This window comes from Pempheris klunzingeri, chromosome 5, assembly GCF_042242105.1.
Source record: "Pempheris klunzingeri isolate RE-2024b chromosome 5, fPemKlu1.hap1, whole genome shotgun sequence".
NCBI classification, from domain to species: Eukaryota; Metazoa; Chordata; class Actinopteri; order Acropomatiformes; family Pempheridae; genus Pempheris; species Pempheris klunzingeri.
In genome coordinates this window covers 13,502,862-13,554,885 of record NC_092016.1, presented here as the reverse complement: position 1 = coordinate 13,554,885, position 52,024 = coordinate 13,502,862, and the positions used below count along the sequence as shown (strand labels likewise).

General features: G+C 39.9%; 1 protein-coding gene across 1 annotated transcript; it reads left to right on the top strand.

Annotated features, from left to right (window-relative positions):
* The first annotated feature begins 28,280 nt into the window (after window positions 1-28,280).
* On the top strand, window positions 28,281-43,974 carry gnrhr4 (gonadotropin releasing hormone receptor 4). The gene is made up of 3 exons (XM_070830253.1): window positions 28,281-28,796; window positions 43,219-43,423; window positions 43,514-43,974. The coding sequence occupies exons 1-3, from the start codon at window positions 28,281-28,283 to the stop codon at window positions 43,972-43,974; spliced, it is 1,182 nt and encodes a 393-aa protein (XP_070686354.1).
* Window positions 43,975-52,024: the final 8,050 nt, after the last annotated feature.

The window sequence follows — 52,024 nt, the reverse complement described above, 5'->3', positions numbered from 1 at the left end:
CTCACATTTTTACCTGGGTCCAATTTAGGGACTTACGTTGATATGCTGGACTGCCGCAGGAGAAAAAGAGCAGCTGGAGGAAGTATACACAATGACAGGATAGAGGAGAATATGCAAACTCCACAAAGAACAGTTGTAATTCCAACCCAGCACCTTCTGCTAACAGAGCTAACCACGTGAAACATGACCAAACAGTGATCCCAGGGGAACACCACTTTAAGATAATGCTTGGGTTACAGAGAATTACACTAATTTGCTACTGAATTTCTCAGCAAGATGTGATTTAATCAAAGTCAGGATGTTATCAGTGAGCCAAAACCAATTTTCCAAGTGAATGAGCAGAATGCAATCAACGTCAAAAACAGAGAAGGTCTAACAGATTTAGGAAAACACTCACCTCTGTGTCAGGAGAAATGAGGAATTCATCAGTCATCATGAGCAGCACTGCGGTAAGCTGTGGAACTTGAACGAAAAGGCTCAATAAACTCATTGGAATTAATTTAGGGAGGCAGCTGCAATGAAATGTTTTTTTATTGGGGCCAAGATGGACACTTTGTCTATCAGGCACCGTCTCTTTCCTGATAATACCACCTTTTTGGCTCAATGTCCTGAAATTTCATTTTGTAGATGGAATACAGATTAAAGGAACAGTTTGACATTTTGGAAAATACATTTATTTGCTTTCTTGCTGTCTTCTAGTCTTTTGTGTGTCAGGTACATTAGCTTAGCACAAATACTGGTCCAGTGATAACAAAATTCAACTAGCAGTACCTCTGAAGCTCATTATTTAAGTTAATGCTATAAACTTTTCTTTGAAAATAAACTGACATCTAAAACAATGACTCTACACACCAATAATCACTTCCACTAATTTGAGCAGAGGTGAAGTTGACAACTCTATAATAAATGCTCTCTATAATAATGACACACAGTGGGGGTGTAAGACCAGGTTAATTCTTGTTTGTGCGCTTGAGCAAGCTGACAGCCATCTGATCGCAAGCTTCACTGCACAAAGTGCTGTCCAGAGTCCAAAGACTCCTGGAGCCAGGCAGCCTATTATCTGGACATATCTGGAAGGAAGAGGGGAAGCACTCTACTGCTGGAAGGGAAAATCAGAAGTGGGGCATGTCTGACATTCTGCCTCCAATCAGCACTTTACATGATTAGCTAAAACATCTGATGATGGATGAATACGATGGAGCATCACATAACCAAAACAAATTCAAGATTATGCAACAGCTTTCGACAACTCTATCATTCATTCATAAAGCTCATTTTGTTCACATTTACAGTGATGCATAAGAATCAAGTCTAATGAGGGGATTTCAGTGAGTTTAGTTTGCTAATCTCACACATGAAGTGCTGCACCAAGAGCAGTGTTGATAAGTAGGAAGAATAAGATAGATAAGTGGATGAAAATATTTTTAGAAAATGTGAGAAACTGTATATCCCAATTTTGTCACGACCAGGACCGACAAGAAAAAGGAACCCACGTGCACGACTCAAAAAGTGACAAAAACACTTTATTTAACAATGGCAGGGGAAAAAACAGGGACAGTGGCAAAACACTAAGGCTAAGCTAACAAAAGGCGACTGTGAAAAAACAGGAGCAAACAGACAAAACAAAATCAAAATGCTAAGAACAGAAATACTCAGGCCAAAAGGCACTCAAAACTAGAAACACGATACAAAGTAACAACTGAAAAAACTAAGCTAGACTAACCTCAAAGTGAACAACAAAAGGAGCAAGGCAGAGCTTGAAACAAAGTCAACAACTGAAAAAAAACCAAACCTCAAGAACAGTACTCCAACAATAGAATTCAAGGACAAGATTCTGACGAGAACTAAAAGAAGAGACCACATTTCTCCTGTACTTGCTTCTCTTCATTGGCTTCCAGTAAAATCTAGAATAGAGTTTAAAATCCTTCTCCTCACCTACAAGGCTCTTAAGGGTCAGGCCCCATCATATCTTAAAGAGCTTATAGTACCCTACTACCCCACTAGAGCACTGCGCTCCCAGAATGCAGGCCTACTGGTGGTTCCCAAAGTCTCCAAAAGTAGTGCAGGAGGCAGAGCCTTCAGCTATCAGGCTCCTCTCCTGTGGAACCTCCTTCCAGTTTGGGTTCGGGGGGCAGACACCCTCTCTACATTTAAGAGTGGACTAAAAACCTTCCTTTTTGACAAAGCATATATTTAAGGGCTGGATCAGGCCTTAGACCAGCCCCTAGTTATGCTGCTATAGGCTCAGACTGCCGGGGGACTCCTATTCTTTCGCCTTTCTGTGCTTTCTCATCTCTCAGGTTCCTGTGGATCCTGTGGATCCTGGTCCTGGCCCTGCTGATGTGGTTCTCTGGTTCCTGTGGGTCCTGGTCCCGGTCCCACTGATGTGGTTCTCTGGTTCCTGTGGATCCTGGTCCTGGTTCTGCTGATGTGGTTCCCTGGTTCCTATGGATCCTGGTCCTGGTCCCGCTGATGTGGTTCTCCATCAGCCAATGGATGTGCGTCTGTCCAAGGCTACAGCCTGTCCGTCCTTGGGAGCTGGATCTCTCCTTCACTGTGGTGCTCCTGGAGGTTTCTCTTTTCCCACGGGGTTTTTTGAGTTTTTCCTTCCCGAAGAAGGAGGGTCATAAAGGGCAGGTGATGCCTCGGACTGATCCACTGGACTGATCCATTGGCCTCATCGACCGCTGGACTCTTTATTAGATTGTTTGTTCACTTACACTTGTTCATTTCAGTGAACTTTGTAAAGCACTATGAGACACTCTGTTGTGATATTGGGCTATACAAATAAATTGAATTGAATTGAATTGAATTGATAGCACAGAATGGCAAGACAATGGACATGACGAACTGGCACAGGACAGAGGGAGACGCACACAATAAATACACAAGGTAATGGGGAACAGGTGGAAACAATCAGGGAGGGGCTAGACAATCACAGACGGCAGGAAGTAAATGTAACTGAAACGAGAAGGAAACAGGGTTACAACAAAATAAAACCGGAAATGACAAGACAACATGAGACGAGACAAAAAACTTAACTTAACAAAATACAGGATCATGACAAATTTATGATGAAAGCCTTTAATAATCCATTTATTGTTTGTCTATTGATTTTGATTTTCCTGTCTGATTTACTGGCTATTTACTTATTTTTAAAAAAAGATCTTTTAGTTGCTGAGACGTTGGTTGCCGACTCAACATAAACATATAACTTCCGTATAAGGATGAGATAAAAATGAAATGAACTTGTAAGACATGAAAAAATACATAAACAGGAGAGAAAGGAAAGGTTATTCCACTGTTGGCTATGTATACAGTTTAGATCAAAGCAAAGCTTTATTAACATACTTATTATGTTGACAAATGCTCCACCAACATTGATTAAAAGCAGCTACCAGCAGCCATGCTCCAGCCTCCATTAGTCTTCAAAAAAGGATGAAAAGAACAACATCAACAACTGGAAATGAAATTCAACAGCAACAAACTACTGCCAACGTCTTACATGTGTTACATGTCCGATGAGCTCAGTCTGGTCTATCAGTACCACACAAACTATATTTCTAAACATAACCACAGGAGGGCAGCTTTGTTCATAAAAAAAAAACCTACCCAGTGAATGAACTCCTTGCCTGTCTGTCTGTACGCTTCTATCTTTCTGCTTCCTTTATTTATCTGACTGCCTGCTTTTTTTATTTATCTGTATGTCTATACGCTGTATGTCTGTTTGGGTATCTGTCAGCCAGACAACCAGAAATCTAGACAGTCAATGAGTATAACTTCAAAACATCACTGTACGTAAAAAAAAAAAAAAGACTACTGTTTGGTTTACTAAAGGAATACTAATTGGACAATCTAAATATTAGAAAATTATGGTTGTCCAAGTGTGCTGTTTACAATTACACGGTGTTTGGTGCCATGGTCTGTATGGAAAAGGATTAGTAACAATAGAGATTGTGTTTGAATTGCACACATTTGAATGTTTGGCTCATATTAAAGCACGGAAAATTAATCTGTTTGTGGCTCATTTCCCAAGTGTCGGGAGTGCCAGTCCAGAGCCATGGTGCCACATGTGGCGAAGGATACTGGCATACTGATTACTGCGCACTGCACTGAGCAAATGATAGCAGCAAACAAGTAAGGGTAGAGGGTAAATGCACACATGGGGAAATGATTGATTCTGCATTCAAACATGGGTGCTGCATTACTACACTATTTCTGGGGAAGCCACGCAGCATTCATGTAGTAGATTATAGAGTAGAAGTGTGCCAGTCAGGGCAGTAGATGGGCCTTCAAAACATTGGCCTTTTAGAAGACATCTGTGATCCCTGGATTTGTCTTTTAGCACCACCATCAGGTTAATACTTGCCAAACTAATGATATCAAATCAACCTCAACTACACTTTTTCCATCTATGGCCACTCCATAACTCTATATTAATGTCATTTTTCTACCCAAAAGGGAAATAGGACTGACGAGACCGTGAACAAAGTCGGGGCAGACTTTGTTCCCACGATATGAGAATTACAAAAAAGAAAAGCAGGACAAACACAGAAACGCAGGCTGACTCAACAGAGGTAACAATGTGTCTATGTAGAACTGGCAGGGCCAAGTATTTGTAGAAGTCTTGATTATGGAACGAGTTGCAGCTGGTGGGGCTCTGCTGTGACACCAGCACACCTGTCTGCACACACACACACACACACACACACACAGGGAACCATTAGGGAAGTGGCAGCAGGTTGTTAGTGCCTTCAAATAGGATTGTGTTTACTGCACTCATGATAAGAGTCCATATAAACTCTCCTCTTTTGTGGTATTCACAACTCCTAAAGTGGAAATTTTCTGAAAGCTTTGAGTTGTGATGTGTTATTGCAGCATTAGGAGAAGAACTATACTCAGTTACGCTTTTTCTCAACTCCTATTGCACATTTCTTTAAACATTTTTTATGGTCTCAGCTCTGAAAAAACATTTACCAAAATGGTAAATGGACTGTACATTCATGAAGCTGTGCCTCAGGAGCAATTTAGGTCTCACTGTCTTACCAAAGGACCCTTCAGCATGGGAACTGGAGGAATGAATCACTCATTTTCTGATAGATGGATGACCTGCTCTACCTCTGAGCCACAGCTGCCTTTAAAGCAAAAACAGTTCATACTAACACAACATGAAAAAGGCTGTAATTTTTAATTAGCTACCAAAATTACAATAGATGGTCAAAACATTCACATATTTTATCAGAATGACACTTGGCACTGGAAATGTGTTACTCCTCTCCTAATTACCAAACAGTCTTGTCATACATGTTTTCACTGACACTACATGCCTTCTATTGTAGCAGACTGCTATTTTTTCTGAAGCTAATTGACGTTATTCTGTCTCAAAGTGAATGCTCTTCAGATGCCGCTTTCAAGAATGCAAGGTTTCACACTTTGTGCTTTGTAAAGTCAAAGAGCATTTAGATTTGCATGTCAAGTGAGGACAAACAATGTACAAACAAAATTTACACAGCACTGCACAGAACAAAAACATGCAGCTTATAAATACACAAATCTTGTACTGTGGAAACAAAACTCAGGCCTAATATGTGCATTAGATCACTACAGTAACAAATTAAAGTTACAGTAGTGGGAATGATGGACATCCTGTCGGTATGGCCACAGATTCACATAGACCTCATACCTAATGCTATCCCTTACAGTGCAACAGGGGGAGGAATTGTTGTATATGCTGCAATCGTCCTTTGCATATTTCTGCTGTTATGTCATCACAAGCAACATCCACTCCAGCAAGTAAACACACACGAGTCTGTGGGCAATGATTATATACTTTCCACCTCTATGCAGAAAAGGATTATAATAGAAATTCTTATGTAAAAGGAGTATCGTGTAAGAACGGGCGCCAAACCATTCTCTAATGACATTACCATGCTGGAAGTTGACATTATCCCAAACAATGAGAAACGTTGGCAAGCCCTTATTATTTTTTTTTTACCAGACCTCTGTCATTCACAAGGATGGAAGCAAAGTCAGGAGGTGTTGGGTGGCCCAAAGATGGGAGGATGTGCTCTCACAGCACTCACAGAAAATTGTGGAGCACAATGTTTTATTCCCTCCACGCTGGCCTGGCACAGCCACTGTGTCTACCATATGTGGCTTTTGGTGTTTTGGCTATATTTCCTGCCTTTTGCCAGATTGAAATCCGCCAAATCGGCTAACGTAAGAGTGTGACGGATTTCATTTCCTTCCAGGTGCATTAGTTTATTTTTATTTTTATTTTTTATTTTTAGTTTTATTATTCTTTACAATATATATACGCGCAGCAACAACAACAACAGAGACACGTTAAATATGCCATAGAATCTTACAATGTGTAGAGCAAAACAATGCTGTACCTGTATTCCTTCACTATGTCCTTGAAGCTCCTTCCTCTCATATGGTACTTATAGTTGCTTCATTGTCACCTGGTTGTCTCTTCAGCACCCGACCACTCTGACAGAGTTGATACCTGCAAAGATGCCATTTTCCTTGGTACAGGTCTCATTTTTGAAAGAGACTTTGTACGCGTGGGAGAACAGGAAGACACGAGGCTTCTCAAGCAGTATTTATGGAATATTTTTCAAACGCCATTGTCTTTTGTAGCCTACTTTTCACTGTATTCACAACATTTTTTTTGATCATGTATACAGCTTGTCAAAATATATAAATCAATAGTAAAATTCATCAAAACAGATTTCATTTGTCAGACATCTAATCAATGAAATATATTACTTTAAGACTATCATGTATATCATATGTTAAAGAAATTCACACTCTCCTATTTCTATTTCACTACTATGCTCAAATTAACCTATTTGGCATATGAGCTTAGTATACAAACCATTTTAGCAAAATTGACTCATATTTACTGTGGAGTATGTGTAGACAAGTCTATCAAAATGTTTTAATGGTTAAGACAAAATGCAAAATGTTCTATACCTTAGCTGACAGCGGCTAGCACAGTAAGTAAGTAATACTAAGTAATACGATGGACAGAAGCCAGGAAACTATCTTCTTACACAAGGGAATGCAAAACAATTTGGGTTAACATTTATCTAGTTCTTTGTGCTGTACTTTTCATGTCAGTCACCACCAGGAAAAATAATGAGGCTTCTCATTCACTTCGTCTTGAGACATGTTTCTGGGGGAAAACATAAGACACTCGCCACAGACTTTAATGTATAACACAAAGCACAACAAAGCAACCACAAAAGAAAACCACCAGTTTAGTTTATAAATGACTCAAAGACATTGTGTCAGTTAAATATGTGGCAAATATGCCTGACTTAGAATGGCCAAGATATATCAAAAAGATTAGTCTGATTCATAGTCACGTTTCCCTGCTGGTGCAACAAGGTGCATCAGTAACCTCGCTCATTACCTCGGAACACTCAACAATTGACCAAAGGTGAAGAAAATAATAATCAAATAAACAAACAGAAAAAAACAAGACCATACATTACACAAATAAATTGCCAAATGGACTGGGTCTAGTTTCCTCAAAGCTCATACTCTCCCAGCTATGCTTGGTCTGCAGCTAAGTGCTCAACCTTGATTTGTACCTCACGTTTCTCTTGTTTTCTCGTCTGTCTCTCTCACAGGTTGGGCTACTTGAGGCTGTACTTTGCTAGCCCCCCCTTGCAGGTAAGATGATTCTGGGTTGTTCAGGCCCTTCTGAAGTTGGTATGAAGGCTGTATTTTCCCAAGACTGACAGGTAGGTCTCATAATTTCCATTTCAATATCCGTTTGTATCAGAGCCCCCCCCTGGTACTCTATCCTGGGAGCTCTGATACAATCATGTTCCTCACCAACACCCTGTCACCATGCTGGTGGATGACCCCTCTGAGCTGATGATAATCATATCTCTTGCCCCTGGCACGGGACTGTGGACTATTCTTTGAGGTACGTCTATAGGTTTCTGTCATTTGCTTTGCCCATTTCTTCACCCCTGGAAGAATCTACATCCTGTTCTGTGGACAAACCAAACAGCAGGTCAACAGGTAGGAACAGGTGGCATCCACGCAGTATGTGGTGTGCTGGAAAGTCTGTGACCTCGTGTTTGGTGCAATTGTATGATCTGGGATAAGTGGTCTTTCCAGTTGCCTCTCCCATTCTCTTTTGGGTTTCCCAGCATCTAAAGCAGAGTGAGATTTGGATGTTGGTTGGTGTTGTCCTGGAGTGGTTTACTCCAGTTAGTTATTGCAGTGCTTTGAACAGTTAATTTTTGAACTCGCTGCCCTGGTCATAATGTCACTTTGTAGTTCTTTAAGCAGATGGTCACCCAGACTTGCATGGATATGCATGGGAAAAACTGGTGAAGTCTGGTGAACATACTGCAGGACCACTGCAGTACAGGTGTAGGAGTTCAAATGTCACAGACTTTCACTTGAACATCAAACACAACAATTTATTTCAAAATTGATAGGGTGCTATACAAAGTATGTTATTAGAACAAGTGACAAGTACTGATTTAACTCAAAATGCCAGAAATTTGCAAGGGAAAGTTGTCTGCAAAATACAATGTGAGCCTTGTAAGAGAATTTTGAAATTGCCCAAAAGAGCAAAATCATTATTTTGCTGCAGATGCCATGAACAGGATGTGGCTACTTTCTGAAGGAGAGCAAATCAAACAATCTTTGAAGCTTCTAACACCAAAATGAATTTAAAAAATGATTGAAAATGATAAAAGCAGCAAGAGGAGTGCAGCTGAATGTAAAAATGTAAAAGTTGTTTAAAAAATTAAAATGAATGATGATGAAAGGAGGAAAAAAGTAGTTGAAGTGTATTCAGAAAAAGCATAATACAGTAACTGTACGTCATTAATACCCACCTCTGCCTTGCAGGATGAGACTGGTGTTATTCTGTATTTCTTGTTATTGTTATCAAATCCCCAATAAGAGACCAAAATCAACAGTGTATCTGTTTGTCTCTCAATACTTTCTGACGTCCCTACTCTGTCTGTGGCATCAGCCCCAGGCCCATTTGTTTCTACTGACAAAATAGATAATACAAACAGCTCACAAATACATACTGTCACATTTTTGATTTCCTGAGACAGCAGGGCATGGTATTTTGTTTTCTCAGCAAACATTACTCAAATAGGAGAAAATAGTGTCATTGTTGTTTTGCCGCATCAGATTAATCTAAATCTGGTGCTATTGTGAGTATTTCCAACAACAGGATGGTGTACACGGTATTGACTCAAATTAAGATACACTGTCTGTGTTCACAGAAATGTAGACGTACCACCTAGTGTGAGTCAGTGGATGATACTTTCCCTCTAGCACCAACATGTGGTTCGCATTTGTGATTTTGAGTGAAATGTTTCAACAACTATTGGATGGATGCCATGAAATTTGGCAGTAATTTTGGTAGTAATCCTTTTAAGTTTCAGAAGGTAACTAGCTTTTGGTCATATTTGCTGAAGCTGTCACTAGAGAGTAGGACATGAGATGAGTAATCAGTGACAACATCAGGTTCCTTTGACTCGTTCCTTTGACTAGTGCTTCTAATGTCCTCTGCAGCATCTAAACAAATAACCAATCAGAGCAGGAGGAGTCTCTAACGCAGTGTCAGTCACTGCCCATCCACACACTGCACAGCCCTCCTCCCTGCTCATGCTTTCACTCAGTCAAACTCAATCTCCTCAGTTGCGGTTACAGGAGGACCTTTGCAAAAGCAATAGCAGAGAAACAATCAGCATTAAGATACACATTACTTCTAGCTATGTGGAGCATAGTTACACAAAACGCTGCGATCTGTCTCCTCTCAGGTGAGCAGCAGCGTGGCTGTTCACAGCAGGAGCGCATTTCTCCACACCAGCCAACAAGCAATTCTGCTCCTCTGCTTTTTCCTAATCACATGAGGAGCTGACCTTTATCAACTTCATTATCTTTATAACATGAAGCACCCACCTCAGTTCCCCACCTTATAGTCTAAAGACTGACAAATATGTGAAATAGGTATGTCGTTTAAAAAACACAATAACAAACAGCAGTGATACCAGCCTATTTCTAATAAATATAGGAAAAGAGCATTTCATCATGTGGGGGGAAAAACTGGGGGACTTGAAACTCCAAGAGAATAGCGGGTAGATTGTGAGCAGTAGGCAGCTCCGAGGCTTCTGCCCAAAGCAAGCTGGCTCACCATCGCCTTGGAGCTCCAGGACAGGAGCCGCACAGCTGCTCGCTGGGGGCATGGCTGGCTCACCATCCACAGTGGTGTGGTAGTGCACCATTGTTTATGCCACTGTTTACATGGCCTCTTTAGTTGCTGTGTTGAATCCCTCTTTCAAATTCTGAAGGTAAGTCCACTCTCTTCTCACTGCCACAGACTGCTGACTTAACTTTTCACGTAGCACATTCAATTTAAGTCAAACACTTTCCTTCAACCTCGGCTGTGGTTTGTGTTGGTTGCATTTCATCTCACAGAACGTGGCTGTTGACCTTTAGTCTTGTTGGCAGTCTATGACAAACAGATTTGGTGACACTGGCATTACTTGCAAATAGTTGATTTAGGTCTTTTCATGGGATTTGTCGAAAATATGAAAACTACATGAATGGAATGGCACCAGACTTGTTCTTATTCAGTGTGAATTTTTGCTGAGGAGTTCTTGTCTTGTTAATAATTCTTATTTAACTGTTTGATCACATCACTCTGGCACCAAGACAACTCTGCCTCTGTCACCACATGAGAGACCTCTTTCAACCAAGCAACTGCCATGTCAACAATCTGTCATTCATCACATCAAACAGATACACCCCACCACCTGCCATGAATATCGCCCTTTGTCTTACAGCAGCAGTTACCAAGCTATCATAAGACATTTTATACCTGTCAATGTTTTCCTTTTTATTTACTTCTGTGTACCGTAGATAAGATGAACACAGCACAAGTACATTGAGTTGTTATGTGGTGCTGATGGACTAATTACCATACATACGGATTCTAAGTGCCATTTCCTAATAACTTTAATTCACTGGGAATTGTTTGCCTTCCTAGAATATTTTAAAGGATTCAGCTTTTGAATAATTATGACTGTTAATGTTAGATGTTTAATTCAGATTCCTTAATTGACGGTTTCCCACCCTCTGTTGTAGCACTATGTTATAGCACTTCTATAGACCTCTAAAAGGGACAAAGAATGATATGTTAAATCTGTTATGTTAATAAACCAATGGATGGTGAAGCAACATGGAAGATCCTGATACTAAACCCTACCAGCAGCACAGGTTGTTGACTACACAGGTTGGTGGCTATGAAGCTGATAATGAGATGGGTCTGGCGAATAGTGTGCAAGACAACCGTGACTATCTGATGTCTATGACATCCATAGGGTTTATATATCATAGAGCATCCTGGAACTGAAAACAAGGTGTTGACTCAAGCTGAATGAACTGAGTTGAGTTGTTGAGTGAAGCAACAACAGTTACTGTTTTCATTTTCTGCATGAAGACTGGCTGGCGTGTCTCTGGTCAACCCTGTCTCAAATTACATTTACAGCATATAGTAATAATTTGAAATAGCATAAACACTCATCATTTGGTATACCTATCCATTAAGGTTTGTGGGGGGACTGGAGCCAGTCCCAGCTGATATTAGAGTTCAGAGGAGAGAAGAGTTCAGGGTACACCCTGGACTGGTCACCAGTCAATCACAGGGCTGACACATAGAGACAGAGAACCATTCAAACTCAAAGTCACACCTATGGGCAATTTATAGTCACCAATTAACCTGAGCTGCATGGGAGGAAGCCGGAGTACCCGTAGAGAACCCACACAAACACAAGGACAACATGCAAACTCCACAGAGAAAGGCCCAGGTTCAAACTGCAAACTAGAGATTCTGTCCATAGTAATGGCACAGAGCTTTTAATTTCAAACACATACAGGAAGTTTTGAGTTAAAAAAAAGAAAAGAAAAATTCATATCTGTTTTATATTCTACAGGTACAGACAATGCAACTATAGTGGAACAAGCTGCTCAGGTAGGCAGTGTCTTCCCGAGTTAATAAAATAAACAAAACAAAATAAAAGATCCTGTGCACAAATTCAATTGTATATTCCACAACCACACCAAAATTATTTTATAATGTGTGGCTACGGCAGATGGCAAGCGGACAAAGGGTTTTTTTAAGTGAAGAAAACACTTTCACTTTCATTCCAGCCTCCTGCCTGAAGGCAACAGCACAACAAAGTCACAAATGCTTGCAAGACACAAATTTAAAACACACAAAATAAGAGACGTAGCCGATTTCCTCATATTAGAAGCACGAAAATCAAAGAAAAATGAAATCAACAAAATCTGAGCAGGTCAATTCAACACTGTGAAACACATGAAGCTACACAGAAGACGGAGCAAAATCCGACTGTTGCTGGAATGCAGATCGTTACCTAAACATAACCACATACTGGAGTGTCAACCTCAGTCTCCAGTGTCAAATACTGGTGTACTATAACAACATACAAAAACATAGTACATCATTCTTTTACATTGGCAAATTAGTATGTAAGTATATAAATGTAATTTCAAGGCGAAAGGGTTCCCTAGCACTGTCTTTAGAATTACTGATGTCATGAGATGATGATCTAAATTAGTTTGTCCTCTTCTGAGGACTCTCCTCTAGAGAGTAGAAATAAAGAAATCCTTTTTTTTTTGCATAAAAAAGGACAGAAATCTGTCTTTGGCTTACTTGTGCATACAGAAGTCTGCCATAAAAACAGGGTGCATTAAAATATATCATATTACATCCAGATCCTGTCTGGATGTAATATGATATATTTTAATGCAACACATTAATGTAAAAACACAGTGGAAGCTATGCTAAAGGAACATAACGTCCTCGATGGTGAGGACTAAATCAGGGTTACATAATTGACTTAATGTACTGTGTGCTGGGGGCTGGCTTCACAGTGTAGCTGTCACTGGTTATGGCACTGTAAGACAAATGTCATGGAAAAATGATTTCCTATAGGTGTTTTTCTTTGCGCAGGACAGGGCAGTAGCATACAGTGGTGCCTTGACACCTAAGCATTAGCTTTGCTTTGCTTTGTCTTGCTTCTGACACTGAGGTGCTCGAGCCAGAAAACAAATTATTGGTATACTTTCAAATAGGAATTGGTATACTCTGTTTAACCCTTCAGAGTTTGGGGTAAAATGGCGTTTTTTACTACTTTTCATTTTACCTTTGTGTTTCCCATTAAAACTGCTTAGCTTGCCTTTCTTTGTGTCTTTCTTTTCAGAACAACCTCACCTATGTGATTCTACAAGTATTTATTTATTTTGACATAATATATGGACACACTGTATGTAAAAGTGCAAAAGAAACACAAAATCCGAGTAGGAACTAGTTGGATCTTTGGAGGAGCGGGGGTCTGCGCGGACACCTCCTCTCATTCGTCTTCACGCGCAGCATCCACTTCATCCTCTCCACTGGAGTCACTTTCTTCCCCAGATTCAGTATCTTCTAACTCGTAGAAGAGCTGCTGTAGTGCGCGACTTCGGCTCTTCATAACTTTAGTGTTAATAGGCCGATCGAGAAAAAAACACCTGTGAAAAGTTTGGAGTGTCCGCTGTCTTTGAATTGAGCACCTGCGTGCTTGTGTCACAGCTTTACGTTTTCAAACGTGCGACATGTGACTTTGACGCCGTGTGGCGGCCCTAGACTCCCAAGGGTTAAAGTGCATCCTCTCACCTTAAAACACCTGTTTGTGCAGCAGTCTTTGTTGTGCAAATCCCCAGGTACTTAAAGGAGCTCACTTGCTCTATCTTCTGGCCTTCAACAGTAACTATTTTGAATAGAGTTCTTCTTGCCTTCTAGATGCATTTGTTTTGTTTTGGTTACATTCAACAAAAGGTGACTGTCATCAAACCATTTTACTAGTTCTGTAACATACAGTGGGGCAAAAAAGTATTTAGTCAGCCACCAATTGTGCAAGTTCTCCCACTTAAAAAGATGAGAGAGGCCTGTAATTTTCATCATAGGTATACCTCAACTATGAGAGACAGAATGGGGACAAAGAATCCAGGAAATCACATTGTAGGATTTTTAAAGAATTTATTTGCAAATTATGGTGGAAAATAAGTATTTGGTCAATAACAAAAGTTCATGGCCCATTCCTCCATGCAGATCTCTAGAGCAGTGATGTTTTGGGGCTGTCGCTGGGCAACACGGACTTTCAATTCCCTCCAAAGATTTTCTATGGGGTTGAGATCTGGAGACTGGCTAGGCCACTCCAGGACCTTGAAATGCTTCTTACGAAGCCACTCCTTTGTTGCCCGGCCGGTGTGTTTGGGATCATTGTCATGCTGAAAGACCCAGCCACGTTTCATCTTCAATGCCCTTGCTGATGGAAGGAGGTTTTCACTCAAAATCTCACGATACATGACCCCATTCATTCTTTCTTTTACACAGATCAGTCGTCCTGGTCCCTTTGCAGAAAAACAGCCCCAAAGCATGATGTTTCCACCCCCACGCTTCACAGTAGGTATGGTGTTCTTTGGATGCAACTCAGCATTCTTTCTCCTCCAAACACGACAAGTTGAGTTTTTACCAAAAAGTTCTATTTTGGTTTCATCTGACCATATGACATTCTCCCAATCCTCTTCTGGATCATCCAAATGCTCTCTAGCAAACTTCAGACGGGCCTGGACATGTACTGGCTTAAGCAGGGGGACACGTCTGGCACTGCAGGATTTGAGTCCCTGGCGGCGTAGTGTGTTACTGATGGTAGCCTTTGTTACTTTGGTCCCAGCTCTCTGCAGGTCATTCACTAGGTCCCCCCGTGTGGTTCTGGGATTTTTGCTCACCGTTCTTGTGATTATTTTGACCCCACGGGGTGAGATCTTGCGTGGAGCCCCAGATCGAGGGAGATTATCAGTGGTCTTGTATGTCTTCCATTTTCTAATAATTGCTCCCACAGTTGATTTCTTCACACCAAGCTGCTTACCTATTGCAGATTCAGTCTTCCCAGCCTGGTGCAGGTCTACAATTTTGTTTCTGGTGTCCTTTGACAGCTCTTTGGTTTTGGCCATAGTGGAGTTTGGAGTGTGACTGTTTGAGGCTGTGGACAGGTGTCTTTTATACTGATAACGAGTTGAAACAGGTGCCATTAATACAGGTAACGAGTGGAGGACAGAGGAGCCTCTTAAAGAAGAAGTTACAGGTCTGTGAGAGCCAGAAATCTTGCTTGTTTGTGGGTGACCAAATACTTATTTTACCGAGGAATTTACCAATTAATTCATTAAAAATCCTACAATGTGATTTCTTGGATTCTTTCCCCCCATTCTGTCTCTCATAGTTGAAGTGTACCTATGATGAAAATTACAGGCCTCTCTCATCTTTTTAAGTGGGAGAACTTGCACAATTGGTGGCTGACTAAATACTTTTTTGCCCCACTGTAGTTACTGAATATGTTTAATGAATGTACATTAGTAAGGTGCACCACTAAAGATGTGTCATCTGCATACTTCCCTAGTGTGAGATTTTCTAAATAACACATAATTTAATTTGTGTATATTAAGAAAAGATTGGCAATACAATGCACCCCTGGGCAACTCTAGTGTTTAATGCAAGACTGTCAGACACAAAATCACTAACCTTAACTCTCTGAGGTCAGTTACATAACGATTCCTTTCTCCAGCAAATAACAGCTGAAACTACACGCAAACTAACAAGAATCCTGATACCAGGATATATCTATTAACAGTATGAACTGCATTCCATAAATAAAATCAATGCATAGAGACCAGGCAACACTGCAGACCTGAATGTCTTCTGAGGACTGAAAACAAGCTTTCTCACATCATGGTGTGCTTATAGTGGAAATAATTGAGCCAATAGAATGTGTCACAAAGCACTGACACTGACATGTCTCAGCCACTCCAACAACATGCATTATAGTGTAGTTAATATGTAGCATACATCGGCTGGTATCAAGATATGAGGATGCAACATACAGATTTAACAGAAAAAATATCAACACTGTGTTACTATACACTTCCTGTCTTTTTGCACTGGCTCCTAGTAGTTGCTATCAAACAACTCTTTGGAGAAACTGCTGTTAAGTGCTACTTTTCCAAAAGTAACGAGGTTGAGGGGAATCATCCAGGCAGCATTGTTTTGTCAATTTGTTTGTCAGATTTACACCACAGATCCACCGTCATTTGTTGGAGTCTAGCTATTCTCAAGCTTAGACTAAAGGGAAAATACAACTTCTGGGTGATTTTAGTACTGAAATAAAGAGCACATGGCTTTTACTTTCTGACACATTTTAAGTGTAGTATAGAAAAAAGTACTATAGTGCCTGCATAACAGCTGTACAATCATTTTCTACTCTTTGATGTTCCATCGGCATACACATGAATCATTTTAGCCTTAAGATATTACAGAAAAGCCTGAAGTGTCGTTAATTTGCATATTACAGAACTGTGTCTTCCTTTCCATTTATGCTGAAGACAGAGAATTGTGAATTTTAATGCATTCAGAAAATTCAGCTTTGCTCAACACAACAGTTTTAAACTGATAATTACATAATGGACATTACTATAACTGGATGTGATGATGTCATAAGACTTCAGACATCAGACACAGGCAAGTGAGTCAGGTGAGCCACAGTGGATCCCTCAAAGCTTGTTCAAATGGATCTCCTGTATGTTTACTCTGCTGGCCACCAAATGAAACAGCATAGGTGAAGAGATTACCTTCACTTCTACTCCAGTATTAAACCTACTTCTGGTTCGCAACAATTCCACACACATTTATTTTATTTTCTCTAACACACCCCAAAGTGCCAGTGCAATCAATGAACAGTGTATAGCCAAATAAAAGAAAATGCTGTCCTTGTGTGAAATCCAGTTTTTCTTGTATTTAATAATCTTTATATGGTTTTAATCACTGAAATAATATGTACAAGCTGTAATAATCACTCTCACCATTATACGATACTGGAACGGAACTTGCAATCTATTATTATGGATAGGTAGCTGCAGAGGGGTGACTGAGATTATATAATTGTAGTGGGTTTTCAGTTGGGTGGCTTTTTATGTTGAATTGGACATATTTCAGGTGTAATAATGTTCACTCATCAGAACAAATAAGGTCTCCGGGATTGCGGATACAGCACCATTTCTAAACAATGAAACATGCAATTTCTCAGCTGTCGAAGACACTTAAGCAGTTCAAAATTTAACAGATTATTAAACATTTGACTCAATGCAGTCGATGTGTAAATAGATGTTTTGTGAAACACAGATGAAATGCACTCTTTAACATGTATTTGAGCGTTTCATCAGTGTTTCAGTGACAACTTCCACACAGCATTTATGAAGTCAGACCTTACTTGTGGAAATTAAAGACAAAACTTGTAGAGGCTCTATCACACTTACTTCCTCGACTTTAATTATTGTTGTATCTGTCTGCCTTTTTGCATATCTTTGCAAAAAAGAATTAGAAATAAAGCTTTGATTTCTGTATTACATAACTTCCCCTCTGCGAAGATCAGTGAGGATGTTTTAATAAATTGCAAAGCACATCATGGACAAAAAAACAAAAAAAAATTCTCAATCAATTTCAAGACTTACAGGCAAACTTCACTTCAGTCTAATATGAATTCCATTCAATCAAATGAATAAAGAAATGTAATATACCCTGTGCATGAAGCACGGAAGAATTTTTCATACACATGGGTATTATACCATATTGAAAGAATCCAACATCATAACATATATATACAGCAAGTATGGTAATGTTACAAATAACTGCTACATAATTTAAGGGAAACTCTCAAGGTGTCTCAAAACTGAAAATTATGGGGATTCTCTTCAAGTTATGACAGAACACTGTATGCCAAACATGGACACACGGCATCATCACAGAAAAGCAACAGTTGTAATGTGAAGCTTTAAGGCCCCAAAAACCCTTTTGCACAATGAGATCATTATTATTATTAGTGATAAGTTCCTGCATGAACACAAACTTTTCTGCTACTTTTCTATATATATATATATATATATATGTATACAGGTGTTTCCAACACTATATAACGTGCTAGTGTATATACACTATACAAACGTGTTTACATGTTTGGAACCATGATAATAGGTGCTCTGCTGATTGGACTATGCTTTGCACTGATGTATCGTCAAAACTGGAAGATGGTGGCAGCAGTCAAGGGCCCCACTCCGCTGCCGGCCATGATTGAGGGTTTAGGCAGGGCTCAGGCCGCGGCCGCGGCTGCGGTTCTCAACCGCACGGATAACATCTTGGAGAAGTTTTCGGCTCTGCAGAAAGGATTGGATCGATTGGATCGATTGAGTGACCAGAATGGACAATAGAGTAAGCCAAGTCTATTGAATACGGCTGTCTCGCTCTAACCCAAATAATCTAATCTGAATTGGCCTCCCCTAAACAGTGGCCTTGGCCAAGGTGCTGGAACAATCTCCCCTCTGAGTTCACTGCAGCTGGGACGCTCTTCCCCATCCCACCCCCATCCACCTGGTGCTTGTTGGCTTGTCTGGAACCAGACCAGGGACGTCTCCATGGCAACCGCCATGTTATCGCCGACGACCGCAAATGAACTGAGGCGGGTTTTGGGAACTGATGAGCAAACACATCAGGACTTACTCCTGCCCTATATCCAACGCCTTCGCCAGCTTCCACCCCTCCAGTACGAGGGGCGTGGTCCAAGGGTTCGCCTATCGGGGCTGTAGCCAGCGGCCTGCCTCCTGCGGTGCTGGAAATTCTCCACTCCCCTTTTCCCCTCCCCTGTTGCAATGTTGTTATTGTCATGTGATGTGCTAAAATTTGTGCTGAGGTTTTTTTTACCGGTCCCACACTGCACTCCACACGAGTACAGTCTGGTGTCGCATGTTTTTTCTCCTCCCCTCTCTCTCCTCCTGTTTTCCTCCCCACTTTCCCCCCCACTGTAAAAAATGGAATTTCCCCCCTTGGGGGATCAATAAAGGTGAAGTGATTGATTGATTGATTGACATGTGACTGGTGAGCCAAATGTCACACTGAATCCACAGTATATGTTGCCATCTGTCATACATTATGCAGGATCCATAATGGTGTGGGCTCATGGGAGACATCAGGTCTGATGATTACTCTGCCTGGTTGTGCAGCACCCAATGAATATATTTTATAGGACCGTTGGACCCAGTGGTGCAAAGTGTTTTGATGGCCCCATATTCAAGGATGATAATGACTCCATACTAATAAGATGGTTCAGTATCCACCTCACAGTTAAGGACTTGTACGACAGCGTTCAAAGAGGCTTTCATGCTATTCTGAATGCAAGATGTGATACTACCTCTTACCAAGAAGTACCAAGTGTTAATACACTTTTGGTGTTTCAGTTATTCTGTTCATCTCCTGAACGTCTTTGGAAGGACTGTACGTGTCCTCATATAAACACAAGAAACAATATGATATCATGTCAAGGACTGGAGCTGAGAATCAATCTCTGGACTCTGGACTTTAGAGTGATAATGATACAGCAAGCACTGAACCATTGAGCTGACCCTGGTAGATGAGTCTCTCAGTGGAATAATCTGTGCTCTCTCTCCAGTGTTAATAAGGATGCAAACATAATAACAAATGTTGTTGAGTAGGATACAACTGAAAACAGGTAAGCAGACGAGGCAGCCTGGATAAGTGCCTGATGGTGGACCATGTGAAACTAAAACGCAGTATGAATAAAAAATACAGCATGCCAGACATTGCAAAAATAGCACAATCAAAATTATCAAACTGTCGGCATTAATTAGCATTGCCGGTGTAGCTAAAGCCTAACATTGCATTTCAATCAAGTCCAAATTAAACATAATACATTAGATGCATACATTAATACATAATTTGTCTGTGCCATCTAAAACGACTACTGATCTGATCACCACATTGGCAGGATAACATACTTGTCTTTGCCTTTCAACACCATCTCAAACCATTCCTCTGAATCTGCTGCTCCCCCAAGTTTTACAGAGCTTTATAGTGAGTTTCACCACATTTAACAATCTGGCTGCTACTGTTTTAGTTCACCATCACTGCTCTCATGGTGTCGTTTTCTGGCTGCAGCAGCTGTTTGCAGAGAGAAAGCTGTATAAACCCATGGTATACTACCTGCTCAGCACCAAACTGCAGACAGACAAAGTTAGTGACTAGCTGTAGAGCATTTAGCAGCTAAAGAGATGGATATCTCAGGACTGTATCCCTCAGGACTTGGTAGAGACCAAATACAGAGTTAAAACAGATTGAATGTTGAACTTGCGTTTGACATGACTTCAAATAAGTGATAATGTTACACCATTACATTACACCATCACAACAGCTGGACGTGTGGGTAAGCAAGTGTTCACATCATCTTAAAAAGTGATGATATGTTAATGTTGTGTTTAGTGGCTGAACAAATAACTTATTGTAGGTCTTCATCAGCATATGCTCAGGTCTCATTGCAAGGCCTAGTATTACCTTGGTCTCATGATCACAGGTGGTTGCATATTGACCCCCAGAAGAGGTAAAGTGGAGTGGTGTGTGACATCTCGTGCAACAGGGAAAACTGTGTTGGTGAAACGAAAATGAATGAGCATGAATAGACTATGTGGTTTGAACTTCAAGGTTAATTTATTTGTCATTCCACAACAGGGCTGCACGACAAAATACAATCAGCAGCACCCTCATGATAAACACACACAAAAAAAACAATTATGGTGATGAGTGGAGGATAAATTGAAGAGTCTCAGAGTCTGAGGAAAGAAGCTGCTCTGTAGTCTGTTGGCTACTTTTGCATCGCTTGCCAGAAAGCAGCAGGATGAACAGGCTGTAGCTTGGGATTGTGTGGTCTTTTAATATCCTTTGGGTTCTGTGTAAGCACCTCACCAATATCACTGATGCTCGTTAGATGGTTACTAATGATGACCTGGGCAGTTTTAATCACCCATTGCAGAGCCCTCCTATCCTGGGCTGTGTGTAACCCATTCCAATTTTGTAATGTTTCCAGTGAGGGTACTTTCTGTTGCTCACGGAATTTCCCCTCGGGGATTAATAAAGTATATTGATTAAAAATTAAGAAGAACTTTGCACAGGATTTTTGCTTTAAGTTTCCACAAGAAAAACATTAGATTCTGAGCTTTCTGTAACAGGCTAGAGATGTGTGATGTCCATAACAGGTTTTTTCAGAAACCTAAAACTGCTCACCTGCTCCGCCTCAGCTCCATTGTGTGTATCTTTGTCGCCTTTTCTGCTAAAATAAATGATTGGCTTTGCAGATGGTGTGCACCACTTTGAAAGGTGGTTGATTTCTTCCCGATATGAATTCTTATCGTTGTTTGCACTCCGGCTGACGATGGTGGTGTCATCTGCAGGCTTTACAACAGAGTTATCTTCATGTTGGAGATTGCAGTCATGGGTGTATGGCATCAACAGAAAGTGCACCATCCTGGGGGGCTCTGGTGTTCCTTACTAGAGTGGAGGAGGTGTGACTGCCAATCAGGAGTGTCTGGGGTCTGTTTGAGAGAAAGTCCAATATCCAGTTACAGAGTATAGTACTTAAACCCAGAGTGCTAAGTTTGCCATTTTCTGAAAGCTGAAATCAGTAAATACCATTTTGACACAGGTGTTGTTACTTTTAAGGTGTGTGTAGAACAGGGGAGGCCAACCACGAGGCCTGACGAGCCAAAAAAACACCACATCACTGCCAAGAACTGCAGATGACACACATCCACACATTACAGCGCAACACTGTATTACAACACTGACATATATGCCTCATCACATTGCACATAGCAGGCTGGAAACCCATTGCACCAGTTCAGGCAGCATTCAGGCACTTCCTGTGCCGATCCAGATTCAGTTTCTTGGGACGATGCAGCATGTCAGCCAGAAACACCAAATCTGAAATCCACTGGGGGTCATGTAGTTTAGGGTGGTTTTCATGTTTCTCCTCGAGGAACAGCTTCAGTGTGTCCAGAAGTTCAAAAAACAGGGGAAGCACATTATCTCTTGAAAGCCATCTCACCGTGCAGTGAAGAAGCAGATCACTGAGGTCTTCATCACGTTCAGCGTCAAGGTTTTTGAATTGCCTATAATTGCGAGAAAGAGTGTGGTCACATCATGGTCCAATTTCAGCCTTTTGGACACCAAGTGCTTTGTGTGGATGATGCAGTGAAATGTCCCAAAAAATACAAGGAAATGGTTGTCAGCTTTACACAGCCTTACAAGTCCAATTGCAGATTCCTGCATAGCTGGCACATTGTGTGTGGCTATTGCTGTTAGTTTTGATAACTGCAATTTTGACTTCTTGACAATAGTTATCACTATGTTTTTCAGATTGATGCCACGGGTCTTGTCTTTTAATCGCGTAATGTCAAGTAGCCTTAATGGGGCAGAGTTCTGACAGAGGCCCTGCAAATATTGCCAACTGTGGCTTATATCTTTAACATCACAACACTCATCCAAAGCAATGCTCAAATACTGGCATTCCTTAAGATCCATTTATAACTATCTTTCAGTCAAGTTGTTAATGTCTGTTTAATCGTGTGCCATGACAGCTGCAGGCCAGACATCGAACGCTTCATCTTCGGGAGTGAAGATAGCAACAGTATCTCTGAGGTATGTGTCCCTTTCACTGTGTGGCTTTTTGGTGTGCACTGTTCCATGCCAGCTGATATGATGCCATAGTGAGTGTCTCTGCATGTTTCATAGATTTTATAAAAAATTGAGCCTGCTTCTCTGGCTGACGTTTCAACACATAGTTTTTTGCGCTCTGAAGGAGTCCCTTGCATGCATGACTTTCAACAGGTTGGCAAATCAAATGACACCATTTAAAAAAACCTTTTTCTATTTCTTAATTTCTCCCAGAATCAAATGCGTTTTGTTTTACTATGAGTACATTGCTAAATGTAAAAATGGGCATAAACAGCGAACCCATGATAGAAGAGCTGTGAGCTGCACAGGAGCAGACAAAGAGCCGCATGAGCCACACCTGGTGTGCACTAAGTGGAGATGGCATCCTCTGTGGCTCTGTTGGCTCTGAATGCTACCTTCTTGATGTGCTGGAGCACTTGAGAATAAAGAATAATCAGAATGGGGTTGAGTGCCATGAGGGCTGCACACTGTTTAGTTACAGCTATGACTGTGACAGTGATATGTTAAGTGCAATAGCTTGATACAGGATGTTGTGATGAAGCCAGGTCTCTGTAAAGATTTAGAACAGTCACTTATTGCCTAATGCTGAGCGAGTCTCTTTTCACCCACTTTAATTTCCTGCAACTTAGCATTAGCCAGAACCAGGCTGGGTAGTGGAGGGCCACTGTACTCCAATCCCTGCACTTCCTTCTCCGGTGTTAATATGTACATTTCTGTCTTTAGTAATATCTAGGAATGCCTTAGTGATAAAGATGAAATAATGACAAAAACAAATGAAAAAGAAAATATAGTGAAGTTGTTGGAGCTACTGGCCGCTACATCTGCATGGACTGCTGTCACCACAGTAAGGTGGTAACAACATCAGACAGACATCATCGTCTGGCGTTCACAACCAGCTGACCAGGCTGCGGAAAGATCAAGAATCATATTTCACGATACAGGCCATCTTTGACCAGCGACAAAGGTCACAATCACCCCCTTCAAATGCAGCCAAGTGTTATCAAGTTCATACTTAGATCACATGATGCAATCACCATGACAACTAATCAAATGCCAGACATGATAATTTGTCTGTGATGTACGCTTGAAAGAACTAGAGAAGCTTTTTAATTTAAATTCTTTTAGATATTTTTTGGGGCATTTTTTTTTTACCTCTATTAGATAGAGACAGTGATGAGGCAGACAGGATATGGGGGAGAGAGAGGAGTATGACAAGCATCAAAGTTGCCAGCTGGAATTGAATCGGCAACAGTTGCGACCATGTGTCTATAACCATTTGGCTACGGGGGTGCTCCCGATGTCAAATATTTTTATGTATGTCACCACGTGCAACCCTGTGTGGATGGCACAGTGACTGGGTCAAGTGTTTCTGCATTTATTTAAATCACATGTGTGGAAATACATACTAAACAAACAGTATCCAGTTGAATGTGATCTATACAGTCACTTAATGTGAATGGATCAACAGAGATAAGCGACCTGAGGCAAACCACTAACTGTGTACTTACTCATAATACTAGACTTAGTGTTGAAAGAGTTGATGATATATGCCATAGCCTGTGGGTAGTCAAGCTTACCATACTGATTCATGAGAGGAGGAAGAGGCTCATTGACAGTGAAAAATGGAAAAAGCATGAAATTATGAATAATTCCTCCCCCTCTTGTTGCTCTCCTCCTCCTCCCTCAGCCCGTCTCTCTCTCTCTCTTTTTGTGTGTAAATTCAAGAGGCTATTCAAGATTACTTTTTTCTTTGAGAGAGGGATTTATTCAACCACAAATCCCACTGAATCCAGTTAGACAAGTGGCGGCATCTGTGGGCAGTTCGCTGAAGTATAATCCTGTAAAACACAATCATCAAGAAGTTCTAGACCTTCCTTGACTATAACTTAAAGCTGTGAGATCAATAAAAACAAATGATCTGCTATCGAGTTGGCTGTTTCCAGTTTCAACTACTCCATCTCAAAACCTCGAGACATGAAAGATCAGATGAAAGTATTTTAGCAAAATGTTCCACATGTGATATTCATCAATTCTTCTTTTACAACTTTTGTCAATTTTTAAATCAGTACTGTAAAATATAAAGTAGGAGTCTGTTATGATATGACAGATATGATTGACAGATATGATATATGATATGATACGGGTGTTTGCCGTATACGCCATTTGACACATTAACACTCTTCTTTACAGGGCTCTGGTAACTCTTATGGCTCATGATTCATGACTTACTTACCAAATGCAGCAAGGGATGAGCAGTGTTTGACCTTTATTCTGGAAGATTCTGCATTTGAAAGAGAATGTGACACCACTTACACCACTATTTATCACTTACTTATGTTAAAAGGACATGTGAACAGGAGCGTAAATACAAAATACTGCCTGTGCACTGAAAGTGTCAGTAGGAGAGACTATCCTGTGAAAGTCCTGCTGTGTCCATGATGTGTTTATTATTCTAGACTGTATGAGGGCTGCAATTTTGTCTCCTGTTGTGTAGAAGTCAATAGTGAAGGACTAGTATTATTATAATTATCATTTCTACAGAATCATATTGTGATGATAAGCTGCAGGTCTCTGTTGTCCAAATGAATGATTTTGAAATAATTAAATACAGAATCTCAGTTTTTATTTTACACATTTGTTGAGTCTCAAGTAATAAATATTAGTGGAGCCATGACTGAGTTTGTCCTCTCGGAGGCAGAAGGTAGCAATTTGCTCTGAGGCCATAATGATCACGTTTGTGACAATTTGATTAAACCTGCACAAACTGATTTTATAGCCACTTGGGGCCAGCGGAACTAACTATAAACACAACATGCTTATTTACATATCCAGCAGTTATGAAGCAGCAGTATCATTCAGTTGGATTTATGTTTTACTTGTAAACGTAACTTCAATATATACTTTGCTTTAGCTCTGTTTTTGGTCTCTACCAACTCTACTCAAGACATGTCTGTCTCTTAAGCTGGAAAAATGCTCGGCTATCTTCATGATAACTTTAACACCGATAACTTTTTCTGTCTGCTGTCTGGTGCTGAGCAGGTTGTGCATGGTGCGTTTTTAGAACTTTTTCCCTGAAAACAGCTGTAACCCAGTAAAGTTAGTGGGTTAATCACTACGAGGGACACCTTAGACAAAGACATTTGATCCATTATTATTATAAAATTATTGATTATAGTCACTTTAAACAAAATAATGTATTTGGGAGTATACACATGTACGTTTTGACACATGCAGGACAGCTTTGAGGCCTTCTCATTTGAGTTACGATAGTGATTTAGTGGAGACATATTCTTACCCCAAACTATGGGGCCTATGGGGCCCTGGGGTTTTCTCAGTTCGTCATTTGTGACTCAAACGCAGGTCATTGCTTTCAACATCAGTTTGATGATTTTGCATGCATTTGTCATGTTGTGATATATATACTGTACATATATTTTGGTAAATCATGAATTAATAACACGATAATGACCTCAGCCGTATCATTCATGCTTTACAATGGTGTATCAGACTACCCTCCTGATACTGGTGTAGATAATTATTTAGTCATTTGTAATCAGCAAAGAAAGGTCAAAGTATTTAGCTGCAGACACCTGTGGTAATTCATGTTTTCTTTGTGTCCCATAATGACCCCTGTACTACCTGACCTGAGAGCTGCATCAACAACCTTTCTCAGTTCTCTCTTTCAACATGTTCTCAGGCTTTTGTTACTGTGTGTGTGTGTTTCTGCAGTTAATGTGTATGGAGTGTCTAGATGTGGATCCCTTACTGTCTGTTTGCACATGCCCTTTAATCTTTAGATTGCATTGAGTGTACTCCTAATTTATTAATATTACTGTCCTTTTTTCTATACTAAAGATCTGAGGAAAAAAGAAGCTCTACGTCAAAGCATGCCAGAGGCTGCACATTCCTCCAATACACACTTTAAAAGTAGGCCTATATCGTCCCAGTGCTGTGTCAGCTAATGTAGTGTAGTTGTTTTTTTTTTTCTTTTTCTGATCTTATTTTTAGTTTAATTCAGACGGATTTGTCTGTTTAACATTCAAAAATAATTGCTCACAATCCGGGAACGAGATCGCTGCCTCTTTAATCTTCATATTGCCTCATAAATGTCATCTTATTAATGGGATTTTTAAAAATAAGTCTTTGTTGTTTGTTGTCTCTAAAAGTGAATCAAATCTTCATCCCACCATCACACTCACTCACTCAGTTTATGCATACTCGTTGAAACAGAGGATGACGTTGCCCGGGTTACCTGGTGTTATGGAAGGACACCAGGTGAGGACTGGCAGGCACAGACGGTCCACGGGGACTTATTAGCGGATAGATTGGTTTTAAGATCCACGATTTTTTTTGCTGGAACTGTGTGAACTGTGTTTAGTGTTTCACTCAAGTAAATTTCCTGCAGAAAATGTAGAATTATTAGTAAAAACAAGTTTGATGCGCACATAGAGACGTTTCCTTTATACTCCCCATTGTGCCACATGCGGATGGGATTTTTAAAAATTAGTGTAAAAGGAGTTTTTTTTTTTTGGTATTAAAGCATAACTAGAATATTTTTTCGTACTTCAATGAGTCACCGAGATTGCAGTGCTTGATTGGCATCGCCACACCCTCTCAGCGCCTCTCCTCCGATGCGATGTGATGCGAGCCCAGTCATCAAGAGGAATTTCCACACCTCAAGAGCATCAGAATCACGCGTCCGCATGCAAGAAGTTGACCAGCAGCTGCTAAGATTATTAAATGATATTTCTACTGTCTCTCTGGCCAGCAGAGGGGGTTGCGGACCCCCCACCCTCTGACAGAAAAGGAGCCTCAATGGTTGACACACGGATCAAACCAATCCGGCTGGTACTGTCGCTTGTCATTTTGCGCGTCAGAGCGGAGGAATGAAGCGGACTGAGGCAACAGCTGCAGTGACTGCAGAGGAAATACACTCAGTGAGAGCCCCATTAGTGCTCACTGTCAGCTGCGCTCCTAACTGCAGGTAAGCTATTTTTATCTGCCTCTTAAATTGGTTAAATTAAAAAAAAAAAAAATCCCTTCTCTCCTTCTCTTCCTAACGAGACAAGTTCATTTAATTAGAGGAAGCAGTGACTTGTGGACTCGTGAGTAAATTAAAAAGGAGGGAAGGTTAGAAGTTAGAAGCAAATAACTGCACCTCACCATTATAATTGCTGGACATTTTCCGCACGTGTGCTGAACAGCAGCATGTTTTCTGATACCTAATTTCCTCTCTTTGCGATGCTTTAGTAATTCAGGCTTTGTGCCTCAATTTCCTCCGTCTGTGTGGCCACTTTTCATGCTGAAGATGAGATGAAAGCTAAATAAGATGGTCATTCATTGCGTGTTAATTAAAGCTGTGCCTTCATAACTGTTTTAACGACCTAGAGGCTTGATATGGGTGCCTTTAACGCACAAGGTGGCACAAAACACAGAGGCACAAGTGGAACATTTTAAAAAAGAATCACGCACAGGATTTTTTTTTTCTTCTTTCAATGTCCACAGTTGAAGTTCGAGTTGGAGATGCAGATGGGGAGGAAAAACACATTCTAGACGGGATTAAAGCCTTGCTTTTGTTTGCCAGTCTCCGCTTTTCGTTATGTTGCACCAGCTGATAGATCAAACACTGAATGGCAGCTGCCAGGGCCACTTCTCAGTGTGCAATGATAGCGCTGACGAGGACGCGCTCCAGCTGCCCACTTTCTCCACTGCGGCCAAAGTCAGAGTCATCATCACCTTCATCCTGTGCGCAGTGTCAGCTGTGTGCAACTTGGTCGTGTTGTGGGCTGCCAGCAACGGCGGCAAGCGCAAGTCACACGTCAGGATCCTCATAATGAACCTGACGGTGGCGGACCTGCTGGTGACTTTCATTGTGATGCCAGTGGACGCAGTGTGGAACATCACGGTGCAGTGGCAGGCGGGAGACGTTGCCTGCAGGCTGCTCATGTTCATGAAACTGGTGGCCATGTACTCCTGCGCGTTTGTGACTGTGGTCATCAGCTTGGACAGGCAGTCTGCCATCCTCAATCCTCTGGGCATCAGCGAGGCCAAAAGGAAAAGCAAAATCATGTTGACTGTGGCCTGGACAATGAGCGTGGTCCTCTCGCTCCCTCAGGTGAGAGAAAACACATTTTGTACGTTCTGCCAATCAAACATCTCTTCACAGTGTAATCATGTGAGGTTTCTTGCTACATGAAAGCTGCTGGTTGCACACCTCTCACATCACTGTTGACAGCTTGATCAGGAAGCAGTTAAAAGTGTTACCAGTGTGCTTTCTTCTAGTAGAGTTTTGCTGCAACGGGAGCTGAAAGTTAATTAAATTATCTGTTTGGTCTGCAGACAGAAAGAGGATGAAGCAACATTCAGTCAATCAATGCAAAAAAATCTCATCTGTCTTGAAAAATGCAGCTGGTGCTCTGAATCTGGAGTGCTGCCTGCAATACAGTTTGTAGAGGATAACGATATAAAATAGATTCACGTTGTTCTATTTAACCACTTCTGTAAACTTGAACACCTGAAAAGGTGCATTTTGCCTCCTCCACCTATTGTGTTCAAAGTGTAGGGGTTATTGGATTTTATTCAAGTTTTAATGCTCAAACTTCTCATTCAAGCTCAGGGAAGCTTCACAATACTCAACACAACATTAGATCTGTTTTGCTCCAACACATACAAGCACAAGGTCCTGGTCGCTGATTTCTAAGCAACACCTGATGCGTTGTCCTTGCATTGATTCGAAAGGCTGAATGTAGGTGTGGCAGCTATTAACATTAATCAAATTGGATTTCTGATCAGTTGCAGCATGGTGCCCAGGGATCATTGACCAGACAGGCTTTCAGGAGGTTTACAAATGTCAAATATTTATCAAGCAGATAATCGAATCAATATGTTTTTCTGGGAATTTTAATAAGTTAAGGATAAGTTTAGATTGTTCAATTACAGGATAGTTGCATTTAGTGTTTTTTTAAATGCTGATCCAGATATCTGTTAGAGAGATTCTTAACAGTCTCCCCCGATGTTTCAGCACATTCCTCAAAATGATATTTGTTTTTGAATATGTTTTGTAGAAATGTTTTGTCCATCAGGCAAGGACTCAACAAAATATCAGACTTGATGACAAAGGTCCCTCAACCCGCAGCATAATGTTCCCGTAAACCTAAACAAGTAGTTTCTGTGCCAAACCAAATCTTAACCATAGCGATGCCACATCATGAAACAGGTTCATTCTTCAACTTTAGTTTGTTTTGTTTTGTTTAGTTTTGTTTTTGATGCAGGTATCACCAGAAAACTCTTTTGTTTGTCAGCCGTGTTTATATCTGATGCACTTTGTCCATTCATTTGGAGGACTTGTTGGATGCTTTGAAAAAAAAATAATGAGGCAATACTTCAACATTTTAAGAAACATCATTATTCCCTTTATGCCTTTATTCCTTTATGCTAAGAGTTAGATCAAAAGATCAATATCACTCTCACAGCTGTTCGTTAATAGTCAAGCTGCTGCTAGGTGACGGTATAAAGTGCTTCCCAGGGGTTGCAGTTAGCCTGGCTCCAATTAAAGGCAAAAAGAAAGACTTAGGTTGTTACACAGATTTAACAAAGACAATATGATGTGTTGATCAGTTAGCTTTAGAGGCGCTGGCTGTTTCGCCCTGTATCTGTCTTTATGCTAAGCTGCAGATCTGGCTTTATATTGAATGGATGTGCATGAACGCCATCAATCTTCTCATCTAACTGTCAGCAAGACAGTCAAGCCATAATATTAAGAAGAGATAACCTTTACAGGAGGTATGACAGAACAATTAAATGAATAAATACTCTAAAATGTGAGGATTTTTTTTGTTTTCTTTGGCATTGAGTCAAATATTTCTGAAAAGGTGAGACTGTAGTAATATGATTGATGTAATCTGAAAAGCAATGCAATAGTGGCCTCATCCTGGTGTAAGTGAAATGAAACACACACACACACACACATATATCTATATATTTATTTATATATGACATCATACATGCACACGGCTAGCCACACCCATTCAATGTGTCATAGAAATTACACTGATGTGATCTTTGTGTGAGCCAGCCAGTAATTTTCTTATCCACAGGCGTATGATGACAGTGACTTCAGCCAGTATGTGCCCGCAGATTAGCCTCAGGTTGTCAAAATGAAACTCCTTGGGCTAGGGCCCTTTTTGTAAAATAAGAAATCAACTGTGAATTATGTATATAGTATAGGACAAAAATCAAGCCATCTATGTAGGTCAAATCACTTGGCATCACATTTACAAATAAGAAATAAGTACAAACAATATGGAAACATGCCATATTTATTACCATATATCATAATTTTTATTCAGTGCAGTTTTGCACCATTTTAGTGAAATGCCATTGTAGGGCTTTTTGAGGGTTTCCCGTTTTATTTTTAAAAGCCTCAAAGAAATACAGAGCCCGGTCTTAGTAACCCCTGCTGCTGTGCATCTGAACTCTTTCTCAGTGAAAGCAGCAGATATGGTGTCCTCTTTATCCACATTTTTTTTTTTTTTTTTACAAATGTTGCCTATCAGTGATGCCAAACAACTGATGACTGACATATAATGTAATAATACAGTTAACACCACAGGATTTTCCAGGCTCACACTGTGATCAGTGATTGGCTGATGAGTGCTAATATCTCTTGATGAAAGGCTCCTCCTGCACCTCCAAGAGCCACTGTCCTCTGAGAAATGCCTTTCTGCTGAGGAGCTTCTGCAAATGTTCAGTTATCTCAAAAACCTTTTTGCTGTTTTATTTTTAACCTTTGAAAGATCAAAAGGGACCAAACACCATCATACATATAAATGTGTTGCTTCACAAATAAGACTACTGCTATTTCACTGAATTCGCTTTTTGGCTTCAAGTGCATTAATGGCAAATGATTTTGAGGACAAAGTGATTTTAACACACACTTTTATGATTAATGATTTTAAATTTACGATCACTTTTATCAGCTGAGCTACAGCAACAAAAGCTCCCTTCCATCATAGCTCCAGTAATTCAAAAATTATCCACTTTAAATACAGAAGACACTCTTGTACCATTAGAAAGCTGATTTCTCTACTGCTTACTGTTTGCACTAAGCCTGTTCAGAAATTCACAGCATTGCTTCAAAAAGACAAAACCCCACTGCCAGACAATTTCTATATCAAATGATCCAGTGGATTTAAAAGCTGTGGCTTATAGTGACAAACTTACACAGAATTAACCACCATCGGTTATCATTTCTGAGATTTTCAGTGTCTTTCCGCTCATTGTTTTGGTGTTAGGGCCCACAGTTTTACTGTTTTGGTTCACTCCCGTAGCTCTCATCAGCATTGTTTCCAGTTGCTGCAGGGAGTTTTTAAACAAAAAAAAAGCTCTGATAAACCACCCTACTCTACCTGCCCAACACCAAACAGCATATAGACACAGTTAGCTACTAATAGATGAACACAGTGAGGCATTTAGCAGCTAAAGAGCCCGCTAGTTCCCTTAGGAGTTGGTGGAGGCCAGAACAGAGCTAAAAGGGAGAAAATATTCATTAAGTGGATATGAATCTCTGAATGCTCAAAAAAGAAAATCCTGAAACACTTGTTTGGTTTAGGTGAGATGAGCAAAAGCAAATTTAACTTAGAGATCTGTGCTTCCAACTCTAGTCTCCCACATGACAGTTGGATGTAAACCACCACCACCCAGACCTCCATTAAGGACACTTGCTCCTGAACTGGCGCTGAGTGTTGGTAGTGGATGTACTGTACTGTAGATTGTGAACTGTGAAATCATTGAAAAGATTTTAAGGAACACTGGGCTGAAAAAACACAACACACACAAAAAAAGCAGGATATGCTGTATATAGCTCAGCAAAAAAGTCAATCCAGGCTCAGCTTTGGCTACAGGGGAGTGCAACATCATCCGGTAAAACAGCTGAACAAACTTTAACTGCATCACCTTGCAAATTTTCAGACAAACGAGAACGTAATTTCTCACATAATAACTCAAGAGTTATACAATCCTGCCTCATAGTGTAGAAATATAAACACTGTGCGGCATCTTCAATCTTGACTCCATAGTTCATCTTCTCACTAGTAACCTGTGGCAACCATCAGTCAGCAACACGACCCCTTTCATCCTTTCCTGTGCTATTATCATTTGAATGCAGTCTAATTCATGCTCCTGCTCTCAGAGCTTTAGCTTTGTTAGACATGACTATGATGAAAAACAGGAGAGAAGAAAAGAGATTAAATTTTAATGCATATACAAAATGCCAATATGCATGGAATTTATGTGAGGGTTGTGCAGCTGACATTTAGACATCTGTATTACTATCAGGTGCAATACATCAGGTGTAATACAGAGGCCACTGGACCACTGGACCTCATAGTCAAGTCAAGTCAGTTTCATGTTTATAGCCCAGTATTATTTAGAATCAAATCGAAAATTTATCTTAAGAGGCTTTCCAATCTGTCCAGCACACAACAACCTCTATCCTTAGCCATTAGATCCAGATAGGGAAAAACTTTTCTAAAAAACGAAAAAACCCTTTAATGGAGAAAGAGGAAGAGCAGCAGGACCCTCTCACTGGACAGACAAACATGATTAGATGTTGTGTGCACAGAATAAACCACCAATCAATAGATTGATTGTAAACATATTCAAAGTATATGGACCTAGGAGGGCCTGAAGTAACTGCAAAAAGAGACAGCACCTGAGTCAGACGACCTCCTCTCCACCCTGGAAATCTGGAAAGAGGACAGACCAGACAGAGACACTAGAGGCAAAGCTCAGCACAACATTGACACAGATGTGAGAAAGGAAACGAACACACAGAGGGAGGGAGAGAAGAAGCAGAGAGGCTGAATTGAATATTGAAATACCACATAACTGTGGAAAGTCTCGGGATAAAATCTCCATTTGTAATGTCTTGTAAAAGTCTGTAATCCTGGAAAAAGTGAAGCAAAAACTCCATATTTTGATGCAAGAGTATCATATACTGCAACGCTATTGTTTGTATTGAAGTTTTATATGTAAGCCCCTCCGAGCTTTGCACCTGTATGTCACTGGGAACACTGATAAAACAGAGAAGCCCCTGTGAGATGTGGTACAGACAGCTGGAGACCCTCAAGCATTGAACATTAAGTCCAAGACATTCTGTCAGGGAAGATACAGCGGCAACAAGTGATCTGTGTCCAGCTGTGTATTTGACACATACTCCACAACCTGATGTTTAAAGAGGAAACTGAATAAGATGAGGTGAGTCCTATAACTCCTCACACTTTAATGTCAAATGTAGTGAAATAGTTTTAATCAGAAAGGTATGTTATCAGTTATCTAATTGTCTGAACATGGAGCAGCTAGTACAGATGTGGTGCCTAAAGATTAAATGCCTTGTTTTTGTTCTAACATATTTCTTTGAATTTCCATAAGTTCTTAATGAAAAGCATAGTTTGAAATTCTTCATATACAGTCCTATAGAGTTTGTTAAGCTGGCAGTGACTGCACTCCAGCTTGTGAAATCTGCTGTAGAGAACAAGCCAGATAACAAGTTATCTGACTTTTTCTCATCATTTGATGATGAATGTATCACATTGTAGAAAATCAAGCCCAATGTCCAGGTGGGCTGTAAAGATTTGTGCTGCTAGCACCTAATCATGATTGTGATCTGATTGCAGGAGGTGCTAAACCTCCAGGAGATTTCATGTGCAAATAATGAGTGAACTCAATATTTTATTAACCCTATGTTCTAACCCTTGTTCTAAGAATACGACTTTCATTTGTCATTGTAAAAATATGTGTAATTGTGTTTTCTTTTTATAGATTTGTATCCGCCTTCAGGAGCGTCATCTTTCACCATTTCTGTAAAGCATTTATAATCTAATTTTGTTAAGTATCCAGCACAATCGGTTAATTGATTTTTCCACTTCTGGCTCATTGCACATGGTGTTACAAGACACGTTCACTTTACGAAATATTTGTCTTCTGGTAACACATACAGTGGGGCAAAAAAGTATTTAGTCAGCCACCAATTGTGCAAGTTCTCCCACTTAAAAAGATGAGAGGCCTGTAATTTTCATCATAGGTATACCTCAACTATGAGAGACAGAATGAGAAAAAAAAAAAATCCAGAAAATCACATTGTCTGATTTTTAAAGAATTTATTTGCAAATTATGGTGGAAAATAAGTATTTGGTCAATAACAAAAGTTCATCTCAATACTTTGTTATATACCCTTTGTTGGCAATGACAGAGGTCAAACGTTTTCTGTAAGTCTTCACAAGGTTTTCACACACTGTTGCTGGTATTTTGGCCCATTCCTCCATGCAGATCTCCTCTAGAGCAGTGATGTTTTGGGGCTGTCGCTGGGCAACACGGACTTTCAATTCCCTCCAAAGATTTTCTATGGGGTTGAGATCTGGAGACTGGCTAGGCCACTCCAGGACCTTGAAATGCTTCTTGCGAAGCCACTCCTTCATTGCCCGGGCGGTGTGTTTGGGATCATTGTCATGCTGAAAGACCCAGCCACGTTTCATCTTCAATGCCCTTGCTGATGGAAGGAGGTTTTCACTCAAAATCTCACGATACATGGCCCCATTCATTCTTTCCTTTACACGGATCAGTCGTCCTGGTCCCTTTGCAGAAAAACAGCCCCAAAGCATGATGTTTCCACCCCCATGTTTCACAGTAGGTATGGTGTTCTTTGGATGCAACTCAGCATTCTTTCTCCTCCAAACATGACAAGTTGAGTTTTTACCAAAAAGTTCTATTTTGGTTTCATCTGACCATATGACATTCTCCCAATCCTCTTCTGGATCATCCAAATGCTCTCTAGCAAACTTCAGATGGGCCTGGACATGTACTGGCTTAAGCAGGGGGACACGTCTGGCACTGCAGGATTTGAGTCCCTGGCGGCGTAGCGTGTCACTGATGGTAGCCTTTGTTACTTTGGTCCCAGCTCTCTGCAGGTCATTCACTAGGTCCCCCCATGTGGTTCTGGGATTTTTGCTCACCGTTCTTGTGATTATTTTGACCCCACGGGGTGAGATCTTGCGTGGAGCCCCAGATCGAGGGAGATTTATCAGTGGTCTTGTATGTCTTCCATTTTCTAATAATTGCTCCGACAGTTGATTTCTTCACACCAAGCTGCTTACCTATTGCAGATTCAGTCTTCCCAGCCTGGTGCAGGTCTACAGTTTTGTTTCTGGTGTCCTTTGACAGCTCTTTGGTCTTGGCCATAGTGGAGTTTGGAGTGTGACTGTTTGAGGTTGTGGACAGGTGTCTTTTATACTTATAACGAGTTCAAACAGGTGCCATTAATACAGGTAACGAGTGGAGGATAGACAAGCCTCTTAAAGAAGAATTTACAGGTCTGTGAGAGCCAGAAATCTTGCTTGTTTGTAGGTGACCAAATACTTATTTTACCGAGGAATTTACCAATTAATTCATTAAAAATCCTGGATTCTTTCAGCCCATTCTGTCTCTCATAGTTGAAGTGTACCTATGATGAAAATTACAGGCCTCTCTCATCTTTTTAAGTGGGAGAACTTGCACAATTGGTGGCTGACTAAATACTTTTTTGCCCCACTGTATACACTAAAGAAAAAACATGATTACCACATTATAAGGTATGTCTGTATTCTTTAAAAAAACATTTGAAATGACATGTTTGAAATATATTATTGACTGAAAACTGCAGCATATAACAGGTCAATCTGTTTTCATCATCCATATCAACAAAATCAATATCTGGTTAATTTTGATCTCATTCAGACAGCACACTGAACAAATGTGCTTTTCTACCTCAAGGCTGACTTTTAAGTCCAGTTTCAGCACTATGTGGTAAAATAACAGATCTTAGCTGGGCACGTAAAAACTTTTGCTTTTTAGATTAATTATATACACACCACAACTCTCAGTTCCTTTTTCATATTTTATCGTCCTAAATGTAAGTGCAGTTTTGTTTTAGTTCATATTCCATTAGTCCACTGCTCTTTAATCTGAGCAAACACCGATTCTGCGAACAGACGAATGTCGAGCTTTTCATTGTCGAGAAATGCGTCACCAAGCCCAGTGTTACAGAACAAAATGCAAACATCTTTTGAACCAGAACCAACAATTTGTTCATATATAAATATCTTTCTTGTCAAGCTGCTTTCTTCCCCATCAAGTAACCGATTGCCTTACTGAGCTATTCATATCCTCGTGCGAGCCTCATGTGGCTCACAACCCATGTACCCCACTATGGCTAACTCTGATCCATATTTGTAGACACTCAGGAAGTATTTTAGAGCTCTGTTTTGCACTGATTCACACATAGAGGTAATATGTTTGAATACTCATATATTTCAGGTTTTGTACTTTTACAAATGATTTCTCCAAGGGCTTTACCTTCTGTTTCAGCAAAAACCTCAACACCTTTCATAAAATGTCCTAGTGCATATTTACATGAGTTTGTATGGTTCAGCTTATGTGATGCTACTTTAGGGCTGGAGACCTGGGGAAACAATCAGACAGGGCCGGGACGAGGGAAGGAAGCAAAAAGGCAAACGCTAGGTAATAGTGAAACAAGGAGCCGTATGTAAGCCGTATGTTCTGGCAGTGAGGGAGAGAGTGAACTGGGCTTAAAAAGACTGGGGAGGAGTAGAGGCTAGATTGCTGATGAGGACCAGGTGAGTGATTACTGCAGGTGTGTGGAAAGATGACCCTCCTGATTCCACTCCGGTGACAGACAGGGGGAGACAAAACACACAAGAGGGAAAGGGACAACACACAAGAGGGAAAGAGACAGCAGGATCATGACAATTTTCACATGGGGAAATGCTTTAGGTAGAGGAAGAATCCCTGCAGTAAAATGAGTTATCTCAGTTTTCTTTGAGATAATTAACAATCTCCATTCTTACACCATTCAACCATTCATTAGGGTAGGAGAGCACTTGTTGAAGTTTTTGTTCAGATCGGGAGACTGAAACGATGTAACCTGTGAACAAATGAATACTTCACCTAACCTCCACACATAACCCACCAATTTAAACCATACATTACTTTACTCAAATAATTTATATAAACAACTGGGGAGCAACACGGTGTTTCACTCCTGATGAAGTTAAGAACCAGTTTGTGTGATAATCATTTAGTCTTACACATGCTGTAGAGGGTCAGATAGTCTCAAAAGAGTCCCTATTGATCATCCGATAGTCTATGAGACACATATTTCAGTAGAAATAAATGTCTGATATTCAGTGACATGCACAGTATATGCTTAATCATTGATGGGTTCATACAATGACTGAAATGTCTTCATCTTAAGCTGAATGAAATTATTAAAGATAATGATGACAGGCGACATTTCTCGTGCTGTGTTGTTTGAAACAAATGAAATAAACTGAATGAAATTACTCTCAATTAGCAACTCACAAAACTGATAACATAATTATACACTTGGGTTATAGAAAACCATTTTAAAGATCAGAGAAAATATTGAGCAAGAAAGTTCTTTAGTAGTTTAACAAAATAAAATTCTTCACTCAAAGTCCACTCACGGTCCTTTCAACTGCTTACTGTCTTCAATCTACTGAGGAAGATAGTCAAAGAAAAGAAAATATAAATACAGTCCAATCCTCCCATGTGCTGCATGTTGTGTTCATGATCAAGACTCAGTACAAAAATGTGTAGCCTCAGAGGTATATACACATACAGTATTGTGCAAAAGTCTTAGGTAGGTGTGAAGAAATGCAGTCAAGTAAGAATGCTTTCGAAAATATAACATTTTATTGTTTTTTTTTTTTTAATCAATTTACAAGATACAGCATCAGTTCTTCCAGGTGCACTTGTACAAAATCAGGGATTTTCTAGGATCATAGTCAGTTGTATATTTAACCAGTTATATCATACAGGTGCTAATGATCATCACGTTCATATGTAGGTTGAAACACAGTCATTAACTGAAACAGAAACAGCTGTAGGAGGATTAAACTGGGTGAGGAACAGCAAAACTCTGCTACAAGGTGGTGCTGTGAAAGACAGTTTCGTGTCACAGGTCAAACACCAGGGCAAGACTGAACACAGCAACAAGGCACAAGGTAGTTATACTGCATCAGCAAGGTCTCTCCCAGGAAAGATTTCAAAGTAGTCTGAGGTTTCAAAATGTGCTGTTCAACTTAGTGCAGCAGATGAAAGACATATACTTCCTTCCCTTTGAAATCAGAAGATGTTCAGCATGCCATCAGCTCAGAACCAGCAGAAACCAGTGGGCCCCAGGTACACCCATCTAATGTCTGGAGGAGTCTGTTCAGAAGTGGCCTTTATGGAAGAAAAAAATGCCAAAGCTACGACGTGGAAACATGGCCAAGCAACTTTGAAACTCAACTCAACTCAAAATTTGAAATATATGGCTGTAGCAGATTTGTTGGCTGAAGGGCTGCAGAGCGGAAATACAGGCAGATACTTATCCATCATGCATCAGCATTCTTACTTTACAGCATTTCTTCACACCCGCTTAAGATGTTTGCACAGTACTGTATATATAATCTATTAATAATTACAAATGATTTATATATGAAATTATATTTACATTTGAAACAGATCTACAGTCGATGTTGCCTCATGAACAGATTCAAAAAAGGAAGTGTTGAAGCAAGAGCCCCTTTGTAAAGTTTTCAGCAGGAACCTATAGCGTGCTCGCCCCGAAGGTTTGACTCCTGAATAACGAGTCTGTGAGACTAAAACCCTTAAAGCTGGTTCCTGCTGGAACTCATTTACATGCAAAGAGTAACAGAGGGGCCTTTAGGTGGAAACATTAAAGATCTTCATGAACAACTTCAGTCACAGTTGTAGGTGGACCCTCAGACAGAGGTCCAACCTGCAGATATATAGATGAGGACTATTAAGTGGATCAAGTCGGAAAAAGCCTCTGGGTTTAGGGCCAACCTGCCTATTACAGCAAGAGTTAGAGAGATGGTGCAACATTTAATCTAACCTTACGAAAATTACTACTTTTAATCAATATGGTTTGATAATGCAATATTTCCCACATGCCACGCTGTCTCAAGAGTCAATCATAAATCGATCTTTTGAGCCGCTCCTAAAACCAGAATCTATCAGTGGTTTCTTTCTCGATGTTCATGTCATATTTCGCATTGTCCCATGTGGATTTAATACAGGTGACTTCAGAGTGATTCCCTTGGTTCTGTCGCACCGCCTTAGGAGAAAACATGGCCTCTAACTGTAGATTTGGACTCACTGTTTCACACAAAAGGCATTGTGTCCGTTTGCTTTGCACAAATGTATAATTGAAGGCTTCAAATACGATAGTATTAATATTTGCTTTATACAGATAGTGGTTGGAAACTCACATCTCTTTTTAATGTTTAAACATAAAGCCTGTTTCTCTGGATTTGTCGATGATACCTGTTAAAGTGATTTGAGCTTGTAATCCCTGTGCAAAATATATCCGTGTTGCTTGATTTAGGATCATCCAGATGCTGTCGGTCTTTATAAAATGTTTCAACTGTTCATTTGAATATATATATATATATTTTATTATGCAATATTCTTGCCAAAATAACGTCATCCCATGGTGAAGTATTTAATCATTCATATTTTAGGTAGGTTAGTACATGATGAGCCAAATGATTTCTATCCAGTCATATTCTTATAGATTTCATGTGTCTGTGCCTCTGGCTGTCATTCATGCAATGTCACTATGGAGAAACCACAGTAGGCTAAAATACTCCAATAATTAATCACTGTAAGGCCTCTAAGCAAAATGATATCTAATTATCTTTTTTGTTTATTCAACAAAGCTAATTGAGTGCTTCACTCACCCGATCTGATCCTGCAGTAACATGAACATCATGTGACTGGACTCCATGCTGGCGTCATCCATGTAATACAAAGGCACAATTCTGTGTTGTACTGACAGTGAGTGACAGAGGAGATTGAAAGGTAAAACAAAGCTGAGGCAGAGACATGTCTGAGACATTGTAATTATATGTTTAACTGCTAGAGGCAGATAAATGCGATTTATTTTGCTACTTTCCTCTGGACTGAGAAGCTCAGAGACGTACCCTAATCTTTAAATCTCCACACAAAACAAAGTATAGTGTGTTCATTCAAAGATCCATATGTCTTTGCTCATGTCTTGATGCGTTGCTCATGTTTACCCTGGCAGATGTACTGTACCTGGCTTACGGTGGCTCAGCTGTTGTACAGCGTTTGCTGTCCTTTATCTTTGCTGTGATATCTGAGGGACTCAAACCAACTGCATTAAATGCCTTGATAAAAAGAAGTAGCCAGAAGCAATACTGTGGCTGTCTCTATTTTCTCGAGTCACGAGGTACTCTCAAAATTCAAGTCATGTTTAGCCTTGAGGTTTGATTCTCCCGTGAGATTCATACCAGCCTCCCCTCAGTTTAAATTATATCTTGTCTCCATGTACAAATATCACACAACTAATCTGACATTTAGATCCTGCTATAACCATCATAAATTACAAACATAGAACTTGTAAAACATGCTACCATTAAACGTTTTGTACAAATAACATGTTATTTTTTGCTCTAATGTCAGAGTGTCTCAGTTTGTAGACTTTTTCTTGCAGTCTCGGATTCAATGTATTTTTCCCAGTTACGTGATTTCCTGAACAGAGAAGCAATGAAGACTTTGTCATGGGGGGCCTGTAGAATGGTTGACTGACTGAAGTTTTTGTTGTGTGTTAAACAAATTTCTATGAGACCACAATTAGGCATCAAATTAATTTAAGTGCTTTGGAGGAAACACGGGACTGGGGTTTTTCCTGCGAGGCTTGCTTCATTTGTCTACAAGAATTGCAATTACTAGGCTTTTACAGAGAATTGGAAGTGCAGATAAGCCACAGCAAATGCAGTATTTCAGGAGCCCAGATGTCTCATGGGATTTTCTCTCCTCCAAGATAAATGTCTTTTTTTCTGAGACACACACAGCCAAAGACCTTTTGTGTCCAATGAAACATAAAGTGTAGATCCTTTATTGACAGAAGAGCCTAGGTCAGTCTTTTAGATTTACCAGACAACATTTTAAATTTCAAAATGGAAAGAACAGTGTGATGTGGCAAGTTAAGAATGTGATAATGGCTGATATGTGTAATTAAAAGCTCTGCACATTTAGCAAGTGGTACATTTTAGTTCAAACATATTCAAAATATAACTATAAAGCCGTTCAGAGATGTGGGGATGGAGGAATTTTAATTCAACAAACTGGACATCTGAGACAGCAATTACAGGTGATGCACAGCATCTCCACTGCTCTATAATGTGTATAATTTAAAGAACAGCTTCAAAGCAAAGAATCTGACTCCAATTATACTGATTATACTGATGTGTCATATTGACTTGCCATGAAACTGTATGGCACCCATCTTATCTGGGTCCAGTTTTAATCTAGCTGTAATTGGAACCTATGGTAAAGGAAGATTATGTTGCCTTTATAATCCTGTACTTTTCAATCAATACACTGATGCAGTTTTGTCATTAAAACTATTGAGCGTAAGATAACTGTGCCTGACAAGAATTAACCCAAAAAACAAAGATTCTGGTAAAAATTTTATCTCCAGGAGAACAAATTATGCATTCAGTTATGAGGACAATTTCATAGTTTTGCATTTATATTGCAGACAATGATTTTGTTTTTCAATTTTGTCCGAATGTAATATGTAAAAACTGCATTTTGGAACTGCAATTCTGAATGGCTAAAATACTACATTAAGCCATAGCTTTTATGTAGAAAAGCTAAAAAGATTCAGTATTATGGCCGATATTTACTATTACAATCAGAAACAAAATAGAGAAACACAACCATTGTGATATATTAAAATAGTTATTGATGTCATGAATTGCACACATGTACTTTGCTCTCTCTCTTCTGAAGTACAAAACTACAGTGACCCGGCGTCCTGTAACTCTGTAAAAGACTAAATGTTGCTGTTTTCGTACGTAAGCTTCATACAGCTCTTTCTGACAGAACCTGCCAGTATGCTAGCGGGTAGAAGAGAGATTCTGTTTTTTCTAAACAGCTTCAGGAGGCTTATTCCCTCCTTCGTAAAGTACCCAGCAACGAAATTGCTGTGTTTATGGTGTCCATTGTGTTAATATGTGCAGTCAGTGGGAAACAATTGTCCCCCATCCTGATTAAAATGGCTTTGGTGCACATATAAGCACTCAAGAGCTTGAAAATATGGTCACCTTATAAATATCTCCTTTTTCTGACTGGCTTAAGAAAAAGTTGTTTTACTGATGAAGAGGTAGACAAAATTGCAAGTGTTTTAATGATTTATTCATGATTCAGAATCTATACCCACATAATAATGTCTCTTCTTATTGACCCTGAGATGATTTTAAGGAATTGGCGTGTTCTTGATGGCAGCAGACTTCAGTTGATTTCCGGCTCTCGAGGAGCGAGGATGAGGGAGGAAGCATAATCAGTTAAATGAAAGGCCCCCATTATGTCTGTCTAACTGATTTAGAGTTATAACTAAGCAGAATTATTGTTCTCTTTTCATGCAGATGTTTATATTTCACAATGTGACCATCACAGTCCCAGAAAACTTTACCCAGTGCACCACCCACGGCAGTTTTGTCCAGCACTGGCAGGAGACCCTCTACAATATGTTTACCTTTGTGTGCCTCTTCCTCTTACCTTTGGTCATCATGATCTTCTGTTACACGCGAATCCTCATTGAGATTTCCAGCCGTATGGCCCGGAATAACTGTAAGTCTCATGCCTTCTTCAAAATATGCAGTCAAAATACATTTTCTGAGTAGATATACGTGACAAAGCTAGTGTTTTCTCCTCTTCTAGTGCTGTCTAGAGATGTTCATCTCCGCCGCTCCCACAACAATATCCCTAAAGCTCGGATGAGGACTCTTAAGATGAGCATTGTAATTGTTACATCATTCATCATCTGCTGGACCCCATACTACCTGCTAGGCCTGTGGTACTGGTTGTTTCCTGAAAAAATGGAGGAGACGGTCTCTCATTCACTGACTCATATGCTGTTTATCTTTGGCCTTTTCAATGCTTGTCTGGACCCCATCACTTATGGTCTGTTCACCATTCATCTTCACCAGGGTCTTTCAAGATGCTGTGGAAGATCAAACGCTCGGACTGAATTAGAAAACAACACTTGCCTTGTACACATGACTCGTCTATCATCTCACAGGCAGAATGCCTCAGGTGGCCAAAATGCAGACGTAGACGAGGGAAAAGATAACAGCACAAGAGGTGGCTCAAGGCCAATCATCCCAGTTAGCAAGATGTAATGGGTTAAAGTGTTTCAGTAAAAAATTCTCTGCTTTCTGTATTCAGCATTCTTTATAGTCAAGGCTAGTTCAATGATTTTACTTTTTTTTTTGCATCTGTTCATTTTTGTTCCTCTGATGTAGAGTGTAGTATTATAGCTCAACCCTGGTTTATTCATTGTGCCGCCTGTCACACAAAATATCTTGGGTGGCACTGAAAAGATTTTGACAAAATGCTGCAAAGTGATGCATATCATTGCTCTTTTGCAGTATTTGCAAAATCACCGAGATTGACTGAGGGTAATGCTGTACATCACACAGAGCGTCAGAGACATTGTAGATCGCATTTACGTAACACTTGACTGTGGAAAACTAAAAATGTTGTGTTCCAGTTCCAGATAACTGGGTTTAATAAAAAAAAGACTTTGATTATGGAATGCTTAAAGTGGCACAATCCGTCACAGTTTCAAGTAATTGTAAATGCCACCCAGCGTTTCTAAATGCTGTCAGGCATCACATAAACAGGCATAACAGCAGCATAACAGATAACATAACAGATTGTGCCAATGGTCGGTGGTTTGAGATCTGTTCTTGGCAAGACTTTGTCAGTGTAAAAGGGGCTACTATTGAAACTCTATGGAGGGAGATTTTATTTTGGAAGTAATGGTATTATAAATCTGCAAATTTTCAGTTTGCAGTTTATGTCATAATAAACAAGTTAATTTGACTTTAAATTTGCTTTTCGCCACAATTTGTTTCCACAATATTTTTCAATTGTTTACAATACAACAAAAATAAATTAATTCCAAGAATAGTTTTGGCCATTAAACTACATTGATTTGAATTAAAGGTACACCATTATAATTAACAGAATAATGTTGATTGAGTGAAATTTTTTTTGTCCAAACAAAGGTTGCAGCAAACTTTGAACCACAGACCACTGGTATATAAAATCTAGACTATATATAGCTACCAAGTTGATAACATATCATTTGCATTCGGACCAGAATTCAAGAACACTGTCACATAACAGGAGAGGGAGGATATCATTTCTGGATATCTGTGGTTAGAAATCATCAATAAGTTAAAGTGCAGTCAGAGTTATGCATATTCATGTCTTTTTTACAGATTTTTCATTACAGGTTACCAGCATTCTCAACATCGAGAAAATAAGCTGTTCCATTAAGATTTATAATATTATTAAGAGAAAGATTTATCTCTCAACTGAGTGACAATCTTTGCACTCTCTTCCTTCTCTTACTATCATAGTTCAGCCTTCACTAGGCCTTTTATTACATTACAGAGCCAGTCTACCTACATCACCATGTGTTTTTATAACACCTGATGGCAGCTAGCATTTATGTAATGCTGATGGCGTTTAGAACGCTGTGTATAAACATCAAGTCGCATTCACAATTATTTCAAACAAGTTGTGACCCTTTTGCCTTCCACAGAGGTCATTTTCTTCTCTCTCCCCCATTTCATGTCTACCTCCACCGTCACAATAACTTAGCCTGCATTGAAATCCAGAGGTTTGTCAACTACTGTGTAGCACTGCCTCTTACTGTTTTATTATTATTTATTTTTTACATTTTCATAATCTTCTCTTATGCCCTCTGCTAATCACTGCTTGTTGACAGGAAACTGAAGTCAAACTGTCAGTTGTGGTGCCATGTGTGCAGTATTAAGGACTGTGATTTCGTTTCATTACACAAAATGAATGTTAATTCATGTTATTATTGACCTTGAAAGCCTTTTAAATAAATGCTATACAGTACTATGTATTGAATGTACCTGCACAGCATGGTGATGTGTTATTGACTGTGCAATTTGTCCACGATCAGTTCTGTGTTTACTGTGTTGCACAAAAATCACAGCGGAGACAACGCACAAGTATCCCATGTTAATGCCATTGGATAAATATTTTATTAGTATTAGTGTTATTTGGATGTTATGTTGTGAATTGTGTTGCTTTCTGTGACAAAGAAATGGGTAAGAAAACAACGTAATTTGTTGGACCCCCTCCCCTCATCCCTCCTAAAATAGGATCAATAGCGTGATATTTCTTCTCTGCAAGTTGTGGAAGATGTTATAATGTACACTTTCAATGTGTTTATTTGTTGAATAAAACATTCTGCTTTGTTTTTATCTGCGTTGGGTGATGCACTATTATTGATTGGCTTCCCACAGAGCCCATGTGAGAATGGCACTAATATGCTCCCTCTTTTTTTCACCTTTTTTGGACTCATTGGAGCTGGAATAAACAGAATTGAGTGATACCAAAATATAATGATTTCAAATGATTAAGGGGGAAGGACATTAAGGCATGGATGATTTTCTCCAGGTTCTAGTGGTCAAGTAGTTTGTTGTAGCTATTTGGCTCCATACGGAAGTAGATCTGGGTATCATCCACTTAAAACGTGCTAATATGGCCTAGCGGGAGCAAGTAAATGGAGAAGAGCATTGGACATGAAGGCAGAGGAAGAACATGAGTTGCTAATAGAGACACTGAAAGATCTGTTGGATAAATACACAGAAAAACAGTATAAGACAGAAACAGAGACCCCCTCCCATTGATTTAACATGTGAATGAGAACAGAATGATCCACAGTGTCAAAAAAAGTATTTAGATGTAGGAGCAAGAGGAGGGAGCAGTTATCTGAGTCAGCAGCGAGGAGGAGGTCATTAGTTATTCTTAGTAGTGCAGATTCCATAAGGTGATGGGCACTGAAGCCAGTTCTGATTTTTATTTCAAATGCAGCTTTGAGCCAAACAGCTACCAAGATTTTTGAAAGAAAGGGGAGTTTGCAGATTGGTCTGTAATTATCGAGGACTGAAAGATCCAGTTTCTGTTTTTGGACCACTGCGCGTTTGAAAGGTGACGGAGCATCGCTGGTTTCCAAGTAACTAAAATAGTTGAGAGAATGCTGGAGCCAGTTGTGCCAATAACTTCTTTGAAGACTTTAGTTGGAATAAGGTTGGGAGAACAGGTGAATGTCTTCATGGAAGAGATAATATAACGAAGCTCAGGTAGGGTGATGGAATTGAATTAGAACTGTACTGTTCTCACAGAAGATGGAAAAGCTATTTACTGATGAACTAATACTAGCTCTGATGTCAATTGGGAAATCCTCACATTTGGAGACAGACACTTCGAAGTAGGGGTTGTGATTGGATTTTTTAACACATTAAAAAGTACCGTGGGATAATTATGGTACTGGTTTTGTCAATAAAATTGGAAAAATATTGAACCCTGACATTTTTGACAGCCGGCTGGTATTTATCCAAGAGACTTTGAAATGAGATGTACAATTTATTCCACTTCCACCTCCACTCTGCCCTCCTGCATGCTCTCCTCATTTCTCTAATATTACTTTTTTTTAAAGCAGCAGTCGGTACCATTGAGAAGAGAGTGGAGTTAGCTTCAGAATTTGAAACACTGCAACTTCCAGGTCCCTACTGCTCCCCCTTCAGCGCTTTTCAGTTCAGCCTTCAAAGACCCTGTCATGTACACAAAGGCTAACCACAGCAGCTAAATAGGCCAGGTATACAGTGGTATACACAACTGTCCACAACGGTACCATTACCAATGGCAGAGCCAGCCATGGAGCTCCAAGCAGACAACACAGAGATGCCTTTTACCTGGAGCTTCCAAAGCTGGCTCGCGAGCTTCAAGTTTCAATTCCCCCAATTTTTTAACCCCACATGATGAAATTTCAAATGCCTATCCACCAGTGGTGGGCCGTCAGGGCCAGCAAGGCCTTCTCTGCTGGCCTAAACTCAGAATCACTGATTTACGTTTTAATATTTTCCCATTAATCATTTTAGATTATTCCTAATAGTCTATGCTCTTCATTTCATAGCTCTGGGCTGGGGTGCTTCCAGCAGTGTATGTCTATATTAGAGCTTTTATCCAATCATATTTCAGCCATCATGTGTTGCCAGGGTCAAAGAAATCTGCCCTGAGGCCTTCAGAATCAAAAGTGCAGGCGCCCGTAGCTTAAAATACATCACAATGAAACTGTTGCTTTAACCAATCAGATTTCAAGTTGGTGACCCCAGGGCCCTCTAGCAGGCGTACGATGACGTTAGTATTTTCACATTCTGTAGCGACCTGCATGAGCTAAAACTTTATCATAATCGTAAGTATTAATAGCAGTTTTTTTAACCCACAATGGCTGACGGAGGAGAAGATGTTAATTTGGTCGCAGATCTACTTAGAAATCCATTTTCAAGGTGGACTTTCCAAGAAAAGCTGGACATTTTGAGGAAATGCCGGCCCACCCCGAAGCTAGCAAGCCTGTCCCAGCCGCAAAAAGGGTTCGTCCGCCACTTTCAGGTTAGCAACTACGAGCGGTACCCTCGGCTTACAGGCTCCGAGGAGCAAATTGTGTTACTGAGAATGCCTGGTATTGGCAACTGAACAACTCTGTGTTTGGAGCCGAGTCGGTGGTTAGAGTGTTTGGTGACTTGTTGAATTCTTGGGTTTCTTGCTCTAGTGATGATATTCATTCTCGTAACATGAGATACCTGTCTGCAAGGCAACGTCCTGTTATACTCCCTTTCTGTATAATATTGATGGTTTCTATAGCCGTGACGTCATAATGACGGTATTAAGAGGTGGTTTGATTCAGGTAGGACGCCACTGAAGGCCCAGGTGTAAAATGAACGGCCCCCCACTGCTATCCACTACTACAAATAAATTGGTATTACTGTTGGTATCACGAGATTGTGTTTTTTGAATTAAGGTCTTTAGACTACTTTAGAAACAACTCATGTACACACGCAAGCAGACACATACAAAGACACAAGAATTGCTTGACTTGGACGGAAAATTGAGCTTCTGCTGTGAATGGCCAGGCTACTGCTCGTCAAAGGATTGACATATCGCGGCACTTCCGCACCCTGTGTGTCCCAGGAGAAACGACGAAACACTAACTATACTCCACATACCTAGAAATAACAATAACATTTTTCATTGCTGGAGGTTGTTTCTAAGCCATCGTGTTTTCAAAGCTCCCCACTATCATTTCTGTGGCTACTGACAGCAGTTTCAGAACAATTTAAAGTAAAACCCTGAAAATGTCTTTTATATAGTTGGTCCTAGAGCTGATTTGACACTACAGCAACCCAGAAAATGCCCTTTTTTTAAGACTAACAGTATGTTTCGTTTCAGTGTCTGTGCACTCCACTCTGTAATGAAACCAACACTTACTATTCATTTTCAAAACTTTGCTTTTTTAATATGATAATCATTGGTTAAACATGAAGAATCCAACCCAGCAATACCATCAGTCAGAGTTGGGATTAGGTCATTTTACAACAGCTTCAAGCCATGTATAGAAAAGTACTTCTATGATAATCCAGTTTTGCTCTCTGACTACCCAAGAAGTTTTGAAAAGCTATTACATGGAAATTAAATGCAATACAATGACAGGATACAATATCAAACCGCTGTGCCTCGTTTGTTTAATTGGGGATTTAGCTGGATTTAACATTCCTTGTAACTATCATAAGCTTTCCTCTTCCTCAGTGTTCACTGCCAAAAAAGTGATTTTTCTGTAAGTCATTATTAGGAATTTATAAGATGAAAGTGGGGGATTACATCAATCAAGGGATACTGAACATAATGTGTTAAAAAAGAAACTGGATCATGCCAACATATTTCATGTTTTTGCCACATATTATCAGTTAATCTCTAGTTTAACTCTATTGTGGTACATAATTATGCTAAGCTGCTTAACCTAGAAAAGTTTCATGCAGATAGATAGCTGTTATCAGAATAATAATGTGTCAGTTTAGTGTGAAAATGAACATTTCAATACACCAGATGTGAACGACTTGTGTGTTACTTTACCCCACATTCTTCTCTCCCTGAACTTATCGAACAGCCGTTAATTATCTACAAAAAAAGTACAGTGTGGCATACAAATTTAATTTGTCTTATTTACCTACACGAAAGATTGTATCATACATAATGAGTTCCAGCATCATGATTACATGTGAGCGAATATAATTAATCACCTCCTTTATTGTGGTGACAAATTAAAAGTCTAGTCTAGTGCACCTTATATTCTCAGCAGTGAAGAGGGCATGGTCGCTGAACTTGTTCAAAGCTGACACAATGTGGATGACAGATACATGCCTCAGGTACGCACTGTGAAATATTCATCAATGACCTGGAGTACATATGCCATGCTGCAGCGAATGATGAGGTCATTAATCTTGGCAGATCCACCTTAAAGTTGTCTTACTGCTGAGTGACACTATTAAACCAAAACCTAGCAGGAGATCTCTTGCCTGTCACGGGGACATTGCTTCACAAATTCACTCTAGGTTGGCTGGTCTTGCTGTGTGACATAACATTTACTGACGAAATTGAATCACATACCATATGTCTGGCTATCTGGGCGGACCAGTTACATTACAGGGCAGAATGTTCCAGTTTCTGTCGCCAGCAGATGCAGCAGTCGTAGTAGAGGTGATAATATTAAAATTGTATCTTTTATTCCTGTGTTGTGAAAAACAGGCAAAAGCAACACCAAAAGCAACATAGAGCAGAACAAACTTGCTCTGCACAACTGGAGCAGAGGCCCCAGTACTTAATCTACATTGGGGAGCATGCAGAATCCAGAATACGCGATTATAGTAACCTCATAACATTATTGCAAGAGGCAAAAAAAGACCACTCGGCTGTGTCAAAGCGGCAAAAGCTCATGGTCCTGCAGAGAATTTATTTCTGTGGTCATGAGTCCCTGCTTGTGAAGGATATCAAACGAGAATCACAGGACATTTTTTCTGTTTTACAGTTTATGAAATGGGACTTTCACGGATGAAATCTAAATCTCAGAGCAAACCCCACTTTAATATCATTCATTTACTTTGACTCCGGTTGCTGCACAGTCTGTTCTGCTTGTGTCAGGCAGGAATTTCAGGAACCAAGTTGTGAAAATTAAAGGAAAAACTTTATAATTTAGATAGCATACACAGCATGAAATGTATATTTAATGATTGTGCATAGTGAAAGTGATCAAAATAATCAGTTTTCACTTTCTTCCAGTTTGTAGTTGTAGCAGCATTTCTGGTATTTCCTACTATCTACTACTACAATTTAATACTACTGGTATTTCAGACAGAGGTAACATTAGTCAGCACTTTGGCAAGTATTCTTTGGCATCTCAATTTGTTGAAAAATTAAAATGAAAGTCGATGGTAAACACATAACTGAATTTGTACGTATAGGTTGTTCCTATAAATTCCATCATGCACAAATTTAGAAAATCATAGCTGGTGTTGCCAAATTTGTTGGTTTTCTTAAAGCCTACAGATAAATGAAAAAATAAGAGGCATGTCTGATGAAAACACAACAGAGTACGCAGCTCCTCAGGAGACAGACTCATGCTGACGCCAATCAGGCACGAAGATTTTGTAACTGAAACTGCATGAGGAAACTTGAGATGGCAGCAACTGGTTACCGTTTTCAATTTCACCCCCTCTAACTTGAAATTCTTCGTCTCAGTGGCCCCGAGGGTAAAGCTGCAGAGGAAAGTCAACTGTTTACAGCGAGTGCACCGTTCTGTGGATGTGGTACTCAGCGTTCCCAGAATCAGAACCAAGCAAGGTGAAGCAGCTTTTAGTTTCTATGCCCCCCACCTATGGAACAAGCTTCCTGACCACCTAAGGTCTGCTAAAACTGTCAACACATTTAAATCAGGCCCTAAAACGTTACTGTTTACTGTGGCTTTCCAATAATAGAGCTGCATAATTTCTTTTAACTGTTTATACACATGCTTTTATTGTCTTTTAATGCATCTTCTCTTAAGCTTTAACTATTTATTTTCTTGTGCTTTTATTATCTTTTACATGCAATTCAATGTTTCTGTGTCTTGTTTTCCTTGTGTTTTATGTCCTTGTAAAGCACTTTGAATTGCCTTGTGTGTCAATTAATCTTTCCTTCACCAAACCATCCACCAATCTTCAAACTGTGAATGTTTCTCTAGATCACTGAACTGAATATAGATATGTAACTACATAAAAACGCAGATATAAACACCAATAAAACAGAAACCAG

What these genes read in the sequence shown, in the direction of transcription:
- gnrhr4 (XM_070830253.1), top strand. Translation starts at nt 28,281, where the DNA reads ATGTTGCACCAGCTGATAGATCAAACACTGAATGGCAGCTGCCAGGGC. An exon ending in TGGTCCTCTCGCTCCCTCAG is followed by an intron (nt 28,797 to 43,218) that starts GTGAGAGAAAAC and finishes CTTTTCATGCAG; the next exon opens with ATGTTTATATTTCACAATGT. An exon ending in CCGTATGGCCCGGAATAACT is followed by an intron (nt 43,424 to 43,513) that starts GTAAGTCTCATG and finishes CTCCTCTTCTAG; the next exon opens with TGCTGTCTAGAGATGTTCAT.